We start from the raw sequence: 58,153 nt of genomic DNA, 5'->3' as shown, positions 1-58,153 counted from the left end.
GATGTAAAGATTTTTATGGTACGTTTATTAATCGATAATCGAAATGTTTTGGAGCCGGAATAAAAAATAGTAATTATAATAAATTGTTTAATTTATCCGGTAGATTGAGAATGAATGAGCTGTGTTACCATTGATGTACTTACTTTATTTTGAAATCATAATGAATTATTAGAAGTTACCAAAATGACTTTAGTTGATTATTGCCATTATTTATTATAATAATTGTAATTATAATTATAATTATTCAAAAAAAATAATTTTTAATAATAACAATCATCATCATCATATTAATAATAATAGAAAATTATTGTTATTGCTATTATTATTAACATTATGATTATTCCAAAACTTTTACAGGAACCAAATTATGAAAGCAAAAAAACTTAACTGAGGGCAATTTGGAAACTATGAAAATTTAATGGGGTAAAATGAGGAGTTCAAGAAATAAGAACTTCATTCCCAACTGTGAGAATCAATTTCTTCCTTCTAATTTAACAAATAAACACCATCAATATAGGTAACACACACCATTAATGTATGGACCACTTTTACATTTTTACCCCTCATCTTCCTCCATTCTTGAATCCTGGAGAGGTGTCGTGAAGTACTTCAAAACACAAAAAAATCATTAACGGAATTGGGAAACCCTGGTAATGAAGTTAATGTATGCGGTATGCCTATTGCCTCTTTTCTTTTTCTTTTTTCTTTCTCACTCTTCTCTTTTTAATTTTAATTCAACATGTAACACGATCAGAGGTTACAATAATGTCCATTATAACATATAAAAAAACATAGATAATATATATTTAATTCATAATATACAAACCATCTGTAGTATTATTAACGTTTCCACAAAGACCATTTAATTCCCCCCATCCTAATTAAAATATTGATTTGGGGCTGATTTTTTCTCGTAATTTCAGTTGGAATAAATTTTTGGGCTGCTGCATTATTTCTAGAATCTCAAATTCTCAATAGAGTGTTAGAATTTCACACACACACACAAACAAAAAAAAAAGAATTTGAATCAAGTGTAAGCTAATTAATTTTTTTCACGAGCACTGGAATCTGGATTAATGTCTAAAATTTTGCTACTGAATTTGTGTTAAGCATTAAATTCAAATCCTAGCTAGTTGCCATTGATTAATGCTAAACATAAAATCAGTTCTATTATTGAATCCTTACCTCATTGTAATATAGTATGTAAAACGTGGAAGATCACAATACCAGTCTTTTTTCCCCAAACATATGTAAACGCAGAATTAAAAAAAAAAAAAAAGAAGAAGAAGAAGAAATTAAAGAAATGTCTCGGTCGTACGGGCTGTTGCGTACGTAGTTCCATTATCTATAAAGCGGACCCGTGTTAATCTACGGACATGAGTTGATATGAAGGCCGTGTAATATTATTACAAGCAATTGATGGTGCTGCAAGTTGCTTGCACGTACCACGCACCTAGCCATCTACTTCCATTTTGTACGAGACATACCGACTTTGTCATTCAATACAGCTCAGTTGCTTTCTGCTTGCTTTTCATCGGGCACTTTTACTCTGCGCTCCAGTCTATGATAAAGTATTCTAAAACCCTAATTTGGTCCATCTTTGCTACACTTCCAATTTTCTTGTCCCACTACTAAAAGCAGCAGCCTGCTGCCTTTTAAGATTTTGTCGTGATTTCCTTAAAATTTTAAAGAGTGATTTTTGGTGTGATTGACAATAATTTAAATAAAAATTAAATGCATTTCACTTTTTTTTTTTTTAATAAAGAAAGGTAATCGAAATTTGCAAGCCATGTCTACTTTCTCTCATCTCAAGTAAATGAACAAACTCAATGTATTTTGCAATGAAAATGAAAGTCATACTAAAACATTTAAGTTAAAAAAATCAACGAACGGGTACAGATGGTGAACAGAAGAATCTCAGTTCGTCTCTGAGTCTCTGAAATTTACTCAGACTGGGAGTGGGTCAGAACTCAGATCTGATAGCTTGCTTTTGAAGTAGCAGAACGTTCCATCCATGCAAGCACTCATGCCCATAAAAATACAAAAATATATATGCACAAAATAAAAATTTTAAAAAAGGCAAAAAAAAAAAGGTGCACGAATGGGCCACAATTCACGCTGATCAGGTGCTGCGACAGCCACGCAGTAGCCCTGGTCATTCAGGGTGACGTGGCAGATGATGATGTGAATGATTGCTTGCTTTCTTCCCCCTAGGGTTTTAGGGTTGCTTGTGAAAATGGAGGAAGAGAAATTTGGGTAAGTAGGGTCCACCAATCTGGCTGGACATCAATGTTTCTGATGATGGGATGGACGGACAAGATGGGTGGATCGGAAGAGGGCGATTGGCAGTGGAGAGAAAGACAAAAAGCTTTTTATGACAAATAAGGATAAGGACTACTCTCTTTTGATTTTCTTGTTCATTGATTTTTTCCTGTAGCATCTCATCACCCAATTTCAAAAGCGTGATAAATCTCAAAAAACGCAACTCGAAAGATTAAATTATAATAACACTAATAATTGTAAGCTCTTTCTTTCTTTCTTTTTTTCTTTTTTTTTTTCCTTTTCTTAGGAATTTGTTCTTTATTTTAAATAAATACATTTTTTCAATTTGTATATATCCATTCTTAACTTGGGAAAAATTTCATAGAGGATATTCTGTTAACTGTTATGATATAATAACTTTCATTTCGATGGGTTAAGAGTTTGAGTTTAGATGCTTGTTTTGAATGCGATAAATGATGTAGCCGAAGGTATTCTTCTCTTCATTATGGTAAGCATCACTTTGCATTATAAATTTTATTTCCCACTTTTGGTGCCCCAAGATGCTGAGACCGAGACTGTCGACAGCCAAAATTGTTGACCTTTTGTTTTGGCAAAATGGCCATCATGCCGTCTGTCAACTGAATATCAGTTTGATAAATGTATAGTAGAGGTCTTTGCTGTTAAATAATGCCCTTTGCGATTTTTCATTTATCTTTCTTTGTTGTGCGAGAATCTAATCAAATTAATTTTAACACGGTTGGCAGATGAAATGATTAATTCGGTTTAGTGATAAGTATGCTTCTACGCGGCCGATATGTGAGTTAAGATGTAATGATTAAAAGGACTTTTGATTTATGATCTAAAAATTACTTTCGGTAATTACGATTATTTTTGTACCACAAAAGTTGAAAGCATTATTCAGGTTCAAAGTATAAAACCGAATTCGGACAAATAAAATAAAATGCCGACTAATTCTTGGAGAGTTCCTAATTTTCGTTTTTTTTTTTAACTCTCAAATAGATTTTTCTTTTAAATACTCTTCTGTCTCCTTCAAAAATAAATAAATAATAAATTAAATGACTGACTAAGAAAATTACAATAGTCGATAGCTGGCTACTCATCGTCTCAATAAAGAGAGGAAGAGAGATCTAGAGAGCACAAGCATCATAAAGAGTAAAGACTTGTTTCTTATACGTCCTTTGCATCTCGCAGAAATGGGTTTCTGCGTCCTGCCTTGAGTATATTGTTGCGTAATTTCGTTAATTTTATTGTCTCATAACAATTTTTGCTCAACGAAAAAAATGAATTATGGATGCTTCTCCAAATTAGATAAAATAATGATGTTATTTATAATGAATATTTAATGATCAAAAGGTGGGTGGCCAGTTTGTTGATCATTGAAATGATCATATAAAAAACATGAAATTCGAATTTGTTCAAATGAATAGAAAAGAAAAAAAAAAAACTCAAGAAGTAATTATCACAATGCACGAGGTGTCTCGCAATAGTTGCATGGTGATGGCTTGCCATGCTTTAGAGCTTAGAAATAGTGTTCATCATGCGAAGATAAAACTCATAAAAAAAGAATTGTGTGTTGTGTAAAGGATATTATTTCGGCTAAGTTTTTTTATCTTAGGTTAAGTATATAAGATTTAAATAACTTTGAATTCAATTAATTTTTGGGTGTGACTACTGGCTACCCCTCTAAATACCTCTTTTAATTGCCTCCATTGAAACGTTTTTGGTAAAACCCATTCTTCAATTTTTTTTAAAAAAATTATTGTTTAATCCCAATTCATATTTTGAATATCTGGATCATAAAGTAGCTTGTAATTTGATTAAATTGGAAACGTTAAAACAGAAAAAAAAAATAGACACAAATTATACTTATGAGTAGCATTCAAAATAATAAAACAAAAAAAATGCTAACTTCTACAAATTTTTTCTTTAAACCATGAGAGAAATAAAACCACCATTCAAATGATTCAATCTAATATTTTCATTCACTAACCTTTTTTTTTTTTTTTTATTTACATATTTCCAAAATCATCAGAATTCTTTTTTTAAACTTCTGCATGGGTTTTAATTATAAATTTTAATAAAGGTTAAAGTTGTAAAAATAATTGAAGGGGTTTAAGAGATATTTAAAGACGAGCCACATTTATATTGTATTAAAACTAGTCTCACCCACGAATGGGCCATAATAAATATATAAATTTGGAAAACTCTAAGCTCTTAATCTAACTTCAGGTTGAGATATCTCATGAGTATATACGTAGAGACAAAAAAAATATCAAACTTATAACATGCAAAAAATAATACTCATAACCTTTTCTTTTTTTTTTTTTTCGTTTTCCCGTTTTTAATAATTAAGGAATGGTTATGTGCCTCAACATCTCAAACAAATAACTGTTCAACTGTTTATATAGACAGGCAGACAGCCTTGGAATCCAGTTGGCATTCAGAGCAAAAATCTTACCAACACATTTAATTGTAAGAATATTGTAATCTCTGAAGGGGCAATATGTACAATGTTGCTATTATAGTCATTGTAGCGAGTCAAATCATTAAAAAATAAAAATGTTTTATTGGCCAAATTCAAAAAAAAAAAAAAAAAATCAGTACATCAATAATTTTTTTTCTGGCCCTCGGTCCCCCTCATTGGAGTCATCAAGTCATACCGAAAGGGATATGCACTCACAAACTGTTTGCTGCATCGGCATGAAATTTCACATTCGATGCCAAAAGACAATTATAAAAACTCCTTTGTTCGAAGAATGAAATATTAATTGAACCGATGATTAATTCACGATCAAAAGAATAATTAATGTCTTTGTTGTAAGAGTATGTATTTCAACTTCATGGCGCAAAATTTTCTCAAATATGGTCCACTTAGGCATTTAAACTTAATGCTAAAGGTAAAAATTATTTTGATCGAAAGAATCTTTGGCAATTCAAAATTGCAGCAGATGATAAATAAATGCATAAGTGTCCTTCCCCATTCGAAAATTAATTGCAGCATGTTGTCTCATGAACTAATGCTCGTCCCCATCCAATGATAAGAAATTATGGATTCATCGAGATCCATAGTAGAGAGGACCCATTCTTCAAAATTAAATGTCCCAAAGGAGTAGGAATTGCTCAATAATTTCAAGAATAAGGAAAGTTTCTGTTATATATATATATAATATTGAATAGGAGAATGTCATGTCATTCTATTTATAACTTAATTAATTTACAAATTAATATAATATTGTTATGCTATTATCTCAACATATATTTTATTTACTTAATTTATTTTTTATTCAACCAGTTAATTTATGTTATGATAGTTTGTATAAAAAAAAAAAAACTAAAAAAGAATTTGTATCACTTGATGATGATCAGGCAGAAAAACTAATGCTCACATGAAATGAGATGTTAATTAAGATATTCCACATAAACTAAGGACTGTAACAATAAATCTACAATAATTTTCAATTCAAACTAATTTTTTAAGATGAGTTTAGCGGTTTCTATAACTTGGGCCCTTGAAAGAGAGAGGAGTGACGAGTAGTCAAAGAAGAAGCTTGATTGATATGTACTAGAGAGGAGCTAGGGCTTGCCAACCAGGCAAACCCTTTTCGGTTGATTGTAGTTAAAAGTTGTCTTATCGATATACGGGAGTGAGTTGTCAACCTTTAAAAGCTTAATCATGAAACATAAGAAAGTTGGTGAACGATTTGATTTAAGTAGTGATAAAAAGCGTATCCCTTTTAGTGGCTAAAGTATCTTTGTTTAGTGTCACTAAATATCATCACATTTACACAGGTGTCAAGCTCATAGATCACTACTCGATCAAGAACTTTTGGCCCTCCAAAACCAACTTATATATATATTTCTACATACGAATATGATCAGATGCGGATCATGTATTTTATTATACACGATGGGCCACGTGTTAATTATTGATCGGTTGTGAGATGTTAGTCAATGATCTGATACATGTCCTGTGATACTTTAGTGAGAACATCTTCAATTTAATAAAATGAGGATGTTAGTAATATATAAAAAAAAAATATAAATTTCAATACATTAAAAACTGTATTTTTTTTATTTGTTATTGGCATCCTAATTTTAACAAAATAAGAATGCTCTCACTAAAGAATTATTATATGTATACAAAATTCTCATTTAATGAGGATATTTTCATTTGGTTATTGAATATGCCGCGAAAGTATAAGAAACACAGATTTCATTGTTTTGAAAGATTTTAATAACGTTCTTACTTTATTTGAAGCTTTCAACATAACAAAATATATCTTTTTTATTATTAATACGTTGAAATCTATATTTTTTTTTTATCTTTTATTAACGTTTCCACTTTATTAAAATGAGAATATCTTCATTATATATATATATATATATATATATATATAATTCAGCGCTATTTCAATTACAGATTTAAAGAACGTTGCGTCAGTGCCTTGCGGCCCTATGTACACATGCTTTGGATCATGCTAACTAATAAGAGAATTTTACCTAATCACAAGAAAATATAGAGAAAAATAAGTAAATTTTTACTGCCCAAATTGTTATATGTGGGCCTAGAATGTAGGATCATCCAATCTGAAGCTTCAGGTGGCCCATCTTTGCTTAGAGGAGGCAGAGTTTTGGGCCTATCAGCGGAGGAATGCGAGTATTTTATTTTCAGAAACTTGAAGCAATAAAGACATTGCTAGTCCAATTTATTTTTATATTAATCTCAAAATCATCAACGGTACGTTTGAGCCTGTTTGATCAAGAGATTTCTAAATAGTTTAATTTAATTTGAGTTTTAGAAAAATAAGAAATTAAAAAAATTTAGATTTTAAACCATTCCCCTTACCTTAAAAAAAAAAAAAAAAAAAGTAAGTACGGAAGATGTATTGAAGGTTAGGCTGCAAAACCTTTTGCCTGCGCAAGAAAATTTGGGGCTCGCGCTATTCAATTAGTTAACAAGGCGAGACCAACCTCTGCATCACACTGTGTGAACTGTGAAAGTGTAACATCTCGGTTATATAGAATGATAAGAAAGAGCTACAGCTGCTGATAGGGCTTCATGAATTCCTGCATTGCTCGCTCGGCATAATATAAGAAAAGAAACAGTAAGTGTTGCAGCAATTCCGGAGCTCTACTGCAGCAAACTTGAGCTCAAACTTTGAGACTGGTTGGCAGACCACTAGAAGCTGCCCTATTAGCTAGGCAGCTACCACAGCTGTGCTGCTACTCTTAACACGCACGTAGAAGAACTTGTGTTGTGGGTTTCAAATCCAAGGTTTTGGCAGGTGGATTCCATTAATTTCGTTAGTGTAGGAGGTCGAGAATTACCATTTTGTACTCGCTTCTTTATTTATTAATCTATTCTATTTCTTTCAAATGTGGTAATCAAAAATCAACCGAAAGCCCTGTCACACACACTCTTCGTGGTATTTGCTTCAATGTTTAAGAAAATAATTTGAATTTTGCTCGTCCTCCGTCTTTTGAATAAAATAAAAGTAATAATGATAATGACAATGATAAATGAATTTCATATATTTAAATAGAAATAAGAGTATATACGCCCACAAACAATTAGAGTTTTATAATACATCTATCTCCATTTAAATAGATAAAAAAAAGATTCATCAATTAAAAAAAAAAGTGTATATATTCATTTAAGAAACGGCGGAGGTTTAATTGAAATGATAGAGTTTAATATTTGTCAATTTGGGCAAATTATTGCGGGAGGAATTATTCCAGAGTAAAACTAATCGATCAAAGTGGGTTAGTTTGACCTTTATCAGTGCAATTTACTTGCATTCCGAATTTCATCATAGTTACAGCAGTCGGCGCGTTATAAATCGTGTTGTAAAAAGGAGCGGCACCTTAGTTTTGTAACGTTACATCTTGAACAATTACAACACAGCCTAAGACTTTGGGTGTCTTTTCGATTTTAACATTTCTTACGCGGCTGCGGCAACACGGTTACGGACGGTGCTTGCAGCAATAATTCCTATTTTGCCTTCAGCGCATCTTCTACAGATTAATGTCTCTATCGTTAGTGCGTGATATCCACTTACAAAAATTCGGCGCCGTTTTAATTGTCGACTTGATTCCGAGGCTAGACATAGATTCTGAACATATATAGATTCCGGGCTAAATTCTAGTACACACGATTTAGCAATCGTTGATGTCCAGTAATATTTATTAAATTCCCCAGAATTATTTTTATCGCTGCTTGCTGTAAAGAAATTAGTTCCAGTCCATTAGTTACTGAGTTTATAAGTTGTATTTGAAATTGTGGAGGTGTTGTTTTTCTCTTCTTGGAAGTAGATTAATAAATTTTGAAGCTGGGTAAAGATAAATTAATATTGTGGATAATATTAATTTTTCATCTAGCAATTATGGGGACAAACAACTTTGCTTTCTAAAGTAAATCTACTGAACTAATTAATTTGATTGGCATTGTAATTATGTATCTGTAGCTTAAAAGTGTTAACACCAAAGTGTTTCGTTAATATTTACTGATACAGTTTGAAAGCTAAATTGATTTTATCCAATGATTATATAATGAAACACCTATAATATTTTTATTATTTTGTTAAAATTGTAATTTAAAAGTAAGATTTACTACACTAACAAATTTTAATTTGTAGTTATACTTTGTTATCTTTAGCACCTTACTAACTTTTACCTTAATACTAAATAAGGTCTTAATATGATAGTATGTTGTTTTTTTTTTTTTTTTACCATCTCCTGACCGACTTAATTTGTAATAAAAAGTAATTCGAAGTTTACTTTTAATGGATCTAAATTCAATTCAATCGAGGAAGTTCTTTCTTAAGTTCAAATCAGTGAAGTAGGCAGTGGGAATTCAAAATTTAATCAAATCTAAAGCAAGTGATCATATAAGAGGTAAGGCCTTTAAAAGGTGGGAGTTCTTCTAGTTTCCACCTTCCCCAAATTGGAAAGGATAAAACCTTAATGCTTTGTGGCTCCATTTTCCTTTTACTTATTACTGTTATAATAGTCGCTTTTGGCTTTTTGAATTGATTACAAGTTGGTTGCTTCAAGGTTGGTGACGTAGCTCTCTCTAGCTCTAATTGGTCAAGTGCGCGATAATGCATACCAAATTCATGCTTTGTGTCGAGTGAGTAGGTACAGGATGGCGACTTCTAAAGGAGAAATACTTTCCGCTTAAGAACATATTACTACAAGAGCTTTTGATTCAGGCTCAGGGTTAAGGCCACAACAAACAAACCGGAACCATCAAAATTGAGGAAATCTTTTGCAAAATTTATCACAAATAGCAAATGCATAGGCATAAAATATGAATCAGATAATGAAGAATGACAAGAAAAAGGCTTTCCTATATAAGTGATTCATGTCTCCTTTACAGTTTCCCAATTACAAATAGTGATGGGATGGTGATGATGCTCTAAACTCGTGTGTTTCACTTTTGTTATTGCAACAGTGTTGTCCATTTCTCTCCATAATTTTGTTTAATGACAAGGATCGTGTTCGGCACCCTACTGGAATGGGCACTTTGGGTTTTGGAATTAATTCAAAAATAGAGAACAAAATAAAGACATTCCATATATATAAGTATGGTTTGATATAGGGTAGAGTTGTGGCGATGAGAGTAAAGAAACCATCCCTTCAACAAAATTTTACTTTATATGTTCACAAGTACTTTTTATTATTATGTTTACCTTATGCTAACCCAATAATAAAAAATGGTTTATCCTTGGAGAGATACAGTAGTCCTATTGGTTAGGCCTCTTGGATGCACTAACAGATCGAATATCACCGTGCTTTGAGGGGAAATTAATTAATCTGCGTTTGTTCTTAAAGAAGGACAAGGTGGAAGTACACACAGTAAAGCCTTTAATTGAAAATTACCAATTTGTAAAGTTTATCACATGAACTTGTGATTACATAAAATAATCTATTAATTAATGATATCACATAATTCAGTTATTATATATGTAAAATTCATATCATGAACCATAATTTTTGAGCAGTGATATTTAGGAAAAAATAATAATAATAGTAAGAAAGAAATAAAAACTCTGACAAAAACAATTGTAAATTTGGTCAGTTTACTCACTTAGTTTCAATTATGTTTAACCGGCCATGATTTACAATTATCTCTTCATCATTATTTTTTTAATCCTTTAATAGTGAACTTACATCAAATGTTAGATCAATTAGCATACAAGCTTTGTATTTCAACTTTATAAGTATAGCAATTTTATGCGTATCGTATATAATGAACATTATGTCATGTTTGTTTGGGACTAAAGTGTTATTTTTTCAATGGATTAGGATCCTCTTCTTGTTTTTCTCGCCCCTTGCCTCTCCTTGTGTCTATAATCTTGTTAAAAAAGCTAGCTTGATTGCAGATAAAATGAGAAAAAAAAAACAATATTCAATCTTAACCACTCATTAAATAAGAAAAGGTAAGTAGAGAAAAAAAAAAAAAAACAAGTGGAGGATGCTTGTTGTTTTTGGATAAATAGCTGCTTTAATTTACACGCTTTTAGAATTAATTAAGCTTAAGTAGAGAGAAAAAAAAACAAGTGGAGGATGCTTGTTGTTTTTGGATAAATAGCTGCTTTAATTTACACGCTTTTAGAATTAATTAAGCTAAGTAAATCACAACAGTTATAATAGTCAACCATGGATATGGCCTTACAATTGTCAGGTAGGTATGCCACGAAGAGGATTTTATATTAGTTGCAAAGAGTACAGGTTGTAGATAATCAAAACCCTACTGCAGTAAAGCATACATTCCACTCCACAAAGTTATCTTTTAAATTCTACATACTTATGATTCAATAAAATCTACAATAGATATTAAAGTAATGCATAATGCCCATAAACATCACTATTCTTGACGTTAAGATAGGAGGTTTATATTGCTGCTGGACATTAAACACGCAGTCCAACCCAGATGTCCAACACAAAGCTGGCTTACACCCCAACCCTTCGCATACCGCAGTTCATCAACAACTGGTTTGCACTTTAGGCACTTAATTACAAGTTCTGTTAATCTTAATCTTCTTTCTGCAACTCCAAAAATCCATCCTCCATAAATGGCTTCTCTCATCTCCTCCTCCGAACCCATCATCATCTTCCCGCCATTAGCCCTAAAAATACCACCATGCATTACTCCAAATCCAACAAAAGTACAAACCCTAGTAGCAGCAGTGGCGGTGGCAGTGGTAGCAATGCTTCTGCGGGTCCGGGCCGTCACCCGACTTATCGCGGAGTAAGACGCCGGAGCAGTGGCAAATGGGTTTCTGAAATTAGGGAGCCAAGAAAGCCTACTAGGATTTGGCTAGGGACATTTGCTACACCTGAAATGGCTGCTATTGCTTATGATGTGGCGGCTCTTGCCCTAAAAGGCCAAGAAGCTGAACTTAACTTTCCAAATTCAGCTGCTTCCTTGCCTGTGCCTGCTTCAACTTCTCCACGAGATATACAGGCGGCTGCAGCCTCTGCCGCCGCTGCTTTAGGGGCTGCAAAGGATGCTTTATCTGGCGAAACTATTGCTGAGAGTGGTGATCATCATCAGGCTCCTAGAAATGACAGTGTCATGATAGAGCCAGCAGAGAGGCCAATGGTACTTCAAGAATTTATGGATGAAGAATTGATCTTTGATATGCCTAATCTTTTGGTGAATATGGCTGAAGGAATGCTTCTTAGCCCTCCTCGTTTAGATATTGCGGGGGATGCAGCTGATGATGATGATCATGGTGTTGGGGATGAGCATAACCTTTGGAAATTCCCTTAATTTTAATTTACGCTTTTCTCCACCACTAAATATAATAACTTATAATATAAAAAAATCAAAAAAAAGGAAAAAAATACTAATAAATCTTAATGTCCCGAATATGGGAAGCTTCAAATGCAAGATCGTAAAATGTAATGTGTGTATGAGTGGCTCTTTTTTATTGTACCTGTAAAAAAATAATGATTTTGTATATCGGGGTCTGCTTTTGTTCTTGCTATAATAGTAATGCTTCGAGTGTTGTACAATGTGCAACTCTTACGAACCTGTAAAAATAATATTTCCGCGCAACTTAATTTGTGTTGACTTGATCGGAAAAACAATCAGTATCATTTGATTCTATGCAGATGATAACCAGCTTATTATCAGCGAGCCTAAAGTAGTTAATTATTTAGTTAATAATGGCCATTAACTACCACCACCTGAAAATGCAACTACCAACCGGAAGAGCGTGTTCAATAGTTGATGTGATATATTTATTATAACTTTGTTCAAAATAATCCATGTCCAAATAAACTGACAGCAGAATGATTTGCATCGCCGAAGATTAAGTTGTGCCGAGGCCCTTCTTCTAACCTCAATTTGATTTTTTTTTTTTCTCGACTACTTATTTTAATTGTAAAAAGAAGATTTAAACAACCTTGATGCTAAAATTCTCATTTTTAAAGCAAGGAATGCGCATAGATAGCATCCATTGGTTTGGTGAGGAAAGGAAAGCAAGTTGGAAATATAGTCAATTAGAATCATTAAGAAGTTGATTTTAGGGTTTCGATAACCTTCATCTAACCATATAATTAACTTACTTTTATTCTCAAAATAATAATGATAATAATAACAATAACTTACTTTTAAATTAATACGTTTATATGATATGAATGACCAGCAACAAAAAGATTGTCCTCCATGAATTGAAATATGAGAAGATATAAAACATGGTCACTCATTAATTATGCTCTGAGTCTCTCCAATTAAAAAAGCATATGACCCACCTTACCCTACGTTGACATGTCATTCTCTGCTAGTTGGTCTCCTTACACGTGTCAGTCTAATATTGGGAAATAGATCACTTTTAAAGGACGAGATGGATATGGACACCTGACCTTCTTTTAATGGCTGTCTCCTACTCATGCATCGTATGTATGGCTAGGTGCATCGACTATTTCTGTGCATGCGCCGAATGCTTAAGTAGTGCTTTAATGACTCATTCAAATATACACAACACTTTTAAGCCTTTGGATCATCTCTTTCATAGAACAAAAGAAAATTACCAATTGTACGGACACCGATAAACTGAGTTATCGGTTACAACGGGGATTTACTTTTTACATTTTTGTGGCAAGCGGAAATAGTTCTCGTAATAAATAAAATTAGTGTCTTAAACATTTCATGAACAATAGTCTATCACTAAGCTATGAGTCAAATCATTTTATTACTTCAAATATAAGATTTAACTCAATGATACATATTCAAACTGCAATTTAAGCCAAATTTTGGAAATTCTGATACTTCAAACTCAATGGTACACATTTAAAGTACGGTTTAAGCCAAATGCTCGAAATCATAAGCACCGAGTTTGGGGGAATTAGCTTTATTAAAAAAAAAAAAGAGGAAAGAAAAAAAAAACCAAGAATACATTTAACCAAGGTTTAGTTGATTCATTTGAATTTGTTTTATCATAGAAAAGACAATCAGACGGGTAGCCCAAATTAACTGAGATGCTGACTGTGTTCCTTCCAGATCCTACTCAATGTCTTGTTTATTACAATGGTGAAGAATATGAACTTATTCGAGAAGTGGGAGTAGGAGACAACGAGCGAGCTGAGTGGTACGCGGGATTTTGGCAGAAATGTGGTAAACGTGGGCGGCGGTTTTGAAAGGAGTGCAATATAAAACAATAGAAAATAGAGAAAGACCTGCATAGATCAAGTGCCTTGCGCCCAATTAGTGGTAATCTGTCTTTTGGGTTGAATTGGTGAGTTTTAAGTGGAATTCATTAATTTTTATTGTTTAAAAAATTAAAGATGCATAATTAAATTGGATAGGTCTCATGCCAAACTTACCCAAATGACAAGTTACCACTAGTCAGATATACCATCTCAACTATACAAATTTTTTTTAAGTACATACATTCAAAAATATGCGAGATCTTCTAAATTAGTTTGGTCCTCGTAAATTTAATTGAGCCTATTCTACTTTCAAATATATAGAATAAAAGTTTTTCTCATACATATTTAAGGGGGGGTGGGGGGGTTATCACCCAAATAGTGATAGTCCCCAAATAGTCTTCATTTTGAGGTTAACTTTTTTAATAATAAAATCCCTATTAATTTAATTATCTAAACAAAACTAAGATTGTGCATAGTTTGCTTTTTTGAGATCCCTCATATAAATTATTTAGACTAGTCAAGTCCCTAGCTAATAAATATCCAAAAAAAGTTAACTTTATTTATGAGTTAAATATTAACAATGTGATAATAATTATTGAAAGGTAAATTTGATCTTTAATCATTGTACAAATCGATTATCTAATATGTGTACTCAATAAACAAGATTGATTTTTATGTCACTAAGACCATGATTAGTATTAAGGTGGGAAAGTTGTACCTTTATTAAAGTGTTTGATAAATCGTTGTTGTTGTGGATTGAAAGTTAAGTTGATTTAATTTCACACTTTTATAATGAAAAACCTTATTTAAAATGAGCAGTGCTAGGTGTAGAGACGCACGAGAGAAAGACGAGAGAATTTTGTCCTCTCTCTCTCTCTACCCACTCACTCTCTCTCTACCATTTTCTTCTTTATTTCTCTCGTTTTTCTCTCGTGCTTCTCTTTACCAAGCATTTTTCATTTAAAATTTATATTTATAATAGACTAATAACTTTTATTTTATAGTTACAGTTTTTTTATCATATCAAGTACGTCTTAAAAGGTACAATACGTCAGTACCAAATGCGGTGTAAGCATTAAGGATGAAATGAAATATTAAAATTTATAGAAAACCTAAGTTATAAAAACAAATTCTCTATGAAGGATGAAAGTGTGTACTCTCTCGAAAAATAATTGTGATTTAAACAAGTTTGAGGTAAAAACGTCATGCCCCTGATTAAATTCTATAATGCTTAGAGCTTAGCCACTGTAATAGCTAAGTTCGGCCGCCGCCCGTCCTCCGGTTGTGTACGATCCAGTACTCCACTTCAATGACCAGACAAGACAAGGAAAGCTGGAATGTGTTTGACAAATCAACAAGAGACACATCAGCAATTGTAGACAAAAGAACAAGACCATATTGCGATTAAGAGTTAATCGCCCAGAAAATACCATGTTTATAGTTTTGATGGGGCAGTTCGCAAACTCCATTAATGGGCAATGGGACAGAGTCAAGATAAGTGATAATTATTTGTATAGTAATGATTTAAGGACCACAACATGATTTAATTAAGCACTAAGTAAGGGCTAATTATCACCTTTATTGACCCTATTATAGTCTCAAGATGTGCTTATTTTAGTTATGCTTCTTCCTGTTGATGGCTACCGATGACATGAGCAATTATTTATTTTTCAGTGCCTGCAACGCTTATTGGCTACGCCCAAGAGAAGATTGAGTTACAAACAACCATTATACAACTGTCCCATTCACGCATCATTTGGAATTGCCATAAACGTATGAATAACAAGTGTGTGCCTATATATATAGAGTAGTTTTTTTGTCTAAAATTTTAAAGTACGAGAAAGTCCGATAAATCTTTAAAACTGTGAAATTTTGAAGCATTATAAAAATAATCTTTAAAATCACACGATTTTAAATATTTTTCAGACTTTCCCGCACTTTAAAATCCTAAATTAAAATAGTAAGAGCATCCTCATCCAGTAAAATTTAAATGACACATATTTTACTACAAAAAATACAGTTTTCAATATACTAAAATCTGTGTTTTTTGTATTTTAGTGACATTTTTAATTTAACAAAGTGAGAATGTCATCTCTAAAAAATAATTGTCTATATATACTTGTTCTCAGTTAACAATGTGAATAGATTTTCATAACATTGTCAAATAGTTCACAACATCATAAAAATCTATTCGCGGTGTTGAAAAATTTTCCTCTACATATATATATAACTTTTAAGTGATACGATTAAATAATCTGGGCTGCAAATATCATATTAAGATGTATAATAATAATATTGTTCACAAAGAGACGAACAAATATTATGGCCTTTGGTCTTCAAGTCTCTGTGACTGTAATACTTTTTGGCAAAACAACATTAGAAGTTATTTTGCTTAAATTAGTAGAAATTATTTTATTTTTATCTTTTCTGGTAGGAAATTCGATTTAATTTTTTTTTTTTTTTGGTGTAGTATTCTTTTTTTAGTTTCTAATATTTTGTGAGAAAATAGAATCCTTCGTGTGAAAAATTCGAACTATTTTAAGGACTTTTCTTTCTTGGGGTCCCACCCACCCGCGCCCCCTTTTTATTTGTACAAAAGGAATGTAAAGTCTTAAGCTTAAAATATCTATTTTTTATTTTATTTTTGATTTTATGAATTCCTTCTGCTTAGCCTAAATTAGCAATTGGTTATTATTGAAGTGTAGTAATTTTTAATCACAAAGTTGATAATAGATGGTAAATATAATTTTTAAATAATAATTTTAACAAAAATAATAAAAATATTATAAATTTTCGCTGTTCAAAACCTTATATTTAAAATTTTCTGCCAATTTCACAAAGCTGGTATTCATATTTATTTTAAAATAATCATATTATCCTAGTTACAGTCTTATACACTGTCGGCCAGATGATGTCCAGCCAAGTTTTACAACGAACGAATCTATTTTATTCAACTTCAGTGTGTGAAAAAAAAAAAAAAACGGCATTTAGATGGTATGTAATCAAATAATCGAAGGGAATGAGACTAGGGATTTTATTATTTTTCAATTACAGAGATAAATTTCGGCTGTTAGTCTTCTAAAATTTCTTCATATCGATTTGACATTCACCCTGTTAATAAATCAGTCTTCAATTCTAGTTGTGATTGTAAATTCAATGTCAGCATTTTATCATGGTCATTTATTTGCCTTCCTATTGCAAAATTGACTTGTAGAATTTGATGATGAGAAAAAAGTGAGTTTGAAATAGCCGATTGACATTACATCTTAACCAAATGAATGAATAATGATGGTAGATATGTTGTTGGTTATAAATTTTTTTGACGATAATGATCGGTATACAAATAAATATACAAATTTCACTTGTTTTACCTAACATCATAATATTATATGGATGTCATGTGTTCCAAATTTTTAACAAAATAAAATTAAGATAATTATTAGGATTCACATGTCAACTATATACAAACGTTTTCATAATTTTACTTAACTAATCACTTGAATTCAAATCTAAGGGAGATAGAGAGTTAAAAAACTGATTTGGTCTTTACTCGCCCTTCTACCATTTTAAAGATTATAAAAAATAATTTTTAATTAAAAGAAAATAATTTGTTACCACATTACATTAGTTAGCTAATTGTTTGTTACCGTGAAATTTGTATTCATTTAGATTTTTTGGTACAATGTATAATTTTATTAAAATATTTTTTAAATTTAGTTGCTATGTAACTATTACTTAGGGGATTATTGATTTTCTATTTTTTAATATCTTTTTATAAAAGTAAATTAATTATTTGTATTTTCGTACCGACACGCCTAATTAGTTTCCAGGTAAAAAATGTGAACTTAATAAAAAATATTTTTTTTTAATTTAGATGAAGAATTGAAGAGGTTTGACTTTGACATATGGTTGAAGGTGAGTCTGGTGAAGGCACGTGACGCAGTGCTATTCATATTGGTCGCAAATTCACAATCCAATATAGTTCAATATTGTTTGGTTTGGATCGCGAGGGGTTAACTTAGTAAAGGCCCATTTTCAACTCAGGCTGGAGTGGAGCTTCCAAGTTAACAGCGCTATTAAATTCTTAAGAAATCCCACTTTTCATTTTTATATCTCTTTCTTTTATGAAGTTGTTTGTGTGTGTGTGTGTATTAAAAGAAGACATAAAATTACAACAGAATTTTAGTTAAATTTTACTATTTTTCATTTAAAAAATATTATCGTTAAGTATTTTATTTCTTTATTTTTTCAAAATTATTTTGGTTTTGTTAACAAAATTAATTATATTTATAATATGACTAAAAGAAGTAGGGCCGGCTTTACAGTATTAGGGGCCTTAGGCGAACTTTTCCTTTTTTCTTTTTATGAGGCCTCTTTTTATTTAGTAATTTCAATACTCAATAAAACAATAAAGAACTGAAAATACATTTCAGTTTTAATTCTTGAATTTCAACAAATAATCAAGAAGATTCTAAAAATTTTCAAAAACAAAATCTAAAATTTACCATTAGAAATTATACAAAAAGAAGCAAACGAATAAATAAGAACAATACTATTTTCAAATAGAATATTTAGAATGGTAGCACATAAAAAGTTAAGATCATGAATTGATGGTTAGATAATGGATATGGACTTTGTATTTCAAATAACTAATTTTTTCTTTTTCTTTTTTGAATGAACTAATGCATGTAATAATCTTCATTGTAGAGAAGAGAACAAGAAATTTTTCATCTATAATTTTCTAGATTATAAGATTTTTAGTGGAAATTAAAAGGAATACTCAAAGTCAAAGATTCTAATGTTGAATAATTGAGCTTTTTTAAGAAGTTGAAAAGATAAAAAATTTACTTATTTTTATTAGAAAAACTAATAATGAATAAATTAATGGTTAGACAATATTATTAATTGTATCGCTTTAACAATAAGATAACCAATTATAGGTTTTTATATAAATAATAATTATTATTAATTATAGGATAATTATTAATTAGAGATATGTCTAATAGGCTTTTCTACCACACATATAATTTTTTAAAAAAATTTTATTAACTAGAGAATTATTACTAATACTAAAAAACAGAGACATTTTTAAAATTTAGAGCCTTAGGCGACCGCCTTGTTCGCCTATACTTAAAGCCACCCATGAAAAGAAGTTATGGCTTCATGACTTGTAAAGATATTGTAGTTTAATTAAATTTATAATTTTCCTTTTATGTGATCTTCAGTTTTAATAGAATTATGATTTTGAAAAAAAAAAAAGAAGTGTTATAATGATATTGGAGGGATGTGAAAAGCATTGCTCTTCAGGCTGCTTGGTTTCTGCTTAATGCTTATTGCTTAACTTAGCATAGGCCTATTATGAATTCAAGCTGCTTGGTTTCTGTAACACAAAGTACGGGCCTGGACTATATGCCTTGCCTGTGTTGGAGCTTAAATTTGGGCACGGCCGAACTTTTGTTTTTCAATACCACGAGCTAGCTCGAACTTTCTCGTTTTCCTTCGAAGGAGAAGAGCAAAAATCATTTGACTGTTATGATATTGGTGGCTCTCCACCATCAGGTTTGGTTACTTTAATGCATTAACGAAGCCAGCAGTATTTTTTAGGATGAGCTGATTTTTTTTTAATTACTATTCATAAATACTATTATATATATATATACTTGATTGATTGATTGTTTGACATTGAACTCCGTAATAATAATATGTTTAATTCATACTCCATATGTTTTTGTTTATCTACTTACTAATGTTTGAATAAATTGAAACTTTAGATGAATACATTATTCACTTTCTACTAAACGAATTAGGTTTAGCTTTTCTTTAATATTTTTTTCACTATAGAGATAATTTATTAATTACCTTGAAAAAAAAAAAAAAACTTACTGGAGTTACAGCCTAAGTTAATCCACCTTTAGCTTTGCCCTTACTTAAACACGATATTGAATACGTCGATTTATAAAACGATTTTAATAAGAAAAAACTATTAAGACTTTCAATGTTTATTTTGATGTACACATAGATCCACTTGATTTTGTAAATGATTACACAAACTCTTTTTTAGTCACACAGACTCTTTTTTAGAAAATTATGTTATATTCATTTTTAGGCATTTTTGTTTTTGTTTTTGTTTTTTTTGAAGAGAGGCATTTTTGTTATTTGACTTCAGTGACCTAATTATATTTCATCCAAACATAATTATTCAAAATTGAGTTTGTGAGACCTTTTTTTTTAAACTAATAAAATTTATGTATACATTTAAGAAAACTTCAAGAGTCCTATAGATTTTCACGTGATTATTAGGTAAATTGAGAATGAATAATTGAAATTATATTTTTTGTCAAAAAAAATGTTATACCATGTTCAAGTAAAATTCCAACAATTAGAGAGTTACAAACTGTCAGAAAATGTACATATTGACAAGATTATGGATCATTTATTTTCCTCTTCCTCCTTGACTACCTCTGGCCCAAGTACTGTTCGAATCTTGAACCGTTCAATCTTGGACGAAAATCCATCTAACGGTCTATGCGGACCCCTCGTTGAGGTTGAGCTAACATTCAGGCTCGTCGGAACATTCATTGCTCTATCAGCTAGCTGCTGCCCATTTGGGCTTGGAGCAAATTTACGATGCAATAATTCTCCTCCTCCATGAGATTTTACTTCTTGTGTTGCTCGGAAGAAACATTGATCAATCTGATACGGAATCCGGGTTCCCGCCATGCAAAATTTTGGACTCATTTTACTGTTTTCTGTTGAACTTGTTCGAGGGAATTCGTCAAACATTTTGCCTTTTGAAGCGAAGGAATAAAAAGCTATGCTAAAATTTTTTTATTGGTTGTGAGGGAAGATGAAATTGTAAAATCAATTGGCTTGGAAGAGCAAAACAGGGAGTTGCGAATTACAAGCTTTTTGGTGTTGTAGCGAATTACGTGAAACAAATTTGTTGTCTACAGGTTTCAGCTTTCAATATTTATAGACAAAGATCAGTGACCTGGCCGGTGGTTGACTAATCAAAGTTCAGATCTCGAATTTTTAGAATCTTTCAAAGTTCCAAGTCAGAAGTGTAAAGCTGTGTAACTCGTTTTACAGAGTTGACGTGGTCAATAATTCTTCGTTTCATTGAATTAGCATTAGGCGCACAAGTTCTAATCGTTGTCAGAAAAAGTTTACCCTCTGTTTGGTGGACTCAGCTAAGTTGCAGATGCTGTAACTAACAGCTGAGTCCAGATTGGCCTTGCATCAGCTGAGTTTGGGTTGCTTTTCCTCTCTCCAGCAACGCGTGGAAGCGCCCCATTTGCTGTGTTACAGACAGAGTTGGTACCGTAGCAAGCTCCCTGTTTGATATTATTGTCTCATACTTCTGAAAACTATTTGGTAAATATTTGTGGTTATCATATTATTTGTGCTCATCTTATTTGTGTTGACATTAAATAAAATCTTATTACATATAAAAACATTTATTTTGAAATTGACTAGCCATAGATCCTAAAGATGGTTATGACAATAAGAGAAAATATAAAATACACACACGCGCGGCGTGCGCGCGCGCACACGCACACGCACACACACACACACACATATATATATATATATATATATATATGAGTACTGTTCCAATCCGGGATTCCGGATTGGAACAATATCCGGAAGAGAGGCTGGTGGCCTTTGGATTTGAATCCAAAGGCCACCTGTGGTTGCACATGGTGGAGCCCACCATGTGCAGCCAAACCAAAACAAATTTAAAGAGGCTGTTTCAATCCGGGACTCCCGGATTGGAACAGCCTCCTATATATATATACATAATGTGACGTCCTTTTTTTGTTTATAAGCATATACTGTTGAGTCACGTGGTTTAATAAAGTTAATTTTTAATGCTATTAAATCACATGATTTTATAGTGTATTGAAAGTTAATTTTTTTAAACTATATGGGCATTATAGAAAATAAAGGTGTTCGCATCTAAAAATGATATATATATATATACACACACACACACACCTATTGAGTGTTGGCTACGTCTGCTATTACTCACTATAAAGTGAACAATATGAATGACCTAATTAAGACTTTAGGTGTAGGATGACCACTAATGCTTTATTTTTTAGAGTGGTGATACTTAACTCCTTCAATTTTATTTATTAGCCTATTATCCCTACTAAAAAATCTAAAAGAATTTTTTACTCTTAATACACCCCATTTAATCCCCACTTTACCCTTATTGTAATGTTTATTATTTTCATACTCCCCACTCTAAAAAACTTAGAATATCTGTTGATTAACTCTGATCTTCTTTCTCTCTCTTTTTTTTTTCATTTGAGTACTTTTTTTTTAATAAATAATTGACCATAAAAGTCATTTAGCTTTTAAAAAAAGGTAAACTTAAATTTATCCTCTACTTAGAATGACAATCTTCAATTTACCCTCATTTGCCGTTAGGGTGAAAAGGAAAAAAAATGATCAATGTGCCCCTATTTATCATCTTTCTTCTAAATGAAAATAGAATAAATTGAAGTTTTTATATTTTTAAGAAGTGAATTGAAGATTTTGGTGATGAATTGAACTTTACATTTTAATAATACTAATTCACTACATCATAAAGTGAAGAATACTAACTTCGACAGGGCAGCAACCTTAAATTTCTCTAAATTTATTTTAAATGGCTACAAATTAAGGATGGCGAACAATCTCAAATCTCAATTAAGATTCGGGATTTTATAATGATGGAAATGAGATTAGTCCACATTATTTAGACCAACTTTAAATGTAGTGAAGATTTGGGATTAAAATTGATCCCAATTATTAATTTGGGATGGAATTGAGATTTGTCTCAAGATCTAATGGGATCTCAATCCTCCAACTTATTTTAGCTGACAACACGTTTAACATTATTATTTATAAAAACATAATATTCTTTGATTTTTCAATTGTATTGGTGATATCTTTTCAATGTCAATTGAGGGCCTGTTTGTGATTACTTTTGAGAGATTTAAAAGTGATTTTAAAAATTTAAAAGCTAAGTTTTACGCTTGGTAAAGTTTTTTATAAATCACTTTTGGCAAAATCTTCATATCCTACAACATATTTTGAAAAATAAGGAAGGAGTAGCTTTTCAAAATTTAATTTTGATAATCACTTTTATACTTAATAAAACTCTATATATATCCTCATATATTATAAAAATCTAAAGTTATCCTAGTTAATTAGGAAATAAAATCATTAACTTTAAAGAGATTATTATTATTACTACTAATTATAATGAGATAACAAAACAAAATAAAATTAATAATATAAATATTATATTAGTTATATATACACAATAAAAGATAGTTTATTTACATATAAAATTTAATAAAAACATACAACTACTTTTAAAATTTATTTTATTTTTAAAAATAAAATTTATTAAATATTTAACTGATTTTTTTTTACAGCTGATTATTTCTGTAGTATAACTAATAACAATTATTCTGAAAATTACAGTATTACCAAATTGACCGTAACAGGAAAACTCAAATATGATGTTTGGCTTTAACAAACTCTGTAGGATTAAAGTCCGCTGCGGAGCTTCACTTAGCTGAAATTATGCACTCACATATTCGCTCTCCCTCTCTCATCTGTTGGATAAAAAGCGGTGGTTCAGTTTAATTGGCGTCGTAATTACTGCGAATTATTTAATTTATTTTCAATTTTTTCGGGAATTGACTTATCCGCACATTTCCTACCTTGCACGCGTCATGCGAATACTTGCCCGCAAAGGATCTTTTGCCGTACAAAATTCATCAGACAGTGGTGATAAAACTCAGCACGAATGACCCACATATCAAAATGTCTGCTACACGACACGGAAGTAAATCTTGCTCCAATGATTCTAGCACAGAACAATCAACAGCTGCTGGAACCGTGGCATGACCTTAGCGAATGTGTGCATGAAGGTACATTCCCTTCTAAAATAGGCTCACGGCTCCGAATTTTGGGATTTCACTTCACAAAACCCTCAATTCAACAACTTGTTCAATGAGGCCATGGCACGCACGCCCAAGATCACCATAAAGGCTTTTGTCATGATTGATTTAGATGGTGTAATATATTGTTATTATGTATCTTCATTAACTTAAGATTTGAATAGCATTTATTTATTTATACGGGAAATTTGTCTAATATGTATTTTGACAACCCCTAAATCAAAATCCTAGTCCACCCCTACTCTCAAGGGATAGTAAATCATTTGGTTAGTTTAATTATTGGTAGGAATACATATTTTTCATGTAAGTTTATATGTAGAATAGATATATCTCTCTAAATTAATGAGGCTATAAATATGGATTGTTCAATAAATATGAGATAAATTAATCTATGTAGATCTCTAATAAAATTCTTCTAATGTTAAGGATTCTAATGGTTAAATCACAACTGAGAGTCCCAACTATTATATGTCGTTCATTTATTAAATAGTGAATTTTACAACTAGTAAAATTAATCTTTTAGAATCAGATATATGAATGCTACACTAGTTGAGAGTCAAATTAATTCAGAATTTAGAAAAGCTGACAATTACCCCACATCTATCATGACTAACCTATCATAAATTGATCATTTGGTTAGTTAAAGATTGAGATGGTCGAAAACTATAAATAATTTGTGATGTGCAAAACAAATAATTTTTTATATTTTTTTTAATCTTAGCATTCCTTTCCAAAAATTACAAAAGTTGACAATTGCCCCACATCTACCAAGACTCGCGTATAATAAATTAATTATTTGATTGGTTTAAGATTGAGGAGGTCAAAAACTATAAATAATTTGTTTCTTGCAAAACAAATAATTCGTTATATAGTATTTAATTTTTTATTGGAAATATTTGAAATTATTTATAGGATACAATCATACAAGTTTCTTTAGATTTATGGTTTGACCTAATTATTCAAATAATTCTTATATACAATTAGTTGTTACGTTTTTAAAAAATTAATCAAAAACTCTTGGTAATTTTTTTTTCTTAATCATCGATTTTTTACATGTTGCATGTCAAATTTATATAAAGTTTAGATTATATCATACATAAATATTATTTTACCCTTAAAAAGTTAAATCCAATAATTATAAAGGTAGCAGCATGAGTGTTTTGGTTAAATTTTAAAAATATAAGAACTAACTGGATACTTGACTTAAACAGTAGGGAATAAATGAACATATTTACTCTTAATTAAATTACAACTCATTGTGTTATTTAATTATTTATTTAAGAGATTTGGTTTATAGCATGAGTGTTTTGGTTAAATTTTAAAAATATAAGAACTAACTAGATACTTGACTTAAACCGTAAGGAATAAATGAACATATTTACTCTTGATTAAATTACAACTCATTGTGTTATTTAATTATTTATTTAAGAGATTTGGTTTCTCCTAATCTTATTGGCAAAAATTATTTTATTTTCTTCGACATTGTATATTCCGTCATGATAGAACTTATAACCGTGACATTAAAATTTTAAAATTAATATAATAGTGACATTAAAATTTTAAATTATTGATTAATTGATCAAAGAAAAAACGTTGGCTATTTTATATGCCTCCTTACTTCTGACCTTTATTTAAAAATGCACTTGACGATCTTTCCGAATCTTGCATACGTAAACTCACCGAGCTTTCCTTCTCCTTTGATGATTTAAAAATGTTTTATACTTTCATTATTGCTAATTGAACATATTTATCCTTAATTAAACTACAAATCATTGTTTCATTTAATTATTTATTGAAGGGATTTGGTTTGTCTTAGTCTTATTAGCAAAAGTTATTTTATTTTGCTAATTATTGACTTTGAGTCGTTGACCAAATAACAACCAAAACATGGGTAAGGTTTCCACTCATGGAAAACATGATTCAACTATTTCAGAGATAAAGATTGTGTAAAAAAATTTGATAAGTAGAGAAAAATCAGAAATGATAGAGGTATGTAATTTTATAAAAGGGTAAATTTTAATTTATTCCCCACTTAGAATAATAATTTTTAATTTATTCCGTAAATTGTGAAAGCATTAATTTATCCACATTTATAGGTAACAGGAAAAAAAATCATCAACATGCCCCTATCATCAACATATATATAAGCTCATCTTTTGATTGTAAATAAGAATAAATTAATATTTTCACATGTTTATGAGCAAATTAAAAATTATCGTTTTACGTGGAAAGTAAATTAAAATTTACTCTTTTATAAATAAAGTTTCTATTTATGCTCAATGCCATAGAGTCTGCAAAGGCGAACATTAATTGCCATCCTTCAGCTTGCCCTCTTAATAATTCCTCGTGAACTTCCATCCATATAAGTGGATTTAATGACCGGATGTAATAGTAATACGGTACCGTAGCCGGATCCATTTCCGATATTTGTAGCCAAAACTTGCACCAAGTTGACATTTTTTAATATTTTAATGTTGTTGGCATGTCACAATAAATGATAACACGTGCCAACACATGATGAAATCACATTGTTTCTATTTATGCTCATTCATTTATTGTGACATGCCAACAACATTAAAATATTACAAAAATATCAACTTGGGGCAACTTGGGGCAAGTTTTGGCTACAAATATCGATCGTTCAAATATATGTTCAAAACAATCTCTAGACTGAAGAAGGAGATAAAACGCAATGGGATCAATGGAAGTTCACGAGGAATTATTAAGAGGGCAAGCTGAAGCATGGCAATTAATGTTCGCCTTTGCAGACTCTATGGCATTGAAGTCTGCTGTGGAGCTTCGTTTAGCTGATATTATGCACTCACATGGCAGCCCAATCACTTTGCCTCAATTAGCCTCAAGTATTGACTCTCTCTTCCGTTGGATAAAAAGCAATAGCTCAGATTATTTGGCCTCTCAATTACTGTGCATTAATTGATTTATTTTTACTTTTATTTATGTTAGGAATTGACTCATCTTGTCCGGACATTCCCTACCTCGCACGCCTTATGAGAATGCTTGTCCGCAAAGGAATTTTTGCCGTACACCAGTCATCAGACGGTGGTGATGAGACTCTGTACAAAATGACCCACATATCAAAATGGCTGTTACATGACTCAGAGCTAAGTCTTGCACCAATGATTCTTGTAGAAAACAATCAATGGCTACTGGAACCGTGGCATTACCTTAGCCAATGTGTCAAAGAAGGTGGAATTGCATTCAAGAAGGCTCATGGCTGTGGAATTTGGGATTTTGCTTCACAAAACCCTCAATTCAACAACTTGTTCAATGACGCCATGGCATGCACGGCAAAGATTGTGATGAAGGCACTCGTCTCACACTATAAAGATGGGTTTGATAGCATACAATCACTGGTCGATGTGGGTGGTGGCACTGGCGGAGCTCTTGCTGAGATTGTGAAATCGTATCCACACATCAAAGGTATAAACTTTGATTTGCCACATGTCGTTGCCACTGCACCTGTGTGTGAAGGAATCTTCCATGTCGGAGGTGACATGTTTGATGCCATTCCTAAGGCCGATGCGGTTTTTATGAAGGTAACAGTTTAATTTAACAGAATATGATCTCTCGTGATTTAATTTCTATTAAGATTTCAAATATCTCTTATTATATATATTTTAATAGTAGTGTATGAGTAAAATTTAATTTTTTTATTTTTTTATTGATTAACTATCAATCAATACTTGAAGTTTTTAGCTCACGACATTAACAAATTAATACAGAATCGTGATCCTTGATTCAACACTAATATTGAGGAAAAAAAAAACAAAAAGAAAGAAGTCACCTTCCTATAAAGCATCTACCAAATGCTTCTCTTTATACAGCTCTCAACATGCCTTTTGACCCCAAAATTGTGTGTAATTATCTAATTCTAATTTAGTTATGCATATACAGTGGATACTGCATGATTGGGATGACGAAGCGTGTGTAAAGATTCTGAAAAATTGCCGACAAGCAATTCCGGATAAAAATGGAAAGCTTGTTTTGGTTGAAATCGTTGTACAAGAAGATGGTAATAACATATTTGGCGACATGGGCTTGGTGTTTGATCTAGTTATGTTTGCTCACACCACTGGTGGAAAGGAAAGGACTGAACAAGAGTGGATGAAATTATTGGAACAAGGTGGATTCCACCGCTGCAAAATCATCAGCATGCCAGCGTTATATTCAATTATAGAGGCCTATCCACAATGATATAAGTTTGAAGCTAAACTGAATGAAAGGAAAATGCTACTCGAAATAAAGTTTTAAGAAGCTTGACTCTGAACCGATCATGTCATCATCCAAGTATTTTATAAATCAGTTGTTAAATTTTGATGATGCTTCAATAAGAACGATGCAAGATTTAGGGTTAGTTTGGTAATCATGTAGCTTTTAAAATAATTATAATTAGTTGTGCTGTAAAAATCATTAATTGTAAAGAGAATTAGTTAAATCATGAGTAAAATTTATTTTTAAAATTGTTGTAAATTTAAAAAGCAGTCATATGTATTTGGTAAATCTTACTATTGAACTGTTGTAATGATATAAATAACTGAATTTGACATAATATTGAATAAGATTTATTTACACATTTATAAACATGTATATAAATTATTTTTTATTGTATATATAATAATTGATAATTAAAATAAATATTTTTATATTCTTATTTTATTTCTTATTTTGTTATGTCAATATAATTGGTAGTAATAATAATAATCTCTTTAAAGTTAATGATTTTATTTCCTAATTAATAAAAATAATTTTAGATTTTTATAACATATATGAGGATGTATATTTAGTAGCATTAAGTATAAAACTGATTTTCAAAATCAGATTTTTAAAAACTACTACTTTCCTACTTTTCAAAATAAGTTGTAGCATAGGATGATTTCGCTAACAGTGATTTTTAAAACAAATTATCAAACACTAAAATTAACTTTTAACTTTTCAAAATCACTTTTAAACCTCCTAAAAATAATCTCAAACGAGTTCTGAGTTATCGATAGAAAAATATGAAAATTTCAAACTATTATTGAATATGTTAATGAAAATTAAAATGTTAATTGAGTGGGACACTTGAGACATTTGGTACAATTGGAATGGGACGAAATTTTGAACGGTTTGAGATTTTTTTAAAAATTGATTTTGATCCAAATGTAAAAATGGGAAAGGACTGACTCCAAGTTTATATCCATTTAAGTAAAATCTCATACGATCCCAACCATTGACAAAAATAGCTACTACTTGTAGCCTACAAGCCTAATTTACAGCAATGAACAAAGGACAATAAAAGAAAATATTAACTACCATAATTTCAGATTCAATTTTAATATTTACATTCACATATAATTATAATTATTTCTTGTTATATATGGATCATATGATGATCTTGATTTTTCTTGACCATACACGTATTAATGGTCTTGATTATTGTCATAACATAGATCTTAATTCTTACCGTAAGTGTATATCATTGTAGTATTGGTTCTTTGCATTGTGCATCACTTAATGGAACTGATTTTTACCATATGCGCATGTTAGAATGACCGTAGGGAACATTTTTCGTGTGATTTCTATTCTAAATCAAATTATTGTATTCGAATAATGCTAACATCTTAAAATTTAAGTCCTAATTTGAGTCTTAAGACATTCATTATTAATGGGATGATAGAATACAGTAAGAAATAATTTCATAATTTGTCATCTAATAGATAAGTGTAATGTATTAGAAAACTCAAATTAGAACTCACATATGAAATGAAATCTCTAGTATTATTGTATAGTTTAATAGCATGCAAAGTCGGTGAGGTTTTTATCATTCACTCACAAACATCACATTTTAGTTTCTTTAACACATGTATTCCATGAAACAAAAACAAACTCCTTATTTCAAAAGCTTGAAATCATACTCTTTTTTAACATTGTTCTGCTTTTTGTTAATTGTAATGCATAAATTTATAAATACTTTTTGTTAATTGTAACGCATAAATTTATAAATTTTAATTATTTTCTGCATAAATTTATAAATTTTAATTATTTTCTTGATGATGTCTATGGTTGAGATATGGAATGAAATTAAATAGGGAAATTTACGAAAATAACCATTAATATTTTATTATTTTCGCAATTAACCCTCTCAACTTTTTTCTATCAACATTAGCCAAACACAAGCCTTTCTTCCCAAATACCCTTCTTTACAGAATAAAACCAACATTGTTTCTCCCATATCGCCAAACCAAAAGCATCTTTTCACTCTTGAATCATCAGCCAACGGCGACCGCAAAAGACAACGGTAAAAGTGATATCCGATCATAATCTATCCGGATCCAACACAAATCGACATCACTTAGTGGTATGAATTATTTTCTGAACTTACTGAACTGAGTCGGGTGAATCTAAATCTGGCGACAGGCACCCTGTCGCACCAAGCTTCGGGCTACAGGTTGCCTGTCGCACCCACCCTGGAGATTCATTAAAATTGTATTATTTTAATAGGACTCAAAAAAAAAATTTATAATTTCAGGCTTAATGGATTCAGTTGTACTTGAATTGTGTTACGATGGTTGGTGGGAGACATTAGAGAATGGCTGTATGGAGTACGTGAATGGTAAAAATCGAGCTTTTTTGGTTGGAAAAAATTATCTGTTTGATCAGTTATTGGCAAGAGTATACGAGGTGTTACAAATAAACCCTAATGACTATAGTATCACAATGAAGACAACTTTGAGGTCTAGTAACACATTAAATTGTATATGTGCAATGCCCATGGATATATGTGATGATGAAATGGTGAGGGTTGTGTTGCATATGGCATCTGACGTAGCTAATTTTGGATGCATTCCTATATTCGTGACCACATCACCTCGAGTTCCGAGCGAAGGTATTGAGCCACATGTCGATATAGAAACTTCGTTTAGAGCAAATATGTCTGGCCCCGATAATGATGAAGAGGTGTTGCCAAGGACAATATCGCTGCAGCAATATTACTCTTCAATCCACGACAATTATGACAACATTGATGATAATGGTGTTACGTTACAGGATGTTGGAGCAACGGTATTTCCAATAACAACGTCATTGGAGCAACGATATTCTCCGTATCACAACAATGATTTTCGGGACAATGATGATTTTCATAATGAGACAGAGGGGGATAATGTTTGTGCAGAACCTTATAATAATACGAGGCGGGGCACTCGTTTCAATAATGATGGTGATGATGGAGGAGCCGGTCCTTCGAATGTTCCGTCGTTTCAGCATGAGGATGAGTGTGAAGACAATACTCCTGTGAATAACAGAGGCAATATACCTATTCCTTCTATGGTTTGATCGAGAAGGAGAATTGACCCCCTTACAAGTCTTGCTCTAACTTTGCCTTCGAACATGGTTGCTCCAAGCTTTGTTAGCAGTTGTGACTCAGATGATATCAGCGTGGGTAAGCTATTTGCTGAGAAGAATGGGCTTATATTACAACTACGCAAGGTGGCTGATTGCTTATGCACAACCAGTGGAGCTAGTTGGTGTGTGGCTGATTGGGAAGTTCCAGATGAAATTCAGGAGATGCAAGTATACCCACCAGTTGAGGCACCACCACCTGGCCGTCGTAAAGAGCTCAGAATACCCTCGGCTAGCAAAGACGTTGACCGGCGGACTGTAAGATGCGGCCGGTGTCATTAACTAGGCCATAATCGTAAGCGATGTAAGAATCCTATTGCGTCGACTCGAAGTTAGTTGTATTTTGTGTGTTATTCGTTGGTTAAAACTATTATTGTTTTTGTGTTTCGTTGGTTAAAACTATTATTGTTTTTGTGTATTGTACACTTATATTTCATAAAACTTTATTTTAATTTAAAGTTCAAAATGTGAGGCATTAAAATTATATAAACTTAAGTGCGCAAATTAAAAAAAAATTCAAATTTCAACATTAAAATTACTACATAGGTCTACAATATAATATCGTCATTAAATATATCAACCGCAATCTTCTTTCTAAAGTACTCGACATGACTAGCGTTAAACTCCAATCTAAGCCCGAACATTAAATACATCGTAACCATCAATACGAAAACACCGCAATCGCCAGTTCCGGGCTCTTGTTGCGGCGCGCTCTTAACTGCGATAACTTTCCACGGGTCTTCACTTCACAACTCAGGTCGGATATTGTAGAAGCCAACATATTCCAACCATCGAGGGAATATAACTTCAAGTGGCTTGAATTTCAACTTGTACCTTTTGTCGTCGCGAAATGTGAGTAATGAGTCATAAATCCAGACTTTATTTTTCCGTCCAAGTTAACAGGGATGAGTAACTGCATATAAAAATTGAAAAACATGTTCGTTATATATGCAATTGAAATACAACAAAGAAAAAGCAACAACTCGAATATTTTCATTATAGAGCATGTGAAATGTAATAAAATACATACCATATCGACATCCGTCATTGATTTTGACATTGTGTGCTGTCGCCTACAAAGATAACTATTCAAGCGGTCGTCGAATACCATTGAATCGACTGCACAATTCCCGTTATTCCATAACTGATTCAAGAACACCTAGTACATAGATAACCAAGAAATGCATAAATTAATAAAACTTAAAGGCAATAATTAAAAAAAAATAAATAGTATTTATAAGTTTTGTCGGCACATTACCCAAAAAAATGTGTCAGTATGTGTGACACGTTGGAGTAAGGCATTTGGATACTGTCGTTGTTTCTCGCTAATCAAGCGGAGATACTCGTGAATATGCTGTAGAGAAACAGAAATATTACGATTTAAAAAAAAATTTATACACAAATCCACAACAGTATACACCACGAGGAAAATATAAATACCTCATCGCCTAGCCATCCCATCGAAGCTGTCCCCAAAATTATTTGAAAGAATGACCGCGGGTGCTGGACTCTCCGGCGGACTCTGCTATCACCAGTGAACCATCGATCAAACTCAGCAAACAGACTAGAGTCCTCCAATCCTCTCAGTGGATTTACATCCATACTCGTACTCATGTCAATCGCATGCTCCATGATTTGGGGTCGAGGTAAAGGCCGGACGTTCTGTCCTCGCCTGACCGGAGGAATCATGTAAGGACTGTTATAAACATACGACGGTATGTACGCGCGGCCGAACTTACTAACGCCCGGAGGCACCTCTGTGAACACCTGCACGCTCTCCCCACTAACATCCCCGTAGAAACTATACAATGACGTGGGCGTAGACAAATTTTCATTGACCACGTCAGTATACACTCCATAGTCATCCGGGGCCTGTACATTCGCCAAAAAGAACATATTAAATAACTATCAAATTAAAAGTTAAATGAACATAATTATTAAATTTAAACTAGCTTACCGCATACGAGCATGCAGTGGGAGAATCCTTATTTGGACGTTTAGAAAATGTGTCGATGAAGCCAACAACGGTTTCTTTAAAAAATTGGTGCGACAGTCGCGCGCCCGTCGCACCAGATTTGGTGCGACAGCGTGCCGCGCATGGGCGCTCGCTGCTGCCCCCCTCCCTCCCCACCCCCAAAATTAAGCGCAATCACTCCAAAATTGAAAACAATACTCCCAAACACCACCAACCACCACAAACATCATCACCACCACTATTATTCTCAAGCTATAACTATTATTATTCTAAAATCTCATTTTAAATTAATGAAAATAAGAAAAATGACTAACCTAGGTTTTGTTGAAGGTTGTAGATCGTAGATCGGATGCCGATGAGAGATGGAGCCGCCGCCGATGAGGGTTGATGTCGCCGCCGATGATGGGAGTTGGATCGGTTTGGGAGAGATGAGTGAAAAGGAGTGTTGGGGGAGAGATGAGGGAGGGGTATTTTGGTCTCAAATGTTGTTTTATGGCTAATGTTGATAGAAATATTTTTGGGGGGTTAAGATGAAAAAAAACAAAAAAAATTTGATTATTACTGTAAATTTCCCAATTAAATATGAAGATTTATCAAGAAATTAATGGTATTAGCATCTAAGGACACATTTATGAAGCTTGATTTGAAGCAAGCAAGATTGGCTTGTCAAGTCAACAAATAGATTATAGAAAAACTTTAAAACCACGGTTCATCATAGATGAAAATTGTGGGGATTGATCTAGGAGACTGATAGGTCCATGGAATAGAATTCACAATAATAGAAAAATTGATTTGCTCTTCCTCAATTATACGGTTTATATAGCTTTAATAAAAATACCATAAGTGCGGGGATTGATATGGGAGACTCATGTGTCTATGGAATTTATAATAATAAAAAGATTGATTTGCTCTCTTTCAATTATATGGTATGTGCAATTTTGACAAAGATATCGTAGATTAAAATCATGAAGATTTTTCTGGGAGACTGATGTGTCTATGAAATTTACAACAACAGAAAGATTAATTTGTTCTCTCTCAATTATACAGTTTATGTAGTTTTGACGAGTGGTTCAAAGATATTATTGTGGGTTCTGGTATTGATGATTTTTCAACTCTCAAAATTTTATTTTATAGTTATCTTAATTGTATTTTTAAATATGAATTAATGCAAATTTAAATAGTTGGGATGAAGTTTTTTGTTGAGTATAAAAGTAAATATACATATAGTTAAAAGGAATAGAAAATATAGTAAAAAATACAAATCCGAACAGAGATTTATATATGAATAAAATATTAAATTCCACCATTAAAAGAGTAAAAGAATTTAAATTTTAGAATCATGCAACCATAAAACAAAATTAGCTTGAGTTATGGTTTCTCTTCCTGATCATCCTCCTGTACAACTCCTCCCTGTTGTACCGTCCGTATTTTGAAACGCTCAAGCTTCCGCGTCATCTCTTCCAGCGTTCCATTACCGCCACGTGTCGAAGTTGATGAATTAACCTTGAAACCCTTGGGCTTGTTGCTCGGACCCTTCAGCATTCGCAAATTCAATTGACTCCTTATGCTTGCGGGAAGTTTTTCATGCCACTCTGAAATGAGTTTGAGCACTTCATCCAATGTTTCCTTTTCTTCTACTTGTCCCGCTGCTGTTCGTGCTTCAAAATTATCCTGAGAAGACTCAAAATTCACGTTGCTCATGTTTACAAGCTCCGGGGGACGTTGTGGGTTCTCGAAATCGTAGCTGTTAATTGGTCTTGTTGGTTGAGGAAATTGGATCATTTCTGAATTCTGAAATTGGCTTGAAGATATGTCGATGCTTTGCATTGTTTAATATGAGAGTGAAAGCGTTGATAAGGCAAATGATACCGAGCTGTTGGTGAATATATTATATATAAGAAGGCCTGACAGGCGATCTTGGACTTTTCAAAATTCAAACATTTGAACACAGTAAAGATGTTAGTATTGGAACAGTTGTAATGGTTCAAAATAGAAATGTCTTGCGCCCGCAGAAACATTCTGATCAAGCAACACAATGTTGACGCAGTCTTTGTCCGGTGATGAAACTCTATTACACAAATATTTATAAATATTTACAACTGTTATGACAGTAGATCATTGCACTGTCAAATACCCCTCACGAAGGAGAGATTTCTCTATTGCATGCATTGATATTTATAATCAAATATACACCTGAGATTTACATTATTACATTTTTATTCTATGAAGTACATATATACTTTAGATTTATATCATTACATTTTATTCTATGAAGTACATACCCAGCCAAATACCCCTCACGAAGGAGGGATGTCTCTACTACACTGATATTTACAATCAGATATATACCTGAGACTTATATATATTATATTTTTATTCTATAAAGTACATACCTAGCTAGATATATACCTGGAACTTATATTATTATATTTTTATTCTATGAATACATACCCAGCCAAATACCCCTCACAGAGGAGGGATATCTCTACTGCACTGATATTTACAATCAAATATATATCTGAGACTTATATTATTACATTTTTATTCTATGAAGTACATATTCAGCCAGATATATACATGTGACTTATATTATTATATTTTTATTCTATAAAGTACATATCTGGCTAAATACCCCTCACAGAGGAGGGATGTCTCTACTGCACTGATATTTACAATCAGATATATATCTGAGACTTATGTTATTATATTTTTATTCTATGAAGTACATACCCAGCCAGATATATACCTGGAACTTATATTATTACATTTTTATTCTATGAAGTACATATCCAGCCAGATATATACCTGAAACTTATATTATTAAATTTTTATTCTATGAAGTACATACCTAGCCAAATCTCCCTCACGGAGGAGGGATATATCTACTGTACTGATATTTATAATCAGATATATATATGGGACTTACATTATTACATTTTTATTCTATGAAGTACATACTCAATCAAATACCTCTCACGGAGGAGAAATGTCTTTTTTCCATTCGCATTTTGTAAGGGAGAAATATATTATAAGTAATTTCCACACAATTATATTTAATTGAAGAAGGTTAAGTCTTTGGGGACTCAAACTATTACCCTCATAGTTATACTTAACTTTAAGAGTAATAGTTCAACATTAGACTATAAGCCTAAGTGGCAAGTTTAGTCTCTTGTTGAATAATGGATAATGAATCATTTCACAGAAGCTTCAAAGGAAGGAGTAGGACTCTCCCACCATTATCATATTTGAACATGTTGATAATATATAATATTTTTTACTCTCTTCCAGCTTGCTGGCCACGAGAGTGATATTATATTGTCACTTTCCTTCAATCAACCCGTGCACGTCTAGAATTCAACAACTCTAGAAATTGGAGAGCGTTTCAATATCAGGCTCATTTCAATCATTGACTAGTCTAATTGCTGGAGAGTCCTCAAAATAGTATAAAATTAACGAATTTGCCGCAGAACTAGTTGTTTGTGAAAATCTTTTTGCTCTGATTCATGAGCTTCCTTTCTCAGATCAATTACTGATTGCTAAACTTTAATACAATTATACAATCAATCCTCACAAAGCTTCTATCAAACAGTGTGAATATCGCCTCAATTTTGTTGAGGCTACACAGCAGAGTAAACGGTGAAAACAGTTTGTGCCACAGTGAGAAGCAACAAAATCAATGCAGCCAAAGCAGATATGAACGACCATGGACTGTCAAAATACTTGTACTTGAAAGTTGCCCATTGAACGTGCCGACTACTGCTATAATAGTCATGCACATCGTTAAACAACTTTGACAAATAGCACAAATCCATATCAAACGCCACATCCTTGCCCAGATTATTGATGAACAGCGCCACTTCGGCATCCGTGCCTAGATTATTCTCAATAATGTTCCCATCACAGAGATATTCAACATCTCTAGCAGTGTTCACCAAATAATCTATCAGTGTAGCATAAGTTGTGATGTGCTTAGAGCAGCCTGATTGGCACTGTTCATATGCCACGCAATTAAGGAGAAATGAGGTCATGAAATCATCAATCGTGATGGTGGGCATTTCGATTGCACCGTGTCTGAATTTCACCACCAAGAAGCTCTCTGCCTTGACTGCATTGAGCTTGATTCCTGCACGGCGAAGCTTGGATATCGAATGGATTACATGTGTCGGTGTTCTGGCTTTCACCTTAGGCTCTGCTTGGTCCGATGGAATCAAGCTTGAGCGAACCAAGTCAAGCAAATGTCTCGCTTTGTGATTCTTGTACTTTTCAACAACTTCATCTGGCCTTTGCATAGCATAGTTGAAAAATTCAAGAGCAAGAGTAGCCAAAGTGGGGCCGGACTCTTCTCCAGGCAATTTTGATAAATCAAACAAACATTCAAGAACAAAATATGGGATCTGATTCTCAAGTTTCAGAAAGTCTCTGTAAAGAAATGGCAAGATCCATGACATGGTGATCATAGGATCATCAGGGTCAAATTTGACCAATCCTGACACTTTCCGGAACAATTCGATGATAAAAAGCCCATCAAGAACCAACAATTCAACAAATTCATCGGTGCCAAGATGAATAGTTTCTGAAAAACACTCTCTTGCCTTGATTTCTAGTGATTCGACCGCCTTCAGAAAGTCTTCTAAGCCTAAACTTTTAGTATTTTTCAATCTATTAAGCAAGCTGCCCAAATATCTCCATTTGTGCTCCTCAATGATTTTAACATGAGCTTCACCATGATGATATGGGCCAATTGAGACAATATGAGGTTGATAGGACTTACCATTGATGTTGATAAAGCTCTGTGGGAGTCTGAAAATGCAGCAAGATTGCTTTCCAGCTGAGTTGCTCAACAATGTTGGTGGCTCCGAGATTCTCTTGTTCATTGATTCCAAACGATCCTTTTTTACTTCCCAAATACTTATGACATGATCATTGGCTTCTGCTTCTACGGAAGTGCTTCCCATCGTTATCAATTATGGATTAGGCCAAAAAGTGATTGTTTGGAGAAATTATTGCAAAAAATTGTTGTTCGTGGTGCAAGGGAAAAAACAAAGAGAGTAATATTTGGGAGATTGATTAAAATCACAAGTAATTTCTCTATTTTCCTTTCCTTTTTTTCTTTAATTAGAAAATGGGACCACGTAAATACGTGGCCCCAACACAATTAATTGCGTGCTGCTGCTGCTGCTGCTTGTTTAATGGTCACTTGTTGGTTGGCATCTTATGTATAACTCATTTTCGCAGCTACACAATTATTAATCAAGTCAAAGAATGCTAGATACTATAGTGGCTCCAATCAGCCCAAACAAATAAAGTCCAATTAAAGCCCATGAAATATATAGCAGGGTTCACCCAATACCAACGATCCAACATCCTTAGCCCATCTTGTGTGTTAAATAAGTGTAGAACTTTGAGCACCCCTTAAAACTTCCTATCACACCCCCCCTGAATTTTATTTCTTAAAATACCCTCAGTTTAATTTATAAAATGCTAACTCATAAATTAGAATCAATTACTTTGTCATGAACCCTAAAAAGAGTATTTCTTTTAAATTTTTATTTAAAAAATTCATACATAATCCTAAAATCGAAAATTATTTTCTTCTTGTTACATAATTTCCATATCCATAATTTTAAATTTTAAAAATTTTAAAAAATTAATTTTAAATTAAAATATAAAATTATAAATATAAATTATAAAATGAATGGGTGTAAAAAAATTTTAAAACAATAATTTACTTATGTGTTTAATTGAATTTTTATTCAAAATAAAAAAGGAAATAATTTATCTTTGGTTATTTAGATAACGTATAAATCATGAAATGGGGTGGGTGTTAAAAATTTGCTAAAAAAATAATTTATTTAAGTATTTAATTAAAATTTCATTCAAATTGAAAAAGAAATTAATTTATCATTGGTTATTTAGGTAATATCAATTAAAGAGGGTGATTTTAAATGGAATTTAGAGGGGTGTTGAAAGTAGAGGTGGCCAACGGGCCGTGCCGTGCCGGCTCAGGCCCATCAAAGGAAGTTCACGCATACTCGTGCCGTGTCGTGCCCATTATGTGTTTCGTGCAATACTTAATTTTTTTTGCTTATGTTCGGCCCACCACACCTGTCGTGCCTAAGAAAAAAAGCTCACTAAGCTTTTTTATTTTTTATTTTTTTTAAGAATGCATGTCAAGTTATTGTCTTATTTTTTTCAAACCCTTGTACTTTTTTATCCATGTGCCTTTATTCAAATTTAATAGAATAAAAAATTCAAAACTCAAGTTCATATTCAATAATAATAAATTAATAATAAAAAAATATACTATTAATTACTAAATTTGACTCTATATTAAAATTCTTTTTTAGTACTTAACAACAATAACAATAATAATTTTTTTTAACGGTTAACTTGGAATTACATAGAGTCATATATCATAGTTTATAATAATATTAGTACACATTTATAAAATCATGATATCAATTATTTATTTAATAAATTATAAATATAAATCAATTTCATTTTTTAAACTAAGAATTAAATAAATTTAAAAAACTTGAGCTAATAAAATATATTAAAAGATTCAATTTCAAGTTATTAATAAAATCATAAAATTTTAAGTTTATTTTCATTAAAAAATAAAACGTACTTATTGCGTGTTGTACTTTAGTCCATCTCTAATCGTGCCGTACCTTGCTATACGAACACATACCGTGTCTCGTGCCGTCTAGCCCATTGGCCACCTCTAGTTGAAAGGCCTACTCGTTAATTAAAAAGGTGAGAGGCTAATGAAGACTAGATAGATCGTCAGGCTTAGCTCACAGAGTACCACTATTCAGCCCCCCATTGGCTCATTTCATTTCATAAGACCCCTCTTAGACTTTTTATTGAATTAAAATAGTCTCTAAGTAGAAAATTACTATTAATGATATGTTTTTAAATGGCGCTAGTTCTAACCCAAAAAAAAAAATAAATTGTGGAATCTGATTTTGAAACAAGTTTGCAGCATATAATTAAAAAATATACATAATAATCACTCAGTTTACTGAATCTCATTGTTTAACATTGGGCTTTCATATAATTATCGTGCTTTTAACTACTGTGAAGCTGTTAGTTATATTCCGTTATACTTTGCTGAGGTGGCAAGCTGAGTTTGCATATGACAAAAGACTAATTTACACATAACCGGAGTGTTTATGAATACTGTCTAGGCCAAATAAATAAATTTTAGGCAGACATCAATTTACGAATTAATTTTGAGTATTTATTAAATACATGTGCTTCTATTGAAACGACGTAACAAAATAACAATCAGGTAAAAACTCCAGCTTTTATGTTTTAACTTACAGTCGAAACTAAAACTCCAATTAATGATGAACTGTTTCGCGACAAAGTTTAATTTCGATTGGAAGAACCTCCAATGGAAATTAATGATATGGTGTACCAAGAAGTTTTCAAAGTGGAATTTTCTTTATTTGCATTACGACCAAAATCAATTAGAAAAAAAAAAAAAAATTAAATATAGGGAGAGGATAAGAAAGCTAATGATTCAAACATATTTCTTGTCTGTTCCCTGGGAATTTGGAAGTTGAAAAGGTCACAGCTTTTTTTGTTTTCTTTTGAAAACTGAAGGGTCAGTCAGCTTGGTCGTTGGTACTTGAGTTACAAAGCCGCCGTAGTCAAATATTGGGCATCCATATTGTCTATTGCAAGAGGTTATCGTGTGGAAAAAAGTTTCTTTCTAAACCGATTCAAATTTTGTAGAAATAATGAAGGACACAAAACTAACCTTTTGGCTTTTCCTTTTTTTTTATCGTAATCGGTACTTTTTTGTTTTTAGCTTAACTTATGGCATAAGAATTGAGCCCCGGATAACGATTTAAACAATAATATAGTGCATTATTAAATTCCTTTTAAGTTCTAGCCATTCATCTATTTAGGTAATTGGAAAATTTTCTACCTTGAATTCATTTAAACTTATTAGATAACATTGAGACGTTTGTTTTGTAAACATATTTTCTTCCTGATTCATCAGGGATCCTAATAATGTAAAGAAGCCTCTCAATCCAATTTAGTTTTTATTTTTGAAGAACAATCATTCATTAATTAAACCGATCAACTAATAACATTCACGTAGTAGTTAAGCTCAGGAGGAGCTTCCTCTAACCAAATACTACAATCTGATATCTCCCTTTTGACATTAAGTGATGAGCATAATTTATATACATATTTTACTTTTAATTATTTAATTGTTAGTTATTTTTAATTAATTAAATTATTTGACTGAATATGGAATTAATTGAAAATTAAGAATAAAAAGGACATGAAAAAGTTTAAATTGAGAAGGAATAAAGATTAAATTAGAAGATAAAAATGCAACTAAAAATTAATGGAAGTCAAGAAAAACAAAATTAGAAGTCAATCCCTTTAAAGGATGAACGGTGGGCATGCATTTGGAAAGCAAAGATTTGGCAATTTGGAATGCATGTGCTGGGCATTAAAAGAAGAAATCATTAATTGGCCTTTTGCTTTTGAGGTCAAACGAGTGGCTAACTTTCAAAGTTTAATAAGGAAATAATTTTAAAAGGGCTTGGTGAGTGGGCTTTGTAAGTCGGTGGATGGCCTTGACTTATGTTAAGTTGTGAAGAATTAATGTAATTAGAATCCACGAAGGATTAAGCAAGTCAGTAACATTATATAAAGGCAACACAGCCGCTAGAGGGAGGAAGAAGTGCAGACGCAAGGCTGTGAGAGAAGAATAGCGGCAGCAGCAACAATTTAATTTCCATGGCTGTTTTTATTTACTTTGTTGCTCCCAATTTAAGTATGTTTAACTAATTTTCTTATACTAAGGTTAAGGATAAAATCATATTCAATGAAATAATTATCTTTTTATTTATTTAATTCCCTAAATATATTCTTTGATGATTATGGTTTTTATTTCACATGATTAGTTGAATGTTATTAAAAAAATTTCATCAATTCTGTCATGTATTATTGATTGTTATGATTAATATTCGATTAAATCTATATTTGGGTCTATAAAATTTATACATAATCATCTTTGATTTCGCGTCTTTTATTAAATTGTTTACATAGAGTGCTTAGAAAAACTTATTCAGTATGTTTACATGAGATGCTTAGATGTTATACTATTAAGCAGAAAAAGAACCTACATTAGATTTAATTACTTGGGCTTAATTGTTATATCCATGAGATGACATAAATTGATTTCGAGTTGTCACTCTAAAATTGAGGATTAATTAATAATTAGATAATTACTAGTTGAATAGTGGTGGATTCTGAAACCTTGGTAATTTTTGTCTTATTGATTTCTCATTTGCTTTAATTGTTTTCTTAGTTTAATTAGTTTAATTTTCTTAAAAACAACTCAATTTTCCCAACTAAGTTAGGATTAATATTAATTTTAGATTTAAATTAGACTTTTTAATTTGTAACAATCCTTGTGGGTTCGACCTTGTTACCACTATTCTATCTCTAGATTCGTGCGCTTGCAAGTATATTAAATTTTTTCACAACATTAAACCATTTTCTATTTGTTTTTCAAAAAAAAAAAAAAAAAGGCTGCTGCAAACATAGAGAAGAAAAAAAGTTATTAATACTACCAATTTTAAATAGATTATGAGGAAATTGTTAGTTTCTCCTCTACTGAAATAAATATATACCCCTTATCTCCTCTTATTATTTTTTTAATATCCAAAAACACCCCTATCACAAAAAAAAATAAAGGAAAAGATGAGTAAATAGGTTATTTGTTTGATATTTTATCTTGAAAATATAAAATATACGTTTATTATAAGAAAAAAGTTCAAAAAATTAAAAAAAAATATATATATATATATATATATATATATTATTATAAAAAAATTTTTATTCATATCGAAACCTAAGAAATTTGTTTTTTTTTTAATTGAATTTCAATTAATAAATATAAATAAAAGTGTATTTAAAAATAAAGATACTATTGTAAAATGATGGTTACGGGGGAAGTTATTAAGTATTATAAAAATAAAGATAAATGATATATATTAATTTTATTATTATAACTGACAATCTTTCTATATATAATATAATTCATTATAATTAGCTTGTTCTCTTGCTATTCTTTTTTCTCTCCCTGTTTTTGGTAATAAATTTTGATAAGAGGATTTTGAAGACTTCTTTTGAGTTTCTTTGGTCACCTAACTAGCACGCCAAATATGTTTTATGATACAAAAGAAAGAAACTTACGGTTTTATAAGTATAATATCGATCAAATTTGTCTAATTATGGTGCCTTTACTTTATCATTTAGGCACCGTTAAATTGTTAGAAAATCAATAAAAAGTTGGTCAAAACTTATCATTTTATAGGGTTCAGATTGTGGGATGCGATACTCTTGAGAGATCAAATACGTTTCTAACCTTAATATAAGTGAGAGCACATAGTTCTTGTACACCTCCTCAAAAGATTTTATGGTATGAGTTGAATTAACTATCATCCATGAGGTATGATTGGTGATTGTTAAATAAGAATATAAAATAAATGAAATCTCAATCCTATATCATTTCAAATTAATGCATGACGTAAAATCTTAAAAAAAGTTTCAGGAGATTCGTTAAAGATAACAAGAGGATCCTCAATATTTTCTTACTGCTTCTTCGCCCAGCATGTAAACAAGTAAGTAATGCATGACCCAGATATATACAATATACATTAACGATGAAAACTCAAGAACACAGCAAGTTTTTAGTCACTCCACAAAGTAAACTCCACAGTCTCATCCAAATCGTCCCATTTAAACCCACTTTTCATAGCTGGCGGTGTGAGGATCAAAGCTTCAGCCATACCATCAATAATTCCAGGCATATTGAACATCTCTTCCTCATCCACAAACTCTCTTCTTGAATCCTGAACGTTCTCCGAATTACTCTCCATGCATGGCTTCGAAGAAGATGGAGACGAAAGTTTCTCAGCAGCTTCCATTGCAGCACACTGTATATCCCTAACATCGTCCGACTTAGCACGTCGCAAAGCACCTGCAGCCTCAGGGAAATTCAGCGAAGCAGAGTTTCCTCGTAAAGCCAAGGCTGCGGCATCATAAGCCCTAGCCGCCTTGTCAGGGCTCGCAAAAGTCCCCAGCCATATTCGAGACTTCTTGTTCGGCTCTCGCAGCTCACACACCCACTTCCCATTCCGCCGCCGCACGCCTTTGTACACCGGGTGGCGGGTTTCTTGGAACTTCTTCCGGCCGGCCTTTCGCTTCTGCGCCGTGGAACTTTTTTGAGCTGTGTTATCCATTAACGAGACAAAGGGAGATACTTGTTTACTGAACGAACTAAATATATAGTAAGATTATGAAGGAAGAAATAGATCTGAATGAAGCATTTATAAAACGTGTTTGAATTTTACAAGATGTGTCACGTGTCTCACGTGGAATTGTTTCCAAACTCTAGAAACTCACGTGGGTTATTGAAAGGTTCACAATGTTCGGCCCAACAAAATTTTAGGTTCCTTTTGCGGCTTTGCCCGACCATAACATCAAATCCACCACTTTATAATATTTATGTTTTTTTTTTTTTTTAAATTGTTTTTTAACATAATGTTAAAGTTGATTTCTACATAATTCAAATTGTTGTTTGAAGACAATTTGACATTAGTCAAAAGAACAAGGGCGGTTGCACAACATGCAGTAGCTTTTTAGTTGCATGCAAGCATGGGGCCATGATTTTGACTGGTGTCAAACTTTTGTGTTGAGCTTTGAAGAGTCTCTATCCGACACCTAATTAAGCCGGGTGGGTTAACGATTGGATAGTTCATTTTGTAAAATTTCTTGATAATCGACCGGTTCGGTTTAGTTTTATATTTCAATTCATGGAAATGAATCAACAATATTTTCTTACCAAAGAGCGGTCCAATGCAGATTGTTTTGTTGAATTTCATCATTTTATTTTATTATATTTCGCTAGTTTTTTCAGCAAAGACAAAACTTTTTAGCCGAAAACAAGACATTTTAGCAAAAAGCCGTGAAATATAATAAAAAAATTATAAAATTCAATGAAAACTTTTATATCAGTATAACATTGGGGCCTAAACACAGCACATGGATTAAAATTAGAAGGAAGAAAAATAAGAGTACTAATTTATTCATGTCAAGAATGAAATTTCCCTACGTCATTAGTGACGATTGAGCGTATACATGCAAATCTATTTACTCAGTGAGCAATATATGAGTACTTATAATTTTTGTGATTACAAACACACCATATAATAACGTTAACGTGCAAGTGATGTTTCAATACAAACAATACGACTGAAAATAAATAAAACGCTGGGGTTCCCTTATCTTAAAAGTCTGACTTAAAAATTGATTTAATTTTGTATTTATATGATTCATTCAATCCAATGGTATACAGATGGAGACATAAATACTGTTTTTTAATTTTAAATAAAAATATAATAAACAACAATTTCCAACCATCCATTCGGTCAAAGTTTTTTTTTATCATTTTAAATTTAATTTTTTTTTCATGCATTTATTTATTTATATAATTTTTGTCTGTTTGCACTTTTCGCCCTCCTCTCCTCTTCAAAATTGAGAATTCAGTGACGCCCGCTTGCAATTCATCTGTTAGTAATGGGGGTCCTAAGAAATACTGCAAGACTTTGAGTCATGGTGGCCCAATTGGCTTCTAGGCCGTGACGAAGAAAATTTTCCCAAAACTACCATTTGGTCCAACGGATCATTAATTTTGAGGGGGTTGACGGAATGTTTTACAGAGTATTTGTCATGAGACGCACGTACATTTTCTAGCCCCAGTCATGAGATATTTCTGCGGAATAATCATTCGCGACTTTCAGGAATTGCGAAATAATAAATTTGGTAAAAAATAAAAATTGAGCGCGTAACATTTTATTACTTAATTTTTACAAAATTTTACATTTCATATCTCTAGCTCCTATTTATAAATTTTATCATTTTTACGGAAACGATAATAACCATAGTATTTTTTTTTTATATATAAATAATTACTTTGTGAATTGTGGTCGGGGAAAAGGATTGTGAGCCTCCTAACGTTTGGAAAAAGACACGTAAAATATTTTAACGTTTCAAAAAAGACATATAATCTCCATTTTTATTATTAAAATCCATTTGTTTTAATAGTAAATTTATTTTTAATTTACAATTACTATTATGTTCCTATAATAAATAATTCAATATATTGACTTAAGACATATCATTGGTATAATGAAATTAACAATTTTTTATTTAAAACTTAAAATTAAGATGTAATTATGTTTTTTTTCAAATTATTCATTCTAAATTACGAACATACTCTTCTCAATAATAAATTTGATTTTAGTTTTACCTATTATGCATAATTTTTTATCATCCTATCATTGGGAAGGATATATTCATAATTTAGAGTGAATGATTTGAGTAAAAGGTAATTACAACTTAATTTTAAGTTTTAAATAAAAAGTTATTGATTCCATTATTTACATTATCAATGTCATGTCCTAAATCGATATATTGAATTATTTATTATAGAGATATAATAATAATAATTGTAAAGTAAAAATAAATTTACTATTAAAGCCAATGAAATTTAATAATAAAAATGGGAGTTATAAGTATTTTTTTAAATATTAAAGAGTTTTATTTCATTTTTTTCAAATGTTAGGGGTTTACTGTCGTTTTCCCTTGTGACAGGGGTAATACGGAAAAAGGAAACCATAGAAAAGGGAGGGAAATAGGATTCCTAGCCCTCCTGTCGGGCATCTCATTCTTCAAACTGCAAGTGAGGAATGATGTTCGTTCATTGACCTATGATAATGATATATATATTCTCCCTTTTTCGTCTATGATCCTGATGTTGGATACCAAAAGGAGTGACTCGATTTGATGATAAAAAAGTAAATATTCTGCTGATCGGTTGCTTCATAAGCTCAGTTGAAGAAAAGACCAAAGAGAAGGAATAAAGTCGTTTATCCAAAGTAAGGAGAAGGAATAAAGTTATGAGAAGAAAATTCTTCTCTGGTCACTAGGGCTTTTTTTTGACTTTGATGATGAGGTTTCTACTCTTTTTCAACTCCTGTAGAAGCAAGTCATGTACATATTATCCATTCAATTATAGCCACTAGTGAAGAGTTTCTGGATTACACGATGATGCCTTGTCTGCTACCCAAATCAAATATGCTAATAAAGTAATAATCACCATCAAAATAACAGATGTATCTTGTACTTTTCCTCTCTTGGCTGGAATTGACACATTAGCCCCTTTTGACCATAATATAATAAGCATTCATAGACAGGATTGAATGGTTATTCTTCTTCGGCTATAGCAGCCACTCGTACAATGCAATGGCTGATAAATTGTCCCATCACTGCCTAATTTCTTGTTTGCTTACACTTACCGACGGAATAATAAGTTCATAACAGCATGCAGGTTATACCAAAAATGTACATATAATTGCAGTGTTTTGAAAGAGACAAACAGATGTTGGTACAGAAAGCATAATATTAAGGGCCAGTAATTAATTGTACATGATGTCTAGCTAGTCTCATTTAGCAAGGATTCTGAGACATCAAATTCTTCAACTACATACATGATTCATAATTTCATATACATAATATCATACTAACAGCTAAACCAGATGCTTCTTGCCTTCTTGGGTCATTTTGTTTTCTTTCCTCTCGCTAGTTAGCCCCTATCCCTTGACAGCAAGTTAGACTATACCCTTCAATTGATTAATACTACTATATTAAAAAATTAATTAAGAAAACTAAACCAAAATTCGGAGTTAAACAACTAGTTCCTCTGATAATTCCTCCATCAATAACCCAAAGATACCAAATTCGATTTCTAATGCCGTGTCTCCCACCAGCTCTTGACGTCTTCTCCACCCATCATGTTCTCTTCTAAGGTCATGTTCCACCATCATGTCAATGGTATTTGATTCCACCTCTTTCCATGACTCCAATCTCCTACACACCCTTTTCACCACCGCCTCTTTGTCGTTAGACCAGCTCTGCTCTTGCTCCTCCTCGGCTAGTAGATCCACGACCAGCCTCTTCATGTCTTCAGGGATTCGCCGTACGTGATAAAAGTTTGATTTGCTTAACACTTCTTTAACAAATTCATCAACTTCCTTTTCTCCGTCTGGTGAAGTTGGCTCATAATTCTCAAACTCTTCTTCTTGATCTAGGTCATAAGTGTCATTCTCATTATAATCTTGTTCTTGTTCCAAAATTCTTTTCTCAAGTTCAATAGGATCCAACTCTGCCAGTTTTTCAAATCTCCGGAGCTTGTGCAATAATTGTTTCTTTGCTCCTGAAAGATCACGGGTAGGAAAACAAAACAGAACGTCAGCTCAACCGATAATTCATAAAATGTACATGTAATACCATAAATGGCTATGCAGATTGCAAAAGTACATATAATCATTTCAGGTACAACTCAAACGTTTTCCATTAAAACAGTTCTCAACCGAATAATTTAATGCTTGTAGCTCAGTTTCCAGTTTCAGTTCGATTTATAGGTCCTCAGGCTTTGCATTATACAAGTAAGTCAATGCGTGCAGCGACATCATTTTGCTTTAATTACAACAACATTTGGTAGAGATCAAATTTGCTCTCAATGCACAACAAATGGTAGGGCTAGAAATTATGCTTTATTGGGCTCCAATTTCAAGCTTCCGGCAAAATAAATAAGTCCATTGATCACCATATCTAAAATAGAAAGGGACCCTCCATGTAGGTCTCAACTGAATTAATGACAACAAGACTGAAAAAAAAATAATAATTGACAGCTGCGGAAATTATTATCCGAGTACTAAATGGGAAATTCATTAACTCAAAAAAGTAAATGGGATGTTCCAAATACTTATTTCCAACAGTTTGCTACAACACAGTAGAAGGTAAATCGGTTCATACTCAATTGGTTACATCAAATTTATGCAACAATCAAACAGGCGCAAGATTTTTGACAAAACATTTAAAATTTAAGTTAGGTTGATGACTGCATACAGTCCAGCAAATTGATCATGAAGAGTACATTCATACTTCACAAGTTTGAGGGTCATATGCAAAGTTATTACAACATTAGATATGTCTACTTCCAACAATGAAATTTCGACACAACAGAACAATTTAACACTGTTACCTTCTCATCTAGATTAAGAGCAATCTTGAAATGGATCCCACACAGATATTATTTGTTTTTCTAAAAAAAATTTCGTACATTGGATCAATGAAAGACGTCATTGTTTCACAGCTAACACATGTAAATGATCATGACCTCCAAACACAACAAGCATTAAATTCTAAACAAACACAAAAGTAAGCAGAACAAAATATTGTATGCTGATTGATAATGACTACACAACTAACAAGGGTACAAAATTGAAAAAATAGCAAGCTAGTGATGCATGATTACTTACTTTGTACAATTGCATAGCTGCATTCAAGATCATACACGTCCTCGACTTCATCGCCGTGTCCTTCGTCATCGTCCTCGAATGGAGGGTCCAATACTGATACAGGACTGCATTGTTCCTTCTCCTCTTCTTCATCCTCCGCTTCACCTTGGAATTTCTTTATGATCTCTATCTCATGATTCTCCTGCTCCTATTTATTAAACAATTATTATAGCGTGATTAAGACATTGCCCACAATTCCTTATTAAATTTTCATAACAACCACAAACAAGACATTATTGTATTTGAGTTAATAACTACAATGCATTTAATCTTCATAATTTGTGAATTAGGAATGTGAATTTCCAATCAGAGTCGGTGGCCCTTGTTGACTTCACTTGTAATTTTCAAAAAAATACAGCTGAAAATAGCAATTTACTAAAAAAAGGACGTCGGGATTTCATTGATAAGAAACAAAAGAAAAAACAAGAAGATTTGTCCTCTTTCGGAAAATAATTTTCTAGACACTAACATAATCAAAAGATTTGCATGGCAGAGACAAGATCAGAAGTACGCTTACATGAACATACAAACAAATAATCAAATGACATTTATAACCCTGTAAAGAGACGGATCTTTTGCAAATTATACAATTAAAAGCAGGGCCTATTTGACATTCAACACAGACATTCCGGGCAAAGTTGCGAGAAATGACCGTAATTGCCGACAATTCAAACATGTCAAACCCAGTCAGCTCAGCTGGCTCACGAGTTTACTCGTTGTGCAGTAATTATTAAACAAATATGACATAGAAAAGACAAAATAAAACAAACCTCTTTTTTGTGGCGAATCGGGGAGGGTTCCGGCGATGTGAAATCCGGCGTCCGTCGACCAGGGGAAGGGCTTGTTTGAAGCACAAAACGAAAAGGGCTTTCAGATAAGCGCTTCTCATCGCAAGAAGCAAAATCTGCGCTTTCAATCTCTTGCTCTTCGAAATCATTAGAATGGCTACTGCATGAAGTCTCTAAATCCAAATCTAAAGAATTGTTGTCTTCATCGCTTTCAGACCAAACACCAGTACTGCAAGAACGAGAAAGTCTCATCTCAGAAGCAATTATCTCAAAAGAACTTTTGTCCTCCATGTTTTTATCATTAGAAGCTTTTGTACGACCAACAGAAGAATCCCACCTCAAAATATCCTTCACCGAGACCTTAACTCCACTACCACTACCCTCTCCACGCTTTCTAATTATGTTTCTATTAGTGAGCTTCCTCCTAAGGGAACCAAACAAACCAAAAGCATTTTTTTTGTTCTGGGTTTTTTGCTTTGAAGATTGTTTCTGAACCCTAAGCGCAGCTTCAAGAAGCAAAGCTGCAGTTCTTGCAGGGACTTGAAGAAAGATTTTATTTGGACTCCTGCAAGGGCTTTTAGCACCCTTAGCTGGAGACGGGAATTCAAAGAGTGGAGATTTTCTTGGGTCCGCAGGTGAGTCATGGAACGAGAAAAAGCAAACGTTTTTGCAAAAGCTTGATGGAAACTTTGTGGTCTGTGAAATGGGTTTCCGCTTCTTGACTTGTATTTGTGTTTTCTGTGAGGATGCAACTGCTGATGCTCCTTTCAGCTGGCAACGCCTGTCAGCAATGTAGTTCTTCAGCTGAAATGGTTCTTGATCTTCCTTCAGTAGCTCGTGCAAGTGCTGCTGCTTTTGCGCCATCATCACAACTTAACTAAGGAAAAAATAAAGAAATAATTAAAAGTTGAAGAGGTTTCAACTTTTGAACTAAAAATGTAGCGCTGGAAAGACGATTTTGAAGACGAAATAGAGAGAGAAAAAGGGGAGGAATGAGGACTGAGGAGAGTTCCTGATTCAAATCTGAGGGAAGGGTCACAATATCGAGGCAAAGTGGTGATGAAGAAGCTTTATAATTAACTTGTGAATAAATAAATAAATAAAATAGACACTTTAGACAACTATGAGTTAAAAAAATATATAAATAAGTACACAGCTGACTGCTAACTGCTAAAGCCCTGCATGTGTTTACTGTTTCATAGTAGACGAGGATCTGGTTGATTAAACGTCTTTAGCTGTGCGTTACATGAACTGTAAAAAATGGGGGGTTTATAGTAATAACAAATGAGTAACTAGCAAGTAGTATCAGGATTGGCGATAAGTGCGCTGTGTTGTTGGCCTCCACTTCAAATCTTGTCCCGAGATTTTTGAGAAGAATCCATGGTTCGCTCGTTTTCATCGCGCCCCATTTATTAGTTTTGTCTCCTTAATTAATTTTACTGATCTAGTTGATCATTCTTTAATCATTTTATGTTTATGGTTACAATTTTTTCCCATAAAATTAATAAATGTCAAAGAATTCAGAAGGGATAGCATTGTTTCGGTATTTTTAACCAATTACAAATGTTTCATTTCAATTCATTCCATTGCATCCGGCCAGTTCAACAGTAATATGAATTAAAATTTGGGTGGGCGGGAATTTAATCCACCAATGGGGAATTCTAAATTTCAAATATAATTAAAAAGAAAACATGTTATAGATAGATTTTGTATCAGACTAAGCAAATTGGTCAGATTTAATTGAATTTTCAACACCCTAATTCGCAATCTCAGTTAACCTTCCTTCCGCGGGGGGGGGGGGGGGGGGGGGGGGGGGTTTAAATTTGGTCATCATTACTTCAATGGGGCAAAGGCCAAAACTCAAAAAATTCAGTTCATTAATATTACTGCATAGTTTACACTTTACAGCTGGCACTGTACATAAGATTGGGGGAATCCACAGATGATTAATCAACGCAACAGAAATGTGGCTTTTATTTTCACTACCTCTGACACTACTCACCAGTCTTTACTTTTGAGCCTTTCATACGCCCGAATCCTTTGTAAAATGCTTAACTTAAGCTGTAACAATAAGTCTACAGCGTTTGCTGGATTACCGAGATAATCATTGCTAGAATTACCTCATCTGCCGTAATTTCTCAAGGAGGCCAGTTTATCAATTGTCCCTACTTAAAACAATTTGATAACGTTGATTGCGTAATCATAATTTGAAACACCTTTTTTTTCTTTTAAAAAATATAACAATAAATGAACATTCAACTATAATTTTCCCTATTGTAAAAAATATATATAATTTTTCCTTTATATTTTTTAAATTCTTTTAAAAGGTAAATTTTTAAAAAAAATTTATACCGATAAAATTTTATTTTTAAAAGAACATCAGACTTGTAACTAGTTAAATATAATTTAATTAAATATTTTTATTATATTATAATTATTGTGAATCATTAATCTAATCTAACGATCTATAATAATTACGGTATTAATATCGTAATTTTAATCACGATACCATAAAATTTTTTAAATAAATAATTTACGTTGGTCTCGGTAAAATTTTAAATTTTTAACAGCGTAAATCAATCGCGTTCAAAAAATTATGCAAAGCAATGCAATGCAAATGACCACGCGGCAAAACGTAGTTTACACTCACTCATAAAAAATTTGGCACGTACAAAATTCAAGCTGAGTTGTACTTTCGTTTCTTCCTCCGGCGTTCGGTGCTGAAAGAATTGCGCGTAATACGAACCGTTGACGCGGTGAATGGTCATGGACAGCGATGGCGTTGATCTCAAAATATCGCGAAACGTATAACTCGTCGCGAAATGAAAGATAAAATGGTGGGGTGACGTGGCCGTCTCAGAGGCGCAGCACTGAAGCCAAAACCGTAAGAAGACGACAACAAATAGAAGACCGCGCGTGCGGAGTTACCAATTGACCGACATTTAATTTTAATCCTTTTTTTTTTCTTTTTTTACAAAATAAATAATTCCAAATAAAGCTTATTTCTTATTAATTCAAATAATGTTTTCGGTTTTCACCTTTATCGCTACTTCTCTTTTTGTTAGGATGCAGCAATCACGCTGTCGTTTTATACTCATGCGTGTGTGTAAGTGCGCATATACAAAAGACTGTTCCTCTGCACAGTCGTACTATTTCCTTTTTACCTGACAGGTCCATTTCACAAATCAACTTTAATTTAAAATTTTTGAATTCTTTTTCTTTTTAAATACACTATTAAAACGTGTGAACCCCCCCCCCCCCCCACCTGATATATATATTTATATTTTTTGACTTATTACTATTATCATTATTATTACTTCTTCTGTGTCAATTTTTTCCCCTCCTGAATCAAGGAATGGAATAAATGTAAATGAACGAACGAATGTTTGGCACTTGCAGCTGGATTCCATTATTGCACATTGATCGCTAAAATGTAAAATTTATAAGATTTTACATTTAATTGTTTTGTGCTTTTTCATTTTTACTATTTATTTAATCATCGCCAAGTTGGATGTGGTGAATTCAAAGGTTGGACCCACAATATAGCTTTTTTTCTTTTTCAAAAGGATGTATTGGTTGAGTTATGGCTCCCAACTTTTTTAAAATTTTCTTATTTCTTTTAATTTATTTGTTATTATTTTTTTTAATACTGATTACGTATCAAATTATTATATTAGAAAGATATTTATAATTATTATTATAACAAATATTACACTAATATTACAATCAAATATATATATAATTGAGATTTATATTATTACATTAAATTTTATAAAATACATATTTAGACTATGTCCGTATAAATAATCTTCATAGACAAGAGATGTCCTTACTACAAACTATGCACAAATAACCCTCACAGATAAGAGAATATCCAGACAAATAACCCTCACAGACAAGATAAGTCCTTACTCTAAATTATGACCAGACAAATAACCCTCACAGATAAAAAATATCATTGCTCCACTCGCATTTCGCAAGAGATAAGAATTTATGAATATTTAACCCCCACAAAGGCCTAGTGGCTTATTTATCATTGTTATTGCTTTACTTGTGCCATTTATCATCTTATATAGAAAATCAATAACAATCATGTTGAGTGTTGGCTGTGCTTTACGGATCCAAGAAGATGTTAACAAACAACGTCACAAAAATTTTTTTCCCTTCTTTTTATTATCCATATTACATGCAAGGTATGATTTACGAGCAAATATAATTGTTCTACAATAGAGTTTATTACACAAAGGAATTCATTCTAGTGGGTGGTGTAGTTTCTGTAGGAATCGGTCGTATAAATGATATAAATGGAGGGTGGTAATGTCGTGTTCGAAAAATGTAAAAAATTCGTAGCAACATAAATTCAACTTGTTTATTGGTTGGGAAATTATGGACACTAATTATTGTATGTACTGTGATTGTATCCCTCGTTTAATGTACCCTGTCATTTAATATATTTTTAAAACAACATTTGATATTAGAGAGTATAATACAACCCATATGTTTCGTCAGGTCCATCTCAACATATTAAAGTTAAGTTTATCCCGAAATTTAAAAATAAAAAGCTACAAACGAATAAATACTTTTACACTAAAAAAAATACTCAAACTTTAAAAAATCAATAATGATGCAAAGAATGAAAATAGGCATGACCAAACTCAATTAATGAGTTGTTATCAAATTTGTAATTTTTAGTTAAAAGTATGCTGGCCTAAAAAAATTTTGGATGGTTCAGGATAAAAAATGTTTGGATAGCTGTCACCAATAAATTGCTATCTATTACCCCAAGTGTTTTATAATATATTCCAAACTGGAATAAACTTATGAACCAACATTGGTTAGGTGGCAACTTGATATCGAAGCCATACGACACGAGTGAGATAAATTAATCAAAATGAATTTTTTTGGAAGGAGCTGCGAGACTGTATTGATAATTTTAAATTATTTAATATAAAGCATTTCTTTTAATTTTCCATCTCAAATTTATTTGAATTTATATATATGAAAACTGTAAATTTATCACTAGTTTTTTTTTAAAGATTGAAGAAATATTTTAAAAATCAAATAGAACAGCTGGCAATGTTAGTTTCCGAAAAAAATTTATAAATATAAAATCATCTCGCGGGCAAAATCTAATTTCTAAAACTGAAGGGAAACAAAGAAACAAAGAAATTATTTCTTCTGCTTTCTTTATGCTTCAACCTGTGGGAGGTGAAACCTTCTTGATTTGACAAAGTAAACATTAATTTTGATAATTAATATACAATTAACAACATGGGTCGAAGTTAAAAAGACAAAGTGCACGCTTAAATTTTAATAGGCTCAAGAATTCTATGACACAACAAAAAAATCTCGTATACTAATGTCAATGTAAATAAGCTAGTCCTGTTGGTCCGTTGTCGTTTGGTTCATATAATCATGGTTCCATCTACTTTCCTATGCCGGGAATAAGGCCAAATTATGGATATTAATAAATCAAGCACAATGTGTGATTTGAAAGTTTAATTAACACAATTAAATCAGCATAGTGTGCTCTTTGATCTTTAGATTCTTCATAATTATTTTTAATAATTATATTTATGAGGTATGCCGGGAATCATCAGCAACGTGGATTTGTTTTACTGTCTTTATATGAAATCATTATTGACAATTTAAGCACCCTCAACCAATACTTTATCGAGTAAGTGGGAAAGAACTGGATCGAGCTCCAGCTTGCATTTTGGAGTAAACTTTCATTCTTAAAGTCAAAAATAAATTTTAGCTTTACTTGTTAAGATTTTAAGGATTTTTTTTTATAACTATCATAAGAAAAACATTAATACATGATTTGATTGTTTAAAGACATATGAATCAAATATCTTCTTACTCTAATATAGGTGCTATTGTATGAGTCCATTCATATCATGCAAATTATCACTTCAGATTGAAAAAATATATATACATCATTTTGTGGACATATTATTGTTGTTTATATAATTAAATAATTTTAAAATAATAAAAAAATACTCTCAACTTACTCTGAATTTGATCGTTCTATAATTGATAAGTAACTTTTTAATTGAGTTGAACATTAATAACTTATTATTAATGTAGTTCTTCAAAGTTATAGCCAAAGATATCATGATCCTCTCCTGATCTGATCTTCATCTGAGCAAATTATGTTAATATGATTGGTGGTTAATAAATTAAAAAAAAAATAATTAAATTCTAATCATCTACTAATATTAAAATACAGGTGGCACAAGATATGTAAAAGATAAGGAGCGCTCAGATCATGAGAGGATCCTGATTCATAGCCAAAGTGGGTCTTAACTTATTACTGTTAATGATGAATCTCAAAGTCCTTTCTCTAAATTAATTGTTGTCAATGATGGAGTTGCACAACTTGGCAATATCTTTTGGAGTTGCTATAATTTTTTTTTGCTTATAATCATACCAAAAAATTGTTATAAAAAAAAAATCCCACGTTAAAATGATTAGTAATCATAAGTGACTTATAATGAGTTGGCACAAACATTTTCTTTAGTTGGTCATTTTAATTTTCCCAATTCAAATGTGGCTGCCTAATCACATCATTTAAAGCTTAAAAGCCAATGTCTGATCTTTATATAATAGGCAAAAATAATCATTCTTCCTAACTTTAAGAACATATTAAATCTCTTACGCTTCAATCCTACTTTACACATTTGAGTATATTTGAAAGTAATTAGGAAGCTATTAAAAGCATAATGTTATCTATTTCATAAGACTTACACAAATTAATATTTTCAAAGAATAGTAATATTGTTTCCCTTCATTTCTCAAAAAAAGTTTCATAGATGGTTAAGTGGATTACTTTCTCTTCATAGAATCCTAGATAATCCAAAGAACAAACATATGTCCTCTCCTTGTCTCGTCAAACTCATTAAGGACATCCATTATTGAAGATGAGAATAGGAATCAAATTTAACACAAGCTACATGGTCAAATAGTAAGGGGACATAATTTTTTTATATTATTTTTAGAGAATATTTAGCTACAAATTCAGTGATTCTTTTTCCACTTCTCACAAAATATCACTCTAAAAAAAAAAAAACTATTTTTTTCCCCTCTTCGGCATTCGGCTGGTTGGTGGGTTAGGGCCCAGTTGGCAAACATTTATATTGCCAACAAATATCCTTTTTTGTAATTTTGTGGGCTCTTAAGTGTCCTAATGAGTTGTATTATCAATTAGGAATTTATTGAATTGAAAATTCATTAAGGTGAGATTATTGCTGAATTATATTATTTGCCAAAGCTATCCACTAAAACCATGTTATTATTCTCACTTTACGAATGACATTATTTCAAACCGTCCCATTCATCATTTATAAAACTATTTATGGTATCGTTTATCTTCTTTCGCTTTAAACAGGACTCGACTAGCTTACAGAATCTGTAAGGTACAGACTGCAGCATCAGCCGTTGGATGTGGTTGGATGTGGAGTGGGAAACTAAACCTGTCTATGGTACAGATTCTGTAACAAACATCTCCCGTCATCCCACCATCCGATTTTCTATTGATCAGTTTCTCACTCCACATCCAACCACATCCAACGGCTGATGCTGCAGTCAGTACCTTACAGAATCTGTAAGCTAGTCAAGTCC

At 32.0% G+C, this 58,153-nt stretch overlaps 5 protein-coding genes across 6 annotated transcripts; 2 read left to right on the top strand and 3 right to left on the bottom strand.

The window, feature by feature from the left end:
* Positions 1–11,428: 11,428 nt before the first annotated feature.
* On the top strand, positions 11,429–12,061 carry LOC18038451 (ethylene-responsive transcription factor ERF024). Its single transcript, XM_006430224.1, has one exon. It carries the CDS (start codon positions 11,429–11,431, stop codon positions 12,059–12,061), a length of 633 nt encoding a protein of 210 aa, XP_006430287.1.
* Positions 12,062–26,577: 14,516 nt separating this feature from the next.
* Positions 26,578–28,225, top strand: LOC18038449 ((R,S)-reticuline 7-O-methyltransferase). The gene is made up of 3 exons (XM_006430222.2): positions 26,578–26,767; positions 26,871–27,463; positions 27,822–28,225. The coding sequence occupies exons 1-3, from the start codon at positions 26,599–26,601 to the stop codon at positions 28,119–28,121; spliced, it is 1,062 nt and encodes a 353-aa protein (XP_006430285.2). The 5' UTR covers positions 26,578–26,598; the 3' UTR covers positions 28,122–28,225.
* An 8,401-nt stretch (positions 28,226–36,626) lies between these two features.
* On the bottom strand, positions 36,627–38,334 carry LOC18039651 (UPF0481 protein At3g47200). The gene has a single exon (XM_006430220.2). It carries the CDS (start codon positions 38,235–38,237, stop codon positions 36,900–36,902), a length of 1,338 nt encoding a protein of 445 aa, XP_006430283.1. The 5' UTR covers positions 38,238–38,334; the 3' UTR covers positions 36,627–36,899.
* A 5,559-nt stretch (positions 38,335–43,893) lies between these two features.
* LOC18039504 (dehydration-responsive element-binding protein 1D) lies at positions 43,894–44,582 on the bottom strand. The gene has a single exon (XM_006430219.2). The coding sequence runs from the start codon at positions 44,559–44,561 to the stop codon at positions 44,010–44,012; it is 552 nt and encodes a 183-aa protein (XP_006430282.1). The 5' UTR covers positions 44,562–44,582; the 3' UTR covers positions 43,894–44,009.
* Positions 44,583–47,728: 3,146 nt separating this feature from the next.
* LOC18039503 lies at positions 47,729–51,794 on the bottom strand. Of its 2 annotated transcripts, XM_006430218.2 has the most exons (4): positions 50,868–51,791; positions 50,513–50,759; positions 49,704–49,890; positions 47,729–48,595 (listed from the first exon to the last, which is right to left on the bottom strand). In XM_006430218.2, exons 1-4 carry the CDS (start codon positions 51,395–51,397, stop codon positions 48,066–48,068), a joined length of 1,494 nt encoding a protein of 497 aa, XP_006430281.1. In that variant the 5' UTR covers positions 51,398–51,791; the 3' UTR covers positions 47,729–48,065. The 2 variants fall into 2 exon arrangements, with proteins under 2 accessions (XP_006430281.1, XP_006430280.1); XM_006430217.2 differs by having other exon boundaries at positions 50,513–51,794.
* Positions 51,795–58,153: the final 6,359 nt, after the last annotated feature.

The sequence above is a fragment of the Citrus clementina genome, unplaced genomic scaffold (assembly GCF_000493195.1).
Source record: "Citrus clementina cultivar Clemenules unplaced genomic scaffold, Citrus_clementina_v1.0 scaffold_6, whole genome shotgun sequence".
NCBI lineage: Eukaryota > Viridiplantae > Streptophyta > Magnoliopsida > Sapindales > Rutaceae > Citrus > Citrus x clementina.
The sequence above is the reverse complement of the archived record's forward strand: the minus strand, read 5'-3'. Positions and strand labels throughout refer to the sequence as shown.

Excerpts from the sequence above, each read along its gene's own strand:
- LOC18039651 (XM_006430220.2), bottom strand. The coding sequence starts at position 38,237 with ATGGGAAGCACTTCCGTAGAAGCAGAAGCCAATGATCATGTCATAAGT.
- LOC18039504 (XM_006430219.2), bottom strand. The coding sequence starts at position 44,561 with ATGGATAACACAGCTCAAAAAAGTTCCACGGCGCAGAAGCGAAAGGCC.
- LOC18039503 (XM_006430217.2), bottom strand. The coding sequence starts at position 51,397 with ATGATGGCGCAAAAGCAGCAGCACTTGCACGAGCTACTGAAGGAAGAT. Across the intron at positions 49,891-50,512 it reads CGATTCGCCACAAAAAAGAG|GAGCAGGAGAATCATGAGAT; the intron begins GTTTGTTTTATT and ends TTTAATAAATAG. Across the intron at positions 48,596-49,703 it reads CAGCTATGCAATTGTACAAA|GAGCAAAGAAACAATTATTG; the intron begins GTAAGTAATCAT and ends GTGATCTTTCAG.
- LOC18038449 (XM_006430222.2), top strand. The coding sequence starts at position 26,599 with ATGGGATCAATGGAAGTTCACGAGGAATTATTAAGAGGGCAAGCTGAA. Across the intron at positions 26,768-26,870 it reads TTTGCCTCAATTAGCCTCAA|GAATTGACTCATCTTGTCCG; the intron begins GTATTGACTCTC and ends TATTTATGTTAG. Across the intron at positions 27,464-27,821 it reads CCGATGCGGTTTTTATGAAG|TGGATACTGCATGATTGGGA; the intron begins GTAACAGTTTAA and ends ATGCATATACAG.
- LOC18038451 (XM_006430224.1), top strand. The coding sequence starts at position 11,429 with ATGCATTACTCCAAATCCAACAAAAGTACAAACCCTAGTAGCAGCAGT.